Source organism: Molossus molossus, unplaced genomic scaffold, assembly GCF_014108415.1.
Source record: "Molossus molossus isolate mMolMol1 unplaced genomic scaffold, mMolMol1.p scaffold_m16_p_15, whole genome shotgun sequence".
In the NCBI taxonomy this organism is placed as follows: Eukaryota; Metazoa; Chordata; class Mammalia; order Chiroptera; family Molossidae; genus Molossus; species Molossus molossus.
Genome location: NW_023425350.1, coordinates 68,228,820 through 68,300,740, shown reverse-complemented (window position 1 = coordinate 68,300,740; position 71,921 = coordinate 68,228,820). Strand labels below are relative to the sequence as shown.

The 71,921-nt window shown below is 48.7% G+C and overlaps 1 pseudogene; it reads left to right on the top strand.

Moving 5' to 3' along the window:
* The first annotated feature begins 15,552 nt into the window (after positions 1-15,552).
* On the top strand, positions 15,553-45,798 carry LOC118630584 (annotated as a pseudogene).
* Positions 45,799-71,921: the final 26,123 nt, after the last annotated feature.

The window sequence follows — 71,921 nt, the reverse complement described above, 5'->3', positions numbered from 1 at the left end:
GAGAGTTGGAGGCTCTTCATTAGCATTTAAGGAACCCTGTTCAGGAGGATTTTTTTCTGAAAATGTTTGTATTTGGGAACTCAAATCTCCTACCTGGGTCCAATTTCCTTGTTTGTGGAGGTGAGGTGGCCTGACCTTCTGCCTGAGGTCTTTCTGCTCCTAATCTGCCCAGGTCTTTGTGGGGGTGAGCAGGGGAACACTGCCCGACAGCACGGCAGGACACCCCATAATGGGAGGACCCTGGCTGCCTGTCACATAAATATACGAGGGGAACGCTTCCCAGACCTTTTAGAGTTCAAACAGCTCTTATAAAATGGCATTTTGATGAGCTGAGCATAAATGATTGGAAACATGCAGATAACATTTCCCCAGGGTTAAAAAACCAAGGAGGAAAGTGCTTGGCAAAGGGTCTGCAGGGCTGGGCCAAGAGTTTGAAAATGATTTGAGATGTTGTGATGAACCTACACTACCACCAGCTTCTATTGTCTCAGCAACTGGAGAGAGCCTGGGAGAGGGCCTCGGGTGGGGGCAGCACCCCCCCGTCCTGGGGAGTGGACAGAGCCACTTTGGGACCACGGTCATCAACGTGGGCCCTCCCACCTGGGCTGATTGCTGTCAGATCTGTCTGCCCATCCACCCACCCAGCCGTGAGTCCTTGGCAAGCACCTGGTGTGTGCACAGCTCTGGGAGGACAGAGGTAACAGCCCTGCTGTCGCCATGCTCAGGGTCTGCTGGGAGAACCTTGTAACACAGGGTTACAGGGGACAGGAGTCCCAGCAAGGGAGGTGCCCCCTTGAGACCGTGAGGGGGACTAGCTGGCCGGAGTTTCCAGTGACACCCCAGTGGGATATTTGGATGATTCCACATGGGACCAGGGACCCTAAGATGAGATGTCACTGGGAAGGAACGTGAAAGAAAGGGTTCACCCTACATTTGAGCCCAGAGCTGCACCAAACATGCTCCACGGGAGTGGGGTCTGGAGAACAAGCCATGGGACGGTCACCACTGCTAAGGGGGCGCTCTTCCCTCTAAACACTGCCTCACGACCACTGCTACCCCACCAGCCCTCACTGCAGCCCTGTGTGGCAGACAGTCCTGTCCTCCTTCAGGAGAAAGAGGCTTAGCGAGAGCATGCGGCCCAAGGTCACCCTGGCTGGAAAGAGGGGCGCTGGAGCCGAGTCTGGGCTCAGCGCGAGGTGATGGGCGTCGGTCCAGCAGGTGAGAGCAGAATCCAGGCTCTGTCCTCAGACTGGGGATGCTGTCTGACCTTCACCGGGAAGAGAAATTGCTGAGACTAGGCAGGCTGTCCCCTGTAAGGACATGCTGCCCAGGTGGTGCAGAAGACAGACTCTTGGAAGAGACGGGGAGACCACAGGACCCGATTTCTAGTTACACAGACTCATTTTGCCCCAAAAGGAACTTTTAACACACGGACGTTTTTTCTCTCTAGGACACAGTTATGGTTTGGGTCAGTGGTGTACATGTAAATGTTGGGGGACCTAAGATAACTATTTCAGCCCTCTTTTCTCACTTAGCCCTCTAGGCCACCCCCTGTCCATGTGCCCTGCTGGGGGAAGATCCTCTAAGTGACTCCACACACCCGCCTGCTGCTAAAGGTAGAATCACGCAGGTGGGACCCCACTGACCCCCCCGGAAAGCCACGGTGCTTGCGCCCCGATTGTCCAGGCGCTTGGGAAAATTTTAGATGAACCAAAATGCAATCTTCTCTCAAAGTGTGTAGTGGTTGATCATGGGCGATTCCAGGTATTTTAAACCAAGTAAAAAAATACACAGTGTTTTGCCCTGGCCAGTTTGGCTCAGCGGTTAGAGCATTGGCCCACGGACTGGAGAGTCCCAGGTTCGGTTCCCGCTGAAGGCATGTACCTTGGTTGCAGTTTGTCCCGGGTCCAGGTTGAGGTTGTGTGGGTGGCAACCAGTCGATGTGTCTCTCTCATATTGATGTTTCCCTCTCTCTCTCCCTCCAACTCTAAAGATAAATGCAAAAAAAAAAAAAAAGTCCTCAGGTGAGGATAAAAAAAAAAATACACAATGTTTTCATGGCACATGGAGTTGGGTTCAGGCTCAGGTAATAAGGAATAGATTTCCACCCACACGAATATGAAGGAGGATGTTTGAAAGTCACGCAGGATGTGGGTGATGCTTTCTTGTGAGGGACCCTCCCCATCATGGTGTATCTGACTGATGCTGTCAGTGTCCCTCCCCATCATGGTGACAGCAGGACAGGCCCCTCCGATTCCCTCGTGTCCCCAAGAGGCCTTGTCCCCCACGGACGACATCCACCCACGAATGAGACGTTTGGAAAGCACGAAACAAAGGTGGCCGCACCAGTCGCAGCCTCGGGGGTGAAGGGGGCCTCTCCTTTTCCCTCTGAGAACAGGACTGTTCTAGAAATCTAGAAACGTCGGAGGCCCGTCCAAAATTAGCCCCTTTGAAACACAGCAGGTTACAATGGTTTTCCTGGCCAGGTGATGTTTTTCTTCTTAAACTGTTCAAAACAAGAAAATGATTGTCGTATTTCAAAACAACAGCCAACGAAAATACCCTTTAAAGAAATGGTGCTTCTGAAGGCCAGCTGCTCGCGGCCCGGCCCGTGCATAAACGTTGCTGACTTCTAAACATGGGGGTGTGACTATCACATGCTCAGGAGCCCCATCCCCCCGTGGATAAAAGCCAGACTCTGTCCTCTGCACCGAGGGTGCCCTCCGCTGTCTCCAAACCCGCACAGGGTGTGCCGGGGAGGCCTGGCGCAGCCTGTGGGCAGCACTTCTGGGAACCCTGAGGCCGCGGTCGATGGGTGGGACGTGCGTGTGAGGGGACGAGGGATCCTGTCCTCTGCCAGGCTGGGGCCTCCACCCATCCACAGTCCAGACCTGGTTCTGTCCATGACACGGCCCCAGTCAAGAGTGCAGACCCCTCTGAGAGCTGACCCCTGACAGGACATGTCTGCGGGATCAGTGCGTAGAAGTCCCCTGGCCACGCCTGGTCACGGGGCCGGGACAGTGTGTAAGAACTGGCTCCTCACAGGAAGAAAACTGGAAGTGACCAGCAAGTTCCCCTGGGCGTCCCCCAGCCGTGGCTATGCCCTGAGGTCCACCTGAGAGGGACAATCCCGTGTGCTCGGGCCGGCAGCGCCGTGGGCACTTCACGTACACCGCAGCACCGGGACGCAGTGCAGGGGGTCAGTGAGGCCTGGACAGGGAGCCCCGCTGTGTGTCCACTGGCTCCCTGGGGTGCGGCAGCGGGCGTCAGGATGAGGCTGGGCGGTGAAGGCCGTGCGCTTAGTCCCCACGACTCCGCCTCCCCTGACGAATCCCATCCTTCGTCACAGTCCTGGAGGGAGCTGCTAAGGTCCTCGGGTGGCACACGAGGGAACCGAGACCCAGCAAGGTTAAGTGGCACCCGCTGGTAAGGAACAGCGCCACGACCAGGACGCGGACCACCCAGCCCAAAGCCTTCAGCAGAGCTGCACCTCGGGGACCTGGCAGGGCCAGTGTGGTTCTAACGCTGACAAACCTGAAGACCAGGTCTGGGGTCCCCTGGCCCAGGGGAAACTCTCACCTGGCCGCAGTCTGAGTCCTGCCACAGGCGCCTGTCCTCCTGCTGCACGAGAGAAGAAACTGGGGCCAGCATGGCCGGCCACGGGCCCCAGGTGGAGCTGGCGGTGGGGAGGACGGGCCAGTGTGCATACTGACAGCCACGGAGCCTGGCCAACCTGCACCCTCACTGTCTGTCTAAAGTCAGGTGGACAAGGGGCCCTGGGGCTCCTGATCATGACCCCTTGTCTCAGGATGTTTGCAGACAGGGTGACCAGAGGGCGCTTTGAGACTTTAGACCACCCACATGCCATCAGCCTTTCCTGTTGGGCTGGCACATCACGAGTGGCACTCGGTGGCCAGGTGCAGCTCCACTTCCTGCCCTGTGGTTGGGTGGGCTCGGGACGGTCTGGACAAGAGCTGTGAGCCAAAGTGACCCTGTTAGCTTCGGAGCAGTGTGAGCCCTCCGGAGCCCTTTCCTCCATGCGGGGGGCAACACTCGAGGTGGCGGTTCGTCCGGCTGTGGGGATCCCCGAGTGACCCCAGTGAACACCTTAGGGTGGGGCCGCCGCCCTCCGCCCCGCAGGAAACCAGGGGGCACTCAGCAGGGGAAGCCAGACCAATAGGATTGGGTGTTTGGAGAAAATGTCACTCTGAGAAGCACTTTGCCAGAGTTGTGATGTGACTACAAAGTGGGAGTTAGACTTCAAACCCGGGCTTTTCCAGCGTGTAGGTGTCCTCCCAGTAACCACCACGGGGTCTGGCTGCAGACAGCATGCCGTCGGCGTCAGGAGAGCCCAGCCGGCCAGGCCCCAGGGGCTTGCTTCCCAGCGTGCCTGTCCTCGGCACAGGGGACTGGCACTCACTGGCGGACCTGTCTGAAGGACACCGTGAAGGCTGGCCTTGGCTACTCAGAGCTGCGGTCTGTCAGGCAGTGAGCAGGCCAGCCTCATCTTGTTCACATTCTCTCTCTCTGGCATTTTTGGGCACCCATGCCAGGTGCCCCTCCTCCAACCCCCTGCCGTCGGCCCTTACTGTCCCAGGTCACAGAGAAAGCCTGTAAGTCCAGAGGACAGCAACCTCAGCATCTGGCCGCCGCGGGCCAGCCCCGCGGCTCCTCCCCCGCTCTCTGCTGGAGCATAGCAGGGAGTGGGGTGAGCTCAGGGAACCATTCGCTGGGGGCGAGAGATTCCTCTCAAATGGCCACGTAACTGTGGATCTAACCCATTAGCAAGGCTGGGCCTGGACAGAGACCTGTGTAGAGTTGCATGGGAGGATGTGACATGTTTTGTTTTCTTTTCTTTTTATTGAATGCATTGGGGTGACACTGGTTGACAAAATTCTACAGGTTTCAGGTGCACAAGCGCACAGCACATCATCTGCACTCTGCATTGTGTGTTCACCAGGCCAAGTCTCCTTCCATCACCATTTACCCCCTGTACCCTGCCCCTCCTCACTCCCTCTGGCAGTCACCACACTGTGGTGACACGTTTGGTCTCCGCCTTGTCCTCAGGCGTGTGGTTTCCCACCAGTGCTCCTCAGCCCCAACATGAGTTACCTAGAGTCTTGTCGAAAGGCAGATTCTGGCTCCGCAGTTTGGGGTGGGGCCGGAGGTTCTGCATTGCGTCCGCTCTTAGGTGGTGCGGGTGCTGCTGGTCAGGGCCACACTTGAGGAGTGAAGGTTTTAGTCATCGGAGCTCCTCTGGGAGCAGGGACTGCTGGGGAGATGAGAGTGAGGCCCCCCTGGGCAGGCCCCCAGTTGTCCCTGGAGCGCCTCAGGGTGCCTTGAGGGGCCGAGGTGTCCTGATGATAGCAACGCTGGTAAGAGACTTTAATGCGAGGCTCTGCACAAACCATTTTCAGAATAGGCTGGATTTTATTTCGGTCTCTGAAATTTTGCCAATTTGGCCACAGAATAGATTGTCAGCTCCAAAATAAGTTTCATTTTCTGGCATATTGAAATAATTAAAATAAGGGACCTTTCCCTGCTCTGTTCGGATAAAGCAGACGATGAGGCAGGCTAAGCACTCTGGTAGGTAGAACTCTGAGATGGCTGCAAGCCCCCCACACACAGGGCACACACATACACACACCCCGGGCACACACACCTTCTCCTGGTTAGTCAACCAGACACCAATCTAGCTGCTGCTGGGAAGGGATTTTGCAGCTGTGATTACGATTGACCAGTCAGTCCTGGCTGGTTTGGCTCAGCAGTTAGAGCGTCGGCCCGTGAACCGGAGAGACCTGGGGTTTGTTTCCCATTAGGGGCATGTACCACCGTTGTCGTTTATCCCCAGTCCCAGTTGGGGTCGTGTGGGTGGCAGCCACTCGATGTGTCTCTTTCACATTGATGTTTCTCTCTCTCCCTCCTGCTCTGTCTGAAGATAAATGCAAAAATGTCCTCAGGTGAAGATGGAAAAAAAAAGATTGCCCAGTCAGCCTGGCCAGTGTGGCTCAGTGGACTGAGCGTCGTGATTGAGCGTCATCCCGTGAACTGAGAGGTCCTGGTTCTATTCCTGGTTGGGGCACATGCCCTGGTTGTGGGTTCATTTCCAGCAAGGGGTGTGCAGGAGGCAGGCAGTCTATGTTTCTCCCTCACATTGATGTTTCCATCTCTCTTCCTTTCTCTCCCTCTAAAAAATATCAATAAAAAGATATTTTAAATTAAAAAAAAAAAGATCACCCAGTCAGTTGACTTTAAGGAAAGGAGATAATCCTGGGTGAGCCTGGCCTAATCAGGTGAGCTCTTAGAAGGGACTGGGCTCTTCCTGGGGAGAGAGATCTAGAGTGTGAGAGAGACTTGATGTGAGAGATTCTCCTTTGCTGATTTTGAAGATAGAGGGGCTGTGTGGCAGAGAATGCAGCGGGTCTCTAGGAGCTGAAAGTAGTCTCTGGCTGACAGTCAGTGAAGAAATGGGGTCTTAAGTCCAACAACCACTCATTCAACAACCTGAATGCGCTTACAGGTAGAATGTTCCCTAGAAACTCTAGAAGGGAATACACTCATCTGATGCTTTGATTTCAGTCTCCCAAGATTCTGGGCAGAGAACTTGGCCATGCTGGCCACGCCGGCCACACCAGCCACGCCATCTGTGGACTTCTCACCTAACAAGCTGTTAGATGGGTATTGTTTTAAGCTGTTAAGTATGAGATAATTTTATATAATGAAATAGAAAACTGCCCGGCCAGTGTGGCTCAGTGCTTGAGTGTCCACCCATGCACCAAGAGGTCGCCGGTTTGATTCCCGGTCAGGGCCCATGCCCAGGTTATGGGCCCGATCCCCACTGGGGGACATGCAGGAGATGACCACTCGATGTTCTTTCTCATTGATGTCTCTATCTCTCACTCTGTTCCTTCCTCTCTCTCTAAAATCAATAAAGAAAAAAATCAAAAAACAAAACAAAACTAATACAGCAACAAGAGCCTACCTTTACGACCTTAAGAATACGCGTGGTGACGTAACCCTGTGCACTTGGGAGAGCAGTTCATCTTTTTATACAGACCCTATGGGCCAGAATAACCACAAATCAAGTCTTTGAAATCTGAAAAGCATAGTTTTTCTACCCTAAAGTGAATTTTGTATGTAAATTGCCTTTCTTCCCTTTTTCTTGTAGGAAAACCTTCAGGAAAGAACTAATGTTTTCTTAAAATGATGGTGCCTGAGAAAGACAACTGTAGTATTTTTGTGTGATAGTTACGTTTTTCTGCTCAGGCCAGTCAGCCAGAGTTTGAAAATATTTGGTTAACCACAGGTACTTGCCAAGGGGGCGGGGCGGGGTCCCATGCTGTCCTCGGTGCCTGTGCACTTCTTGGGTGTGATTCGAGTTTCTAAAGGAGATCTCGGTTGCTTTCTTAGTCAGCCCTGGCTGCTGTAACAGAATGCCATAGACGGACGGCATACACAACATGCATTCTCACAGCTCTGGAGGCTGAGGAGGTGACGGTCAAGGTGCCAGCAGATGTGGTTCCGGTGAGGACGCTCTCTCTGGCGGGCAGATGACGGCCTTCTTCCGTCCTCGCATGGCCTCCCTTGGTGTGTGTGGAGTGGAGAGAGAAACAGAGTGGGGGCGGGGGCGGGGGAGGGGGACAAAAGAGATAGAGAGGGAGTTCTGTGGGACTTTTATAAGGTCATTGGTTCCACTCATGAGGCTCTACCCTCTTGATTTAACCTCCCCAAAGACCCATCTCTGAATACCATGACCTTGGACATTAGATTTTCACCATATTAATTTGGGGGGACACAAACGTTCAGACTAGAGCAAACCTGATCTTCCACTGTTGTTTTGCCAGCCGATGGACGTTCATTGGAAGGCTGTACTAGAGGAAAGGTCAAGTCTTTTTTGCATGCACTCTTTGGAGAAGTTTTTTATTTTTAATTGACTTTAGAGAAGGAGGAAGAGGGAGAGAGAAAGAGATACATCAGTTAGTTGCTTCCCATATGCACCCCGACAGGTATCAAACCTGCAACTCAGGGACACTTTAACCTCTGAGCCAAACCGGCAAGGGCTAGCTGGTCCGAGCAAGCCCTGCTCTACTTGGGCCATCAGTGGACTTTGGATGTCCCCGCCCTCTGCTGTCCCAGCAGACCCCCTGTGCTCACCCTCCTGTGGCTTCCTTACATACAGGAGCAAGTCTCTAGGGGTTTTGCCCAGGTAGGTAAGGATCATGACTATTCTTGTGTTTTTGAAGTCAAATATCTCACTGCTTATGATAAATATCTGACTCGATGTCACTAAGCAAATCCAAGCATCTATATTAGTTTTTCAAATAATGGATCATTTTTATTTCACCTTCAAATAATATATGCCAGTCACAAAAATAATCAATCAGCAGATTAATTTATAAAGTCAAAATCACCCTACAACTTACTCTTGCTGTAACTGCCATTAGTAATTTGTTGACTGACTTTGCAGATTTTTTCTATTCACACACGAACATATGCAAATACATGAGCATGCTACTTAACAGAAGGTGGGCCCTAATATGCATGTTTGTCTACAGCAGTTTCCTTTTTAAAATTTCATGTTTCATGGACACCTTCTGACAGCAGTATGCGCAAATCTAAATAATTTCTTTTAACAGCCGTGTGCTCTCAAGTGCCCAGGGAAGGTGTGGTGGTTAATTCTGTGTGTCAATTTGACTGGTCCCAGGGCAGCAGATGAAACACTACTTCTGGGTGTGTCTGTGAGGTGCTTCTGAATGAGATGAGCATTGGAATCTGTGGACTCAGCAGTGGCGATGAAGGCAGGAGGTGCTGTCTGTGCTTGAGGCCACAGTTTAATTGTGCCAACGGTTGGGGACTCACAGGACACTGTGTCTAATTCAGACACAAGAGTCAGTCATCCACAAATGTGGAGCACCTGTTTATGCCAGGCCTATGCTTGGTCCTGTGCAACGGAATTAAATTGTTTTTTAAATTCCAGCATCACTTAAAATTTTAACATGTACACTTCTCTACAGAGGGCCTCTGGGCACGCAGTCTCAATTGGCTGTTGGGTTAAGTTATACTAATACACAGGTGTTTACTTTTTGGGACACAAAAAGGTGGAGTGCAGAAGCCGCCTTTGTTCTCTTAAGTTTTTTCATTTATCTTTATTGTTGAAAGTATTACAGATGCTCCCCCTTCCCCCCATTGACCCCCTCCTCAACACTCCCATCCCCCTCCCCCCGCACTGTTGTCTGTGTCCATTGGTTATGCATAAATGTATATAAGTTCTTTGGTTTATCTCTTTCCCCCACCCCCCATCTCACCACCCCCTTTTCCTCTGGGATTTGTCAGTCTGTTCCTACTTCCATGTCTCTAGTTTCTTTGTCAGCTTATTTTGTTCATTATATTCCACAAATGAGGAGATCATGCAATATTTGTCTTTCTCTGACATACATATTTCGCTTAGCATAATACTCTCCAGGTCCCTCCATGCTGTCTCAAAGGGTAAGAGATCTTTCTTTCTTACTGCATAGTATTCCACTGTGTAAATGTCCATCAGTAGATGAGTGTTCTGTTAAACGTGATCTCTGTGAAACATGCTTAGCTCCCAGCACGTGCCTGGTCAGCAGTGTGAGTCCCTGTCCTTGCACTTCTGTTAGGACTGTCCACGACTCACAGCTGCAGCCCACCTCTCCCAGGCCCGGTCTCCAGGGAGGAATGCCTGAACTGGGGCTGCCCTTTGGGCACAAAGGCTCTCACTGAGCCACTGTATCTCCTGGTGGCTGTGTTCTCCGAAAGTCACAGTGCCTTCCCACCACAGAGGGACCTCCAGCCAGCTCAGGGCCTTCCGAGCTGGAGCTGGAAGCAGAGGGAAGGCCCGCTGCAGCTGCATGCTGACTGTCCCCCCGGGGAAGACCCACAGCCCAAGACCTTGCCTCTGACATGGCTCCCGAGCAGGCAGCACTTCGGAAGGGTTTCTGGTTGTAACTGCTGTATTGATCGGTTGACTTGAAAGCTGGTTTGGAGACATCTTGGATCAATCCCACAATCTATGACAGTTTCTTAAAACTACCTTGCAAATTCTCATAACCAAACACATTTAAATCTACATTCATTCTCACACCAAGCCAGCATGTCATGTGGCGTGTGCACCGTGCCGTGGAAAAGACAGCCCTGTGGAGGTAGGGCTGGTGGGACGGAATCAGTGGCTGCTCAGGCGGCATCTGGCGTGAGCTCGAAGCCCTTAGCGTTCGGTTCTCCACGATCTGTTTCCCAACTTCACCTTCCCTGGGTTCACTGTGAGTGTGACACCACATTCACTACTAGATGTGAGGTGGGAAATTCCTTGTCCTGTTCATCCCCTTGGCCCTAGCGTGCGCCAAGGTGTCAGGTACCCAGTGAAAAGTTGCCTAAAAAATGATGGATACTATTTTGCATTTAATGGCTTGAGAAAATGCTTGTGACTTTATTTTATATTAAACAAAAGATACAAATTTGTTTTAGAGAGTTTAAACTTACTTCTGTAAGGGGAAAAAAAAAATCCCCTACTCACACCTGAGCCCACCCTGTAATAATTGGACACCGACGTCAGCTGTGCTGGTCTGCTGATGGGAAGACCAGGGATGACTTTTTTGTTTTTATTTTTAAAAACACGGTATGAAATCACTGTGTTGTTTATTGGCTTTGATTCCATCTGGAGAGAACACACGCGACGCCTCCACCAGGCAGGAGGCGCAGGCGCAAGGACAGAGGACGACACCCAAGGTCTACGCTAGGCCCGAAGCCCGGCTGCTCCGGCCGCCCGACGCCCTGGGAACGGGATGCGGGGTTTCTAGCGGACGACGCCCTGTCTGCTCCGAGCTGACTTTTTCAAGTGTGAAAGCCGGTATTTAACACAACGTGGAACTGAGAGGGGCCGGGAGGTTTAGGGCGCGGGGGTGCGCGCGTCCTTGACAGATGGCGTCCCGTCAGTGTTGCAGACTAACTGTCCTGGCTTCTCAAAACAGTGGTGTAGGCTACACCCCGGCCTAGCTCTCCCCAAATACCTTAGACCTCATTTACCTGGGAGTCAACACATTGTGATGAAAATTAAACAAGGATGGAGGACAAAGGAGGGCTGGGGGTGGGGGCAGTGCTGCTGTCAAATACGCCTGGCTGAGGGTACAGGCACCCCCCCACCCCCACCCCCAGGGAGGCCGCAGCCAACCTGCAGAAGGGATGAGCCAGGGCAGGGACACGCACCTCCAGACGCTCGGCATTCAAAGACAGAGCTCCGGGTCTCCTCGCTGCTGGGGGGTGGGCGTTAGAGGGGGGGAGCTCAGCCTCCCCCCCAGAGCAGCCTCGGGGAGGGGGGTGGGTGGGCTCGGCTGTGCTTCGACTCTTAGGGGAGCGTGAGTTACCAGGGTGTGTGAGGGACCCTCTGGGCCACACTCGGAGATGTGAGAATTCCCCCCTAATCGTATCGCTTTGCTTCCTCTAGCTTAGACGAGGGCCAGGGCATTCTTCAGACGCAAAGCCTTCCAGAGGAGCGGGCCAAGGGAGAGGGAAGGACAGACATGCGGACAAAGAATCTGTGTGTTCAGATGGAGGGTGGCGGGGGCCTGGCCCTTTCGGCCCCCGACTAAGGCGCTGCTGGGTGGGTGGAAAAGGGCAGGAGCAGTAAGGGGCTTCTAGGCTCTGGGGGACCGTCCAACCCACCCGCAGCCAGAGGAGCTCGGGGGCTGGTCCTGGGCCTCAGGCACAGACCGCAGAGGCCCTGCCAGTCGGCTCCTCCCGCGTGGCTGCGGTGCAGGGAGGGGTGGAGGGGTGAGCGCAGGCTCCCTCCTCGTGGGGGTGTGGGGCGGGGGCGGGCGGGGGTGGGGTGTGGGACCATGGCTTCTGTTGGCGCTGGGGCTGCCCTCTGCCGGGGACATCCCTTCGGGGCCTCCAGGGAGGGCGCGGACAAGGGCTGGGGAGGGGCAGGGAAGGCTGGGGACGGAGGGGTAGGGGCCACGGGCTCCGCAGGCTGCGTGCAGCGCTGGGCATTACTTCTTGGACATGTCCTGAAGTGGCCCGGTCAGGTACTTTATGACCGTGTCCAGGACGCTCTCCTCCTCCTCGGACCGTCTGGCAGCGGGGCAGGACGGCCTTCTTGGGCTGCGTCAGGCTGCCCTTTGTTGGCCTCCGCCGCGGCCTGGGCCTCCGCCTCGGCCTCGCGCTGGGCGTACCCAGGTGGAGCCCGCTCCACGGAGAAGGGTGCGGACGTGGGCGTCAGGCAGGCGAGGCTTGGAGGCTGGGTCACTCCGCGGTGCTGGAGAGGCAGCAGGGACAGGTCGGAAGCAGGTGCCAGGCACTGAGCCCTCCACCCTGGACTTTTTCTGTTGTGTGTGTGTGTGTGTGTGTTTAATGTACTTTAAATGTTTTTCAAAATGTCATCAGTAAGTCATCAACTGAAAGGAAAAAAATAAAGATATTTGACGTTTTCTTTCTGTATAGAAGAGAGCCGCAAAAATCACGTAAGTATTGGAGGGAAGCTGGGCCCTCAGCGGAGGGGAGTACTGGCCTAGATTGCACGGTCATGTGACTTAATTGTTGGAGGTGACCTACAGGAAGAATGAAGATATTGATTTCTATTTTGCCAAAACCAAAAGCAGACATGAGCTGTCTCTCGTGCTGGCTGGCCATGTTCTTGGCAAACACATTCGTGTAAGTTTGGATCCTTATTGTTTCCCACCGGATTCACAGTGAAAGGCACCCAATTGCACATGGACATCTGAGCCCCAATCCATTCTGAATGAAAACCTAAGACAGATGTCACGGTGGGCAATTAGGTACCTAAAACCAAGGTGAAACAGCCCGGTCAGCAAATCCATGCAGGACAGCAACAAGACCACCCCACACTGCCTGTGCTTAAGGGGGCTCAGGAAGGGCCAGAAGGTGGGATTCTTGGATCCTCTGCTAATTTCAAACCTCTGCTCAAGCACTGAGCAGTGGAGAGAGCCAGACCAGCTGCAGCCTGCCTCTGGCCCATGGTGATGTTGGTGGTGGGAGCCTCCCATCTTCCAGAGTGCGGGGGTACCCTGCCTCCCTTGCAGGGCCTCAACACGCAAAGACTTTCTTACTTCCTTTACTCCCTGCGTAAGGTTAATATCTTTCTCCCTCATTTCAAGGGCGTCTTAATAGTCTACTCCTGTGCTATTTTTTCCCTTTGTAATGAAATGTCTTTATCCCCTTTTCATAGAAACATTTTTTTCCTCTACCTAACGCATCCTTTAGGGTTTAGGGCTATCATAAGAGAATTTTCTGGATCTGCCGCTTCCTTTAAAACACAAGGATATTGCCCTGGCCGGTTTGGCTCAGCGGTTAGAGCGTCGACCTGCGGTCCGGAGAGACCCAGGTTCGGTTCCCGCTAAGGGCACGTACCTCAGTTGCAGTTTGTCCTCGGCCCTGATTGGGTCGTGTGGGTGGCAGCCACTCGATGTGTCCCTTCACATCGATGATTCTCTCTCTCCCTCCCACTCTAGCTGAAGAAAAAATGGAAAAATGTCCTCGGGTGAGGACCAAAATAATAATAATAATAATAAAACACAAGGATATCAAATTAAGTTACATTGATTGAGTACCCCTCTGACCCTTTGTGGCAGTATGTATACCATTGAGAATACAACAGAATTGGAAGGTGATGCTTTCCAAAAAGGGGTTCATTGTCTTAATTTCCCTACCATAGTGCCTGAAACTGAGATCACTTTAATAAACTCTGTTCCAATACAACTGTGTTTATAACTCCTGCAACTGCCACCACCGTCCCTACCACAATCATCACAACTCACACCACTGTCACCACCGATGCCAGCTCCACCATAGCCACTGCATACACAGTCACCACCACCACCAGTGCCTTTGTGATGATGCTCCCACTACCACCACGATCACTACAGTCACCACCACCATCACCATCACCACCACCAGTGCCTTTGTGATGATGCTCCCACTACTACCACGATCACTACAGTCACCACCACCATCACCATCACCACCAGTGCCTTTGTGATGATGCTCCCACTACTACCACGATCACTACAGTCACCACCACCATCACCATCACCACCAGTGCCTTTGTGATGATGCTCCCACTACTACCACGATCACTAGTCACCATCACCATCACCATCACCACCAGTGCCTTTGTGATGATGCTCCCACTACCACCACGATCACTACAGTCACCACCACCATCACCATCACCACCAGTGCCTTTGTGATGATGCTCCCACTACCACCATGATCACTACAGTCACCACCACCATCACCATCACCACCACCACCAGTGCCTTTGTGATGATGCTCCCACTACTACCACGATCACTACAGTCACCACCACCATCACCATCACCACCAGTGCCTTTGTGATGATGCTCCCACTACTACCACGATCACTACAGTCACCACCACCATCACCATCACCACCAGTGCCTTTGTGATGATGCTCCCACTACTACCACGATCACTAGTCACCATCACCATCACCATCACCACCAGTGCCTTTGTGATGATGCTACCACTACTACCACGATCACTACAGTCACCACCACCATCACCATCACCACCAGTGCCTTTGTGATGATGCCCCCACTACTACCACGATCACTACAGTCACCACCACCATCACCATCACCACCAGTGCCTTTGTGATGATGCTCCCACTACCACCACGATCACTACAGTCACCACCACCATCACCATCACCACCAGTGCCTTTGTGATGATGCTCCCACTACCACCACGATCACTACAGTCACCACCACCATCACCATCACCACCAGTGCCTTTGTGATGATGCTCCCACTACCACCACGATCACTACAGTCACCACCACCATCACCATCACCACCAGTGCCTTTGTGATGATGCTCCCACTACTACCACGATCACTACAGTCACCACCACCATCACCATCACCACCAGTGCCTTTGTGATGATGCTCCCACTACTACCACGATCACTACAGTCACCACCACCATCACCATCACCACCAGTGCCTTTGTGATGATGCTCCCACTACTACCACGATCACTAGTCACCATCACCATCACCATCACCACCAGTGCCTTTGTGATGATGCTCCCACTGCCACCACGATCACTACAGTCACCACCACCATCACCATCACCACCAGTGCCTTCGTGATGATGCTCCCACTACCACCACGATCACTACAGTCACCACCACCATCACCATCACCACCACCACCAGTGCCTTTGTGATGATGCCCCCACTACTACCACGATCACTACAGTCACCACCACCACCACCACCATCACCATCACCACCAGTGCCTTTGTGATGATGCTCCCACTACTACCATGATCACTACAGTCACCACCACCATCACCATCACCACCACCACCAGTGCCTTTGTGATGATGCTCCCACTACTACCATGATCACTACAGTCACCACCACCATCACCATCACCACCACCACCAGTGCCTTCGTGATGATGCTCCCACTACTACCATGATCACTAGTCACCACCACCATCACCATCACCACCACCACCAGTGCCTTTGTGATGATGCTCCCACTACTACCATGATCACTACAGTCACCACCACCATCACCATCACCACCACCACCAGTGCCTTCGTGATGATGCTCCCACTACTACCATGATCACTAGTCACCACCACCATCACCATCACCACCACCACCAGTGCCTTTGTGATGATGCTCCCACTACTACCATGATCACTACAGTCACCACCACCATCACCATCACCACCACCACCAGTGCCTTTGTGATGATGCTCCCACTACTACCATGATCACTACAGTCACCACCACCATCACCATCACCACCACCACCAGTGCCTTTGTGATGATGCTCCCACTACTACCACGATCACTAGTCACCATCACCATCACCACCACCACCAGTGCCTTTGTGATGATGCTCCCACTACTACCACGATCACTACAGTCACCACCACCAGCATCACCAAGACTACCACCCCACCTCCTAACCCCTTGTACCACCACAGTTACAATTGTACCACAACTCCAATGATCACCACCACCACCTCCACCTCTACCATGAGCACAGCCACCACCACTGTCACCCTACCCCAACCACCATCTCCACCACCTCCGTTTACACCACTTCCACAGTGAACATCCCCGCCCCCGTTGCCATCACTACCACTTCCACTGCCACCTTCTCCAGCAACACTGTCATCACTCTCACGCACGTATGGACGAGACTTCATAGCAGAGGTTTTCAAATGGCACCTGTGCAACCCTCGCCCTCTGAGGAGCCCCTGAGGTGGAGGAGAAGTGGCTCCAAAGGCCACTGAGCAGAAGGGGCTCTGGGCCCACCCTGTGCCCCTCATGTGTCAGTCTGAGACACGCCCCTTGTTTGCTTTTCATACTGGAGTTTCTCATAAAATTCCACCTGAAGAAAGGGTCCCAGATCTTCAAACTGTCAAACCGTTGCACATAGTGCTCCATCATACCTTATCACTCTAATGAGTTTTTCCCGGGAGGCATTTATGAAAACTTAAATCAAAGGAGAAAGAGCATGACTCTATCATTAGAGAGCCGGGCTGCCTTGGGGGCGGGGGAGAGGCCACGCCGCCGCACTCTGGGCTGGCTCCAGAGAAGGACACTGAAGGGGGTGAGAGAGGAAGAGGAGTTGTGAAGGCAGCTGATGTTTTGGTTTCCAAGGTCTGTTCAGAATGCAGCGAGATAATCTAAGTTCAGGAAGCCCTGCTGGACAGGCCGCGAGGTTTTCCTGCAGGGCCCGTGGGATGACAAGCCTTCCCTTCCAGTCAGTGCCCAGCCACCCTGCTCCTGTGCCAGCGCCAAGCGGGCCTTTCTCAGAGGGTCTCTCTCCGCGCTCACTTCTGACACATCTTATCTTCGGGGTCAGTGGCGCGGGTCTTGTTTCTTTGGATATCAGTGTTGGAGAACCTTGCTGGGCATTGTCTCCCTTGACATTTTACTGACTGGGGGAAAAATGCGTACTGTCTTTAGATATGAAACACATCCTGTTTTGTTAAAATCCACACAGACCCAGGTCTGATGGCAATATCCTTCATTTGTGTACAACCATTGTGTCTTTGCACAGCTGTGTAGACATTAAACCGGGAGGCCAGGTTGACGTCTGTCACATTCCAGATGCTCACTGAAGTCTTTTTCTTTCTTTCTTTCTTTCTTTCTTTCTTTCTTTCTTTCTTTCTTTCTTTCTTTCTTTCTTTCTTCTCTCTCTCTCTCTCTCTCTCTCTCTCTCTCTCTCCTCCCTCCCTCCCACTTTTCCTTCCTTCCTTCCTTCCTTCCTTCCTTCCTTCCTTCCTTCCTTCCTTCCTTCCTTCCTTCCTTCCTTCCTTCCTTCCTTCCTTCCTTCCTTCCTCTCTTTCTCGCTCTCTGAGGAGCAACTAGGTGGGCATTGGGGTAGGGACGGGGAGTTTGAAGCTGGAGAGGGGTGCGTGAGGAGAGAACCAGGCTGCAAGGCCTACTTCTGGGGGGCGAGCTCATGTGCCCCCAGAACGAGCCGGTGGTGGCAGTGGGCACGGAGAGCCGGCTGAAAGGCAGAGGGGACTGGGGGAGGTGGGGACCCAGAGCACGTGACGCTCAGTGGAACAAAGCCACTCACATTTGCCATGGGAAAGTGAGAGCCCACTATTGCCAGATTTTCTGATTTGTTCCCCCCAAAGAAGCTAGAATTAGAATTTTTTAAATGCAAAAATGCTTTATTTTAAATGCTGACCGCTTAATACTTTAAAAAATTATAATGCCTTGCAAAGCAAAAAAGGCAGCCTCCAGATACTGGGTGTGCTCTTCTCCGTTCCTCCAACAAAGGACTCCAGTCTCCAGTGAAGGAAGAGGCCGGGATCTAGGGAGACACTGCTGGAGAGGATCCTCCCCGCCACCCTCGGCAATCTGTCAGGGCAGCACTGATCGGGTCCTGGCAGGGGGATATGCAGGCGGGATGTCCAAGGCCTTCCTCCGGGGTGGAGGGTGGTTTGTGGTCCTGGACGGAGAACTTGTAACTCTTTCCAAAGCTAATCGCCCCGCCCCAGTCACCTGTAAAATCAGAGAACTGAAGAGGGAGTGGGGATTTCAGAATGTGTGTGTGTGTGTGTTTAACACTCTTACAACTCAAAGCCCAGCCAAGAGAGGGGAAGGCAGCAGTCTGACTCTACCCCCCTCAGGCCTTGGGGTGGCTGATCAACCCCTCCCCCCTCAGGCCCTGGAGTGGCCCCTCAGACCCCTCCCCCCTCAGGCCTTGGAGGGGCTCCTCGGCCCCTCCCCCCTCAGGCCCTGGAGTGGCTCCTCGACCCCTCCCCCCTCAGGCCCTGGAGTGGCTCCTCGACCCCTCCCCCCTCAGGCCCTGGAGTGGCCCCTCAGACCCCTCCCCCCTCAGGCCTTGGAGGGGCTCCTCGGCCCCTCCCCCCTCAGGCCCTGGAGTGGCTCCTCGACCCCTCCCCCCTCAGGCCCTGGAGTGGCTCCTCAACCCCTGGCTAGGAGTCTATTTTCCCTCATGCTCCTCTAAGAGCCAAGCTTTTGGGTAAATAAATTTGGGCAGATGCCTCTCAAGGACTTGGCCAGAGGAGGTTGTACTGAAAAAGCAGAGTGGAGAATCTAGACCCGGAGGCGAACTGCCTCCAAAGGCGAGGCGAAGATGTCTGCTGAGTCGAACTCCCACTTCCACGAAGCAGAGGAATACAGCTAAAGACTCGGTCAGAGACCTGGTCTGGAAGGAGGCCTGGGTCCAGGTACTGCCTGGACGTCGCTCACTAGTGACAGATTGCACGCTCAGGCTTTCCGACGCTGATGGAAAACAAGACGGAATATGTTCTGCCCGCAGACAGGGCCCTGAGGCCGCTGGCTGTCTCTCTGGTCCCCCCTGCTGGGCACGTGGCCAAAGCAGCCACCACAGTGTTGGGAATAAACTTCAGTGGAACCAGGGGAGGGAGGCAGCCTCTGGAGAGAACTGTGTTGTCACAGGTGCCCTGATTGTCACCAGCGAAAGTGCACATCTGTGGAATTAAAATAGGAGCAAAGCATCTCTGCACAGCTGTAATAGGCTGAGGATGACAGCCTGGGAAACACTGAGTGGGTTCCCCGCTGAATCCTCATAATGACCCTCTGAGCAAATACCCCGACAGAGTTCACAGATGAAGGCCCAGAAGACAGGGCAGCAGAGGGGGGAGGGGTTCGAAGCCCTCTCCTGCCTGTGGCCCAGGCTGCTCCTAGGACGCCACCCCCTCTTGTCCTGCTAGCGTGGTAGCATTTGTGGCAGGCTCCTGGTGTTCCTGTCTTCATTCTGGCCCGCAGAAGCCTTGTTCCTCAGTGGGGAGAACAGACATGCAATGTGGCCAGGTGACTCTCCCGAGTGGCCGCCGGCCCACAGCTCCATGAGGCCTCTCCGGCCCCCTGGCCCTCCCTGCGAGTTCCAGGAGGGTCTACAGTTCCCTTCCGGGGCTGAGACCCAAAGGTGTTCCTGGTTTGTGCTGTCAGTTGTGCCTTCTCTGCAGATCCTGGCTTGACTCAGAAGCTGAATGTCAGGCCTGTGAACTATAACGATCTCCTGATTGCCCCAAGCTATGGACTGAATGTCTGTGTGCCTGCAAATCCACACTTTGGGGCCTGGACCCCCAGGCGATGGTATTAGGAGGCGTGGCCTCTGGGGTGACTGGGCCAGGAGAGTGGACCCTGGTGAGTGGAGTGAGTCCCTGTAAGAAGACACTGAGAGATGACCTCCCTCTCTCTGCCATGTGAGGACACATAGGAAGACACCACCTGCAGTCCAGGGAGGAACTGTCACCAGACACGGGGCCTTCGGGTACCTTGACCTGGGACTCCCAGCCCACAGAACTCTGAGAAGTCAGTGTTTGCACCCGTCTGTGATATTCTGTTATCGCAGCCCAAACGAACCAAGACAGCCTGTTCTTCATCCTGAAGGGGAGAAATGTAAAGCTAGTAGAAATGCTGTCCACTGGCCCTCTGGGACCTTGTCACTTCTACGAGCTGCAAGAGGCGGCCATGTGGGCAGTGTGGCTTCTGCAGGTGCCCAAACCCAGAGGAAGGAGAAGCAGGTGCGGGGTGAGAGGGCCTGGCTCCCCCTCGGGGCTCCTGGGAGCCGCAGGCTGGCTGGGAGGTCAGGGAAGAAGCAGTTCCACACAGGCCCGGGAGCGGCTGCCTGGGCAGGAGGCATCTGAGAAAGGGAATCAGAGGGAGCAGGCTGGGGGTTCAAGGCCTCAGCCCCACCTTGGGGCCTGGTGGGACATAACAATGGCCTTCAGGCAGCTGGTGTCTTCAGTTCAGAGCTGGTCGCAGTTCAAACATGAGGTGTTGCTCTCAGGCCCAAATCACATGTTTGCACTGCTGGAACTAAGCAAGACTTAGAAATGATCATCTTGCCCTGGCCGGTGGGGTTCAGTTGGCTGGGTGTCATCCAAAAGGTTGCTGGTTCCATTTCCGGTCAGGCCCGTGCAGGAGGCAGCCCACTGATGTTTCTCTCTCATTGATGTTTCTCTCTCTCTCTCTCTCCCTCTCCCTTCTTCTCTCTGAAAATCAATGAACTATTCTTTAAGAAAAAAAACAAAACAAAACGCTCATCTTGAGAGAGGTTTGTCCTTCCCCCTTCCATCTGTTCAGCCACCCTCCCCAGGTTGCAGGAGACAAGGTTTCGGTCCAGGGCTCTGTGAGGAAATTTCCCTCGTCGGCAGGAAGTGCAGGTGAGTCACATGTGCAGACGCAGTCTGAGTCTCCTGCTCTGCGACTGTCCTTGCAGAGTGCACGTCACAGTGGGAGAGCTCCAGAGGGGCCTCAGCATCTTTGTGTGGAGATGGGCTTTGGGGATCACCGCCTGCAGTTCCTTTATTTCATAGAAGAGGACAAGGACTGGCCGGACCGGGGCGCTGACCAAGGTCACAGTGAGTCATTGGGCAGAGGGGCCAAGGATTGGAGTCAGATCCTGACCGAAGTCACATTGAGCTCTGTCCTAGTTCTGGCCTCTCTGGAACTCGGCTCTCCTGTCTGCAACCTGGGAATTAAAAGGCCTCGACCTTACCCAGCTGGTGTGGCTCAGTGGACTGAAGGTCATCCTAAGGACTGAGAGGTCCCGGTTCGATTCCAGGTCAGAACACATGCCTGGGTTGTGGGCTCCATTTCCAACAGGAGGCATGCAGGAGGCAGCTGACTGATGTTTCTCTCTCACATCGAGGTTTCTCTCTCTCCCTCCCTCTCTCTAAAAAATCAGTAAATACATATAGGGGTAAAAAGGGGACTGACCTAGCACTGTGGTGAGGACCAAATAGGCAGAAGCGTGTTCAGTGCTTGGCAGACTGCTTGGAATATCAGGACTTCTTATTCTGCTATTACTTGTGATTTCAATGCCTTATTCATGTAGGCCACAAGTAACTCCTGTTTATAGGTTTATGGACCAATTAAACAACTATTTATTGGGTTCGTATGCACCCAGCAATTTGTCCAGAGGACAACTCAAAGGCTTTAGCCCGACCCTGGAACCGCAGTTCCCACCTGGAGGGGTGGTTGACGAGATGGCGGTGAGTGTGGCTGTGAGAGTCGAGGGGAGCACAGAGGAGCCCAGGGAAGAGGAGGTGCCAGGGCACGTGGCTGGGAAGGCGGGTCCTGGCAGCAGGAGGGCCAAGGAAGAAAGCCGAGCAGGAAGGGAGGAGGAACTTTGAGGTGGAGGGAGAGGCCCGGGATCTGAGGAGTGAGCAGCTTCACGGTCATCAGCCTGCGAACTTGACTCCGTCAACCTCACAAGGGCAAATATTGGTAGGAGAAAGCTGGGGCAGGGAAGAAGCTGGCAGAGACGTGGTAGGTGTCTTCCCATGCCATCGAGTCCAGATATGTCACGTTATCCCAAGGAAAGAAGGCAGGATGAGGCTTGACTTGAAGGCTTACACCCTGGATGGTCATCCAAGGGAATGAGGCCCCAGGAGCCTTTGGGGGGGGCTTTGTGCACTTGGGGCGAGAAGCCTGGTTCTACCCCTCACTCACCACGTGTGGCCCTGAGTAATCCCTTTGGCTCCACGGAGCCTCAGTTTTCTCATCTGTAAAGTGGGTCACTAAGGGCATGGGTTTTGTAGGGTGTTGACAGGACCAAAGTGGGAATACATGGAAATGGCGGAGGCTCATCCAGAATTCATGTCTAAAACTTGTTTGCTATTATGTTGGAGACTTCTGTCCTCCCATACTCAAAAAGGAAAATTATAGTCGCTTTTCTGCTGTGGAAAGAGAAGGGAGAGGGCCATTGTGAAACAATCTGGAACGTACACTTGCAATGTGGTTCGTTGCCGGAGGAACCTTCACTTTGCTGTTGTTGAGAAGATGGAGGGAACACTAGGGACATCGGGACTTTTATGTGCTGAGTTAGAAGAACAAGACAGAGAATCACAGGCCAGGTTTCAAAAGAAAAAAAAAAAAAACATCCTAATTAAAGCTACGTTTTCCCAACAGATGTGTGAAAATAACGCACAGTCTCCCATCACTGGCCTCTTGTTTAATGAAAGAAAGAGAGACTTGCTGTAGAGGGCCTGCCAGCCACGTCGACAATGAGTGGTCAGTGAGAGCTGGGGATCTCGGCCAGTGACCAAGGTTTCAACGTGAGAGCAGGCTTCTGTGTCTTGAATCGTCGTCACCAGCTTGAAGGTAATTCAAGAAACGATGACCCTGGCAGTGACATCAGGCTGTCACAGGGCTCAACAGATCCAGCGGCTCTGCCCGGCACACGGCAGATGATGGGTCTTCTGCAACATTTCACAGTGTTTTGTTGTTATTGATTTAGAGAGAGGAACAGAGATAAGAACATCAATGAGACAGAACATTGATTGGCTGCCTCCTACATGCCTCCCACTGGGGATTGGGCCCACAACCTGGGCATGTACCCTGGCTAGGGCTCGAACCAGTGACCTCTTGGTGCACAGCTCACCACTCAACCACTGAGCCACACCAGCCAGGCCACAATGTACCAGCTGAGCTCCTGCTTTAAGCCAGCTCTGAGAACTCCGTATTTTCAGAGTCAGTTGTTAGCTACTTTTTGAGTTTCTCATTGTGAATTTCAGCCTTCAGCCACTAGGTTATGCCCCAGGTACCAGCAGGAAGTGTCTGGGTGGAGCAAGGTGTGTGGTGGGTGTTACCGCATCAGAAGGCAGGGGTATGATCAAAGAGAAGCTGCTGAGGAAGAGAGGCGAAGAAACAGGATGTGATCCTTAAATCCAGGGGCACGTCCATGTCAACACAAGTTCTCAGACACCAGCCGGGTGTCCTACGGTCAGTCCAGTTCTGACATGACCCAGAATTAGCAGACCCACAGGCTCGAAGCTCAGTTCCACAAGACAGCCCGCCCTTTCAGACGCCAGTCAAGTCCCGGCCCCAGGCTGCTCACGCTTTGTCCAGGCTGCACGTGGGGCACCATCGCCCCTCCAGTGTCCATCATTCGTTAGAATGACTCACGTTGCTCAGGAAAGGGCTACATTTACAATCACTCTTTTATTATAATAAAAGATACAAATGAGCAGCCAGATGAAGAGATAACCAAGGCAGCAAATTCGGTAGCGGGGGAGGGGCAGGCGCAGAAGTTTCCATCCCAGTACCTCAATCCTGTCACCGCCAGGAAGCCGCCAGCCTCGTCGGTCCCGGTTTCGTCCAGGGTTTCAGTGCAGGCACGTGATCAAATCAGGGGCCACGTGATGGAACTCGACTCCAGCCCTCCCTGGAAGGGGGGCGGTGAGAAGGTTCCACCTCTCTGATCACTGCTGGGCAAGGCTCTGCCCTCTCCGAGCCTGGCGGTTGTTATCGGTGAAATGAGGCTGGATCCAGGACCTGCCTTTGAGGGCTGTCATCCAAATTCAACAGAAAAGGCTGGTAAAGGTTTGGCGTAGCCCTGGTTCGGAGGAGCTCAGAAAATGGCAGGATTTGGGGTTGTGTCATGAGGATGAAGGACAGCAGACCCCATGCTGGTGGCACATCTCCCGAACAGTTTTTTGTTTTTTAAATCCTCACCCGAGAATACTTTTCCATTTATCTTCAGATAGAGTGGGAGAGAGAGAGAAACATTGATTCGAGAGAGACACATCGATTGGTTGCCTCTCACACAACCCTGACAAGAGCCAGGGACCAAACCGCAACTGGGGTACGTGCCCTTGACTGGAATTGAACACGCGACCCTTCAGTTTGAGGGCCAACAATCTAATCGCTGAGCCAAACCGCCCAGGGCTCCTGAACAGTTAGTTCTTAAAGCTCAAAGAGGCACAGTCAGGACAAATAACTCGGTCCAAGGGACCCATATGTTTCCTTGCCTTTTTCAAAAGTGACAGGATTGTGTCACCTCAGTGGCAAGGTCGACCACGTGGTGGCAAATTCAAGTGGCTTGTGTTCCTGCCTTGTGTTTCTCCAACACAGCAGCCCCACCTAACCCACCTGCAACACACATGAAGTGGTTGCACTGTCAGGCCCTGTGCAGGGATGTGTTCCGAGAAGTGTGTCGTTAGGCAGTGTCACTGTCCGAACACCTCGACTGCGCTGGCACATTCAGATGGCGCAGCCTACCACACACCTGGGCTGCTTGGGGCAGCCTGTTGCTCTAGGCTACCAGCCCACACAGCATGTTACTGTGCTGGTTGCTGTACACAGTTGTAACACGGTGGTATTTGTGTTTCTGAACATATCTAAACATAGAAAGGTACAGTATAAATACATGTAAAAGATTAAAAAAACAATATACCCTTAACTGTAATAAGAGCAAGACTCTTGGGGGAGTGATTTATCTATAAAATTATAAATAAGCATTAATAGGCAGGGGGAAGCTCAGGCGTTGTTGTTTTTTGTTTTTGTTTTTTAAATAAATCTGGTCTTGCCCCAGCCAGTTTGGCTTAGAGGTTAGCGCATTGGCCCAAGAACCAGAGAGCCAGGGGTTAGAGTCTGGTCAAGGGCATGTAGCTCGGTTGCAGTTCAGTCCCCAGCTCTGGTAGGGGTCGTGCGGGAGGCAACCAGTCTATGTGTCTCTCTCATATCAGTCTTTCTCTCTCTCTCTTCCTTTCCCTCCCACTCTATCGGAAGATAAATGGGAAAAAAATATCCTCAGGTGAGGCTTTAAAAAAAAGGAAGAAATCTGGTCTTTAATAAAGTGTGCAAACCTCTGCACCAAATGAAGACCCTTGAGGGCTGAGGGCTGGAAGACTCTCCTGAGAGTCTTTTAGGGTCCCTGTTGACCCCCGTTGTTCTTCTCTCCTGGTGGGAAGCCGGGACATCTTTATGTCTGCAGCACATACGGATCAGATTTCGAAAAAGAAATTCAAAACTGTTCCCTCAGGATGCCTGATTTCTCTTTCTTTTCCTAAAAAGGGAAACTTTTGCTTACCAAAGGTTGAGGCAAACTAGCATCAAAGAAGAGCAAGCCACTTCAGAGAGAAACTCAAGGACAAAGGACAGCCAATGTGTGCTGAGGAGGAGGCGGAGCCGCCGGCGGAGGACCTGGCTGGGCAGGCTGCTCCCCCACCCAGCAGAGAGCGTCTGAGGTTATCACCGCGGCCATAACCTTGGGCAGCCTGTCCTTTCCATCCAGCTTAATAATGAGCTGCGCCTTTATTGACAAAGAGTCACTGAAACATGATTTTTGAACAGAAATAAATACCAGAGCACTGGTTTCCCTCTTTGGAGACCGTGGGCACAGTGGGTGGAGAAGGACTGGGGCAAGTTGGGGCAAGGCTGCTAGTAGCCAGAGCCCCAGGCAGGTACCTCCCTCCCAGCACAGAACTATCAGAAGCCACAGTTTCTGGCTCTACTGAACTAACTGAGGACTTCCAGCTTTAGTATTAGATCGGTGATTTGAAGTCTTTAAGAATATCTCTCCAAAAATAATCCCAGTCTTGCAGAAGCTGACCATGGTCATCTGCAGAGGCATCCTGGACACGGGGCCGTGTAGCCCTGAAGCCTGTGCGTCAAATCCCAGCCCCACTGCTGGTTAGCGAGGGGAACTTGGCAAGGTGCCTGCATTTTTGTACCTCAGTATTCTCATCTGTAAATTGGGGATGATGATGGTAAACAAGGTTTGTAAACAAGTTAATGATACATGTGGAGTGTGAAGAACACTGTCTGACTGGAGCGCACACGCCGCTGTGCCCGTGAGCTCTGTGCCCGTGAGCGCCGTGCCCGTGAGCTCCGTGCCCGTGAGCGCCGTGCCCGTGAGCTCTGTGCCCGTGAGCGCCTTGCCCGTGAGCGCCGTGCCCGTGAGCGCCTTGCTCATGAGCTCCATGCCCGTGAGCGCCTTGCTCATGAGCTCTGTGCCCGTGAGCCCCGTGCCCGTGAGCTCCGTGCCCGTGAGCGCCTTGCTCGTGAGCTCCGTGCCCGTGAGCGCCTTGCTCGTGAGCTCTGTGCCCGTGAGCTCTGTGCCCGTGAGCCCCGTGCCCGTGAGCTCCGTGCCCGTGAGCTCTGTGCCCGTGAGCGCCGTGCCCGTGAGCCCCGTGCCCGTGAGCTCTGTGCCTGTGAGCGCCGTGCCCTAGAATGCCATGCCCATGAGTACCGTGCCCATGAGTACCGTGCCCGTGAGTCCCGTGCGGGTTCCGAGATTAGCAGGACTGGGTCCTGGAGCTCAGTGCTGCACAATGCCTTCCAAAGCAGCCCAACGTTCCCTGTCATCTTCGGAGACATTTTTCAGTCAATTCCCTGTGTGCACATTCCTTCCTTCTGTGCCATCAGAAAGACAGGAGTTTGGTATGGTTCAAAACTAGGGAGGAGGAAGCAAATAAGACCAAGTTTCCAGGAGGATAGTGTCAGCTCTGCCAAGTGGTCTGTCCCTGATACGCAGAGAAGCAGCTGCTCCATCTCCACCAAAGCAGCCCTGCGGTGAAGGGAATCTTGGTCATGCTTTTGGACTCTGCTCACAGGTTCTGCTCAGCCTCCTCCTCCCCTGCACTGTTGTCTACTCGCACTCCTCTGGCAGTTTCTGGATGGCCTTTGCAGAGCTATTTTCGGTAACCCTTTTAATTGAAGTGTAACATACATGGGCAGTAATATGTGAGTCCTGCTGGATTATCAGAATCAACTCCCTTGTGAAAGCCCCACCTGGATAAAGACACTGAGCACCTCGTCTGCCCTAAAGTACCACTAGCCTGACTTCTCTCACAACGGATTGATTTTGCCTGTTAAAAGGTTTGGATAAACGGAACCACACAGTAAGTCGCCATTGGTTGAGCTTGGCTCCTTTGGCTTACTACTCCGCGGGTGAGATTCCTCCGTGTCGCTGACAGCGGTAGTTAGTCCTTTTCCATTGCTGTGCAGAGCAGCATCATATACGTTTGTTCACACGTTCTACTTCTTCATCCGTTCTCCCTTGATGACCGTCTGGGTTCTTTCAGTCTGGAACTATCATGAATAATGGTGTCATGGGCATGTCTTTCGCCAAACACATGTGGGCATTTCTGTGGGCACACGTCTGGGAGTGGAATTGATGGTCCTAAGGTTTGCTTACCATCGCTTCAGCGAATACTGCTTAGCAATTGTTCAAAGCAGTTGGAACAACTTATGTCCCCACCAGCAGTACCTGGGTCCAGTACTCCTTCGCTGAGCATGGTCACCAACCCTTGGGCCCGTTAGTTTATTCTCTGGAGTGCGTGGAGTAGTTTCCATTTGCATTTCCCTGACGATGAAGAATGTTGTGCACCTTTTTAGGTGTGTGTTGGCCATTTAGGTATCTCCTTTTGTGAAGTGCCTGTTTTCACGATTTGCTCAATTTTTGAGGTGGGTTGTCAGTCTTTTATCTGATTTGGAGAGTTTTTTTTTTTTAATATATCCTAGATATGAGTCCTTTGGTGTATATACAGTGTATTTGCTACACTTACCTTCTCCTACTAAATGGTTTGCTTTTTTTACTCTCTGAGTGGTGTCTCCTTTCTGAACACATAATCTTCATTTTAATAAAGTTCAATTTAGCAATTTAAAAAATAATACATGATTACATATACTAGAAACAAATAAGTATTTGGTATAATTGGCTATGATAATTGAAGTAGATTTTCTTTTTATTTAATCGTTATTGATGAAAGTATTACAGATGTTCCCCCCCCCCATTGCCCCCATTAACCCCCCTCCTCCCTCCTCCCACCCCCCTCCTGCTTTCCCCAAACTATTGTCTGTGTCCACTGGTTGTGCATATATGCATAGAAGTTCTTTGGTTTATCTCTTTCCAACCCCCTCCTACCTCCTTTCCCTCTGAGGAACATAGCAATTTTAAAAATAATCGTTAGTGATTTTTGTGTCCTGTTTGAGAAACCATTGCCTAACTAAAGGTCATAAAATTAATCTCCTATGTAATCTTATAGAAACGTTACTGCTTCATTTTTCGCATGTAGGCTTATAATACTACAGGTATTATACTTTTGTGTAAAGTGTCAGGTAGTCATCAAGATTCATCTTTCCCACAAACATATCCAATGGCCCAAAAACATTTATGGGGGAGGGGGATCTTTTGCCTATAACATTCTATGGAATCATTGCTCTAAGTCAAGTGAACATGTATGTGATAGTCTGTTCTTTTTACTCTTTATTCTGTACCATTTGCCTATTTGTCTGTTCGTGAAAAACCACATTGTCTTCATTACTATAGTTTAATAAGGAGACTTGATATATGCAGTATAAATTCTCCAACTTTGTTCTCCTCCAAGATTATCTTGGCTGTTCATTGGGCTTTGTATTTCTATGTATTTTAGAATCAACTTGTCACACTACACAACACACACACACATACGCAAACTGTGCTGGGATTCTGATTAGAGTTACATTGCCTTTATAGATGAATTACGGAAGAATTGATTTCTTTACAATGTGGAATCTTCTGATCCATGAACATGGTACAGTCTTCCATTTACTCATATATTATTTAATTTTTCTCAGTTATATTTTATGGCTTTCTACATAAATGTCTTGTGCTTTTGTTAATTTAAAAATTTTTTAACAGCTTTATTGAGATATTTCACATACCAAATAATTCACCTATTTAAAGTAACTCATTGTCTTTGGTACATTACATTACTGATTTGTTAAAAATTTTCTTACATGGCCCTGGCCAGGTGGCTCAGTTGGTTGGAATGCCGTCCTGTACACCAAAAAGGTCGTGGGTTCAATTCCCAGTCAAGGCACATACCTGGGTTACAGGTTCAATCCTCGGCCAGGGCGTGCAGGAGGCAACCAATCAATATTTCTCACATTGATGTTTCTCTCTTTCTAAAAAGCTCAATGGAAACATATCCTTGGGTGAGGATTTTTTTAAAAAACTGCTTATATGCATATAAGCCATTTTAATAATTTTTTAAAGCTTTTATTTATTTATTTATTTTTAAATTATTTATTAATATTTTTGTTACAGATATTTCTCCTTTTTTACCCCATTGGAACCCCCCTCCCCACCCCACCCCCTCCCTGTCCTCGGCTTAGCTGTCCATGTCCATTGGTCATGCATTCATGCATATAAGTTCTGTGGTTTATCTCATCCCACCCCCCACCCCCTCTTCTGAGGGATGTAAGTCTGTGCCCTACTTCCATGTTTCTGGGTCTACTGTATTCCTCAGACTGTTATGTTTATTATATTCCGTATATAAGTGAGATCATGTGGTATTTGTCTTTTTCTGCTTGGCTTTTTTCACTTAGGATAATACTTTCCAGGTCCCTCCATGTTGTCTCAAAGGATAAGAGATCTTTCTTTCTTACCGCTGCATAGTACTCCATTGTGTATATGTAGCACAGCTTTTTTATCCATTCGTCTACTGATGGACACTTGGGCTGTTTCCAGATCTTAGCTATTGTAAATAGTGCTGCTATGAACATGGGGGTACATATATTCTTTCTGATTGGTGTTTCAGGCTTCTTAGGGTATATTCCTAGAAGTGGGATCACTGGGTCAAATGGAAGTTCAATTTTTAATTTATTGAGGTAACACCATATTGTTTTCCATAGTTGCTGCACCAGTCTGCATTCCCACCAGCAGTGTATTAGAGTACCCTTTTCTCCACACCCTCGCCAACACTTGTTGTTTGATGATTTGTTGATGGCGGCCATTCTGACAGGTGTGAGGTGATACCTCATTGTTGTTTTAATTTGCATCTCTCTGATGATTAGTGATGTTGAGCATTTCTTCATATGTCTCTTGGCCATTTGTATGTCCTGTTTGGAGAGGTGTCTATTCAAATGGGCTCCTCTGCCCATTTTTTAATTGGGTTCTTTGTCTTCCTTTTGTTGAGTTGTATGAGCACTCTCTATATATTGGAAATTAACCCCTTATCTGATACATCATTGGCAATGATGTTCTCCCATACGGTGTGTTGCCTTTCCATTTTGATGATTGTTTCTTTTGCTGTGCAGAAGCTTTTGAGTTTGATGTAGTCCCATGTGTTCATTTTCTCCTTTGTTTCTGTTGCCTTAGGTGATGTATCAGTGAAAATTCTGCTCCGTATGATGTCCGAAATTTTGTTGCCTACATTTTCTTCTAGAATTTTTATGGATTCAAGGGTCACATTTAAGTCTTTTATCTATTTTGAGTTTATTTTTGTGTATGGTGTAAGTTGATGGTCTAGTTTTGTTATTTTTGCATGTAGCTGTCCAATTTTCCCAACACCATTTATTAAAGAGGCTGTCTTTACTCCAGTGTAAGCTCTTGCCACCTTTGTCAAATATTAATTGAACATATTGCCTTGGGTCCATTTCTGGGTTTTCAGTTCTGTTCCACTGGTCTATATGCCTGTTCTTGTGCCAGTGCCAGGCTGTTTTGATTACAGTGGCTTTGTAGTATAACCTGATATCTGCTATTGTGATCCCACCTACTTTGTCCTTCTTTTTCAAGATTGCTGTGGCTATTCGGGGTCTTTTTTGGTCATTTTAATAATTTTTAAGTGTTCATTATATTCACAATGTTTTGCAATCACTACCACTTCTATTTCCAAAACTTTTAAAATCACTCTTAATAGAAATTCTTTAACCACTAAGCAGTAGTCCTCCATTCTCCCTTCCCCAGCCCCATTGGTGACTTCTACTACCATCTGTCTCAATGAGTTTGTCTAGTCCAGATTGCCTGTTCACTTCATGTAAGTGGATCACACTGTCTTTGTCCTTTTCTATCTGGTTTGTTTCACTTAACATAATTAGTCTTCAAGGTTCATACATATTGGCTGAATAATATTCCATTGTATATACATACCCTGTTTTGCTTTTCTATAATGGCTGTTGATGGACACTGGGTTGTTTTAATCTTTTAGCTATTGTGAATGATGCTGCTGTGATCATTGGCATACAAGTATTTGAGTCCTTGCTTTCAATTCCTTTGGACAAATGAATTGTTGGATCATACGGTATTTCTTTTTTTTAAATTCTCACTCGAGGATATTTTTCAATTTATCTTCAGATAGAATAAGAGGGAGGGAAAGAGGGAGGGGCATAGAGAGAGAGAGAGAAAGGGGAGAGAGAGAGAGACACACATTGATATGAGAAAGACACATCAACTGGTTGCCTCCCGCACGACCCCAACCAGGGCCTGGGACAAACTGCAACTGAGGTGAGTGCCCTTGACAGAAATGGAACCTGCGACTCATTGGTCCATGGGCCAATGCTCTAACTGCTGAGCCAAACTGGCCAGGGCGCATATGGTAATTCTATATTTAGCTTTTTGATGAACTGCCACACTGTTTTCCATAACAGCTGCAACATTTTAAATTGCTATCAGCAATGTACATCCTCTCAAATACTTATTTTCATTTTTGTGTGATGAAAGCCAGCGTAAATATTGTGTAGTTATATCTTATTATGATTTTAATTAGCATTTCCCTGATGACTAATGATGTTGAGCATCTTTTCATATGCTTATTGGCCATTTGTATATCTTTGGAGAAATTTCTATTCAAATTCTTTTTCATTTTTTAATTGGGTTGTCTTTTTATTATTGTGTTGTAAATGTTCTTTATATAGTCTGGATAATAGACTGATTAGATACATCATTTCCAAATATTTTCTCCCATTCTGTGGGTTGTCTTTTCACTTTCTTGATTGTGTTCTTTGACACACATAGGTTTTTAATTTTGATGAAGTCCAATTAAATTATTCTTTCCTCAGCTGCTCATGCCTTTGGTACCATATTCAAGAAACCATGGCCTAATCCAAGGTCATGAAGTTTTATACCTATATTTTCATCTAGGAGTTTTATAGTTCTTATATTTAGGTTGTTGACCACTCTGAATTAATTTTTGTATATGATGTGAGGTATAGGTTCAACTTCATCATTTTCATGTGGATCTCCCAGCACCATTTGTTAACATCAATTGACCACTGAGGTACTAGTTTATTTCTGGACTCTCAGTTCTATTCCATTGATCATTAAGTCTACATTTCTATGGCCATATTGTTTTGATTACTGTAGCTCTTTGTAGGGTTTTATAAATTTTGAAATCTGGAAATGTGACTCCTCCAAATTTCTTCTTCTTTTTAAAGATTGCTTTTGGTTGCTTTGGGTCTCTTGTAATTCCATATGCATTTTAGAATAGATTTATTTCTGTAAAAAAGCAGTTGGAATTTTGAGCTGGATTGCATTAAATCTGTGGATGAATGTGGGGAGCAGTGCCATCTTAACAATGTTAGGACTTCTTATCCATGAACACAGAATGTCTTTCTATTATTTAGATCTTTAATTTTGTTCAACAAAGTATTGTAGTTTTATTGTTCAACTTTTGTACATTTTTGCTTAAAATTTTCTTTCTTTTTAATATTATTTTAAACAGAATTGTTTTATTACTTTTATTTTTGAACTGTGCATTGCTAGCATATAGAAATGCAACCAATTGTCAAATATTGTGTATTATCTAACTTTGCTGAACTAATTTATTAGTTTTAACAGTTTTTATTGTTGATTCTTTAGGGGTATATATACAATGGTGAGCAAAAGTAGGTTTAAGTTGTGAACATACAAAACACAGAGTTTATTCTTGTATTATTATTTAATTATTGTATTCTTTTCCATATGAACAACTCTAAACTTACTTTTGCCCACTCCCATATAAGCTCACCTACAAATAGAGCTACTTTTACCTTTGGAGTTGGATGCCTTTCATTTCTTTTTCTTTCTTTCTTTCTTTTTTTTTTTTTTTTAATGAGAGCTGATTTCCTGCTAAATGCTCCCTGGGTTGCTGTAAGTCTTTGGTTACTTCTAGAGTTTTATTTCCAAAGTTTCTTTGGAGAAGTTTTACCAATTTTAAAATTGCTTTTATGAAGGGGCCAACTTTTGGAGGTCCCTGCTTTCCACTTCTGCTGGTGTTGCCTCATTCTTTTAATAGGAACATTTATTTTATTTCTATTTTATATAATCGTGTCCTCTTATTATTTGTTTTCTACTTATGTCATCTGTTTGTGTTTCTTTTTTCTCCCTTGTTGATTTCTCTTGTGTTAATACAATATCTTTGTTATTCAATTTCCCTTTTTCCATGAGCTTGTTAGTTTTATAATCTTGGCCTATTACCCTTGAATATAAATAAATATTGCTACCATTTATTAATGTGATGACCTTAGAACACTTTAACTTACTGTTATACTAATCATGAATTTTCATTCCACATATATTTTATTCTCCTTAAACCATCATTATTGTTTTGTATAATAAGTTAATATATTTATTTACATTTACTCATTGTATGCCTTTCCTTTGTTCTTTTTTATTTCTGTGGTCTTTCTTTCTTTCTTTCTTCCTTTTTTCTTTCAGTGGAGGAATCATTTATCTTTTGTTAAATAATTTTCTTTAGTATTTCATTCAGTGTGGGTTTTATTTTGATAACTACTCTTTATTTTTTTGTTGGCAGGACTTGAGATTCAAAGTTATTTATTTCACCTTCAGTTTTGAAAAATATTTTACTGGGTATAGAATTCTACGTTGTAACATTTCTTTCAGCACTTGACACATCACTCCCTTGTTTTGGCTTCCGTTGTTTTTATTAGAAAGTTAACTGTCATTGTTATTCCTTTGAAGATAATATGTCTTCTCCATTCTGTCCGCTTTCAGGAGGTTTTTTTGCTTTTTTACTTAATTTTTATTATTTTATTTTATTTTTGTTAAAATGCTTCTCCTTTTTTACCCCGTTGACACCCTCTTCCCCATCTCTCCCACCCCGTCCCTGGCTTTGTTGTCCATATCCATTAGTTATGCGTACATGCATATAAGTTCTGTAGTTTATCTCCTCCCTCCCCCCACCACCCCCTGTTCCAAGGGTTGTCAGTCTGTACCCTACTTCCACGTTTCTGGGTCTACCCTATTCCTCAGACTGTTATGTTCATTATATTCCGCAAATAAGTGAGATCATGTGGTATTTGTCTTTTTCTGCTTGGCTTGTTTTGCTTAGGATAATACTCTCCAGGTCCCTCCGTGTCGTCTCAAAGGATAAGAGATCTTTCTTTCTTACAGCTGCATAGTACTCCATTGTGTACATGTACCACTGCTTTTTTATCCATTCGTCTACTGATGGACATTTGGGCTGTTTCCAGATCTTAGCTATTGTAAATAATGCTGCTATAAACATGGGGGTACATATATTCTTTCTGATTGGTGTTTCAGGCTTCTTAGGGTATATTCCTAGAAGTGGGATCACTGGGTCAAATGGCAATTCAATTTTTAATTTTTTGAGGTGACACCATAGTGTTTTTCATAGTGGCTGCACCAGCCTGCATTCCCACCAGCAGTGCACTAGAGTCCCCTTTTCTCCACACCCTCGCCAACACTTGTTGTTTGATGATTTGTTGATGGCGGCCATTCTGACAGGTGTGAGGTGATACCTCATTGTTGTTTTAATTTGCATCTCTCTGATGATTAGTGATGTTGAGCATTTCTTCATATTTCTCTTGGCCATTTGTATGTCCTGTTTGGAGAGGTGTCTATTCAAATGGGCTCCTCTGCCCATTTTTTAATTGGGTTCTTTGTCTTCCTTTTGTTGAGTTGTATGAGCACTCTATATATTTTGGAAATTAACCCCTTATCTGATGTATCATTGGCAATTATGCTCTCCCATACAGTGGGTTGCCTTTCCATTTTGATGGTTGTATCTTTTGCTGTGCAGTCAGGAGTTTTTGTCTTTGGTTTTCTGTAACTTGTCATAGAAGATACTACAATGCTCCACACATATCCTCTTGGATTCTTTCACCAGTAGGTGGTTAAACAGGGATTAAACAGGGAAACACAGAAAGAAAAAATTGCAACTCTTCTGATGATTAATTTTAAGTAATGGCAATGAAGTTCATTTACATGAACCTTAGATCCTTTCATTCTAGATAGATGAAGAACCAAGTCCAGTTCTTGGCATACAAATGTTTATAAATGAGTGAGTGAATGAATGAATGAATGAATGAATGAATGAATCAGACCAAATGGATGATCAGGCCAAAATGGAAATAAGTAGCTTCAGCTTTTGATCTGACACTATTCTAGTTCTCTTGAACAGGTCCCTGAAACACTGTTGGGACCACTTTCTTCGGGACATTTTCTTTACTTGTAGAGGAAGACACTGATGTGAAATATCTTTAGATCTTCCTCTAATTTTATTGGTTTGTGAGATGTTGTCTTAAAAGAAAATATCTTTGTGCACAGAACTCCAAAGTCAACCATCTTGGTAGCTTCTCAGCTTGCTCAGGGCTTATAGACAAAGCAGACAAGCTTCATCTGTAAGGTTTCCCCCATGATTTTCTCACATCCGGGAGTATGGAGATGATGTTGGTTGTCCGGCTCCCAGTGAGTGGGCACCCGGTGAGTCATGACTGAAGGAATGATTTCCCTCTATTGTTTCTGGAGCAGCAGGAGCTCCATGGCACAGTCTTCTCATCAAATGGAAACTTCCTTCTCTCCTCGAGAGACATATGTAGTGGTGAGAGAAATTTACTGCTTAAAAGCTTTTCCCGGACTGTAAGCTACTAACCAATGGAGGAAGGGCTCTGGTTGGTTTGGCTCAGCAGTTAGAGCATCAGCGCACACACTGAAGGGTCACGGGCTCATCAAGGGCACTTACCTGGATTGCAGGTTCGATCCCTGGCTCTGATCAGGGTTGTATGGGAGGCAACCAATCAGTGTGTCTCTCTCATGTCAATGTTTCTTTCTTTGTCTCTCCCCCTCCCTCCCTTCCATTCTACATAAAAATCAGTGGGAAAATATCCTTGGGTGAGGATTAACAAGAAAATGGAGGAAGGAAGGAAGATGTTTGGCTGAGCTTCCCTTCCCTGGGCATGATCCTCCCCTGCATTCCTGGTCTGAACACCAAGTCTCTCATTTTCAGAAAGCAAATAGGCCCCCATGCAAGAGGAAGGCCTGTTTGACAGGATGTTGTATGCAGGTGTGATTTGGTGTCCGCTTGGGTTCTCACTGGCCCACTCAGCAGAACCCATCAGCCTTCAGGCCTCAGCAGCAGTTCCCCTTTGGCTCCTTGCATTGTCCTTGTCCCGGTCCACCGAAAGCCTGTGCGACTCTGATAGCCGCGTCTGTTCAGCCCACCCTGGGGCGAACCCATGGGGCCCACTGCTCACCTTCCAGGTAGGAAGTCCTTTCAGTGCTGACCTTTCCCTACATTGAACACACTTTCCTTAAACCTGTTTCATCTGTGGAAAGACAACATGGTTTTCAACCTTGTCTCCGCTCCCTCCAGAAGGACGAGCCTTGGTATACCGGTGACAAGGGGTCCTCATTTGGAACAATTACAGTAGTGCATGTGTGTGAAAGCATCTTGCTCCAGGCTTCAGTCTGAGCTTTCTTGTCCATTAACTGAAGCACCTTGAGACAGAGAGATTTCTGGACCTCTGTTTATCCATCTGCATGTTAGGGACTGTCGTCATTGCTGTGAATAACAAATGAGATGATGCTCGCAATGGGCACCGCACAGTGCCCAACTCAATACATGTTAACGGTTGCTGAATACACAGCCTCTGGGATATGGTAAATACTCAATATCCATTTCCTCTTTTCTTCTTGGCCTAGAGATATGTGAGTAGCAAGTCAAACCGTGCTTTCTCTCTTTCCTTCAGGAATCACGAGAAGGATGTCAATGGAAAGTTGTCTCCTCTGATGCTCCCCCTTGTTCCTGGTTGAGGTTGCTGGCATGGTCCTCATGGAAAAGCCATTAGAATTCTTTCCTAATTTGTTATTTGCTGAACTGAAGGGTTCTTCATTTCTGGGATTGTCTACATCCCACAAAATTGCAGATTTAGTTCTTGTAAATAAACAACGAAGTTTCCTTTGTGTACCCCAGCAAAGCCCTGTGGGAAGACAGCGAGTGATCTGGCAGGGTTGACACACAGGTCTTCATAGAAAGCGAAGGTCCTCCCCTGGGCCACGGTTGCTGTGTCATGCTGCCCTTTACAAAAAGTGAAAAACAGAAGTGACTGAGGGGTTAACACGGGGTGAAACCCCTTTGTAATTCAGTAGATCACAGGCTGCAAACCGTGGTTTATTAGGATGACTGTCATTCCATTCTAGAATTCTGAGAAGTAGTGACAAAGAAATGTCAGATATTTTTGCCTCCTGTGTGTCAATTCTCAATTTTTGTGATGTCTGTCATCTGGGGTTTCATCAGTCAGTGAAAGGAACCACACACTACTGATTAGGGATTCTTTTTCTCCCCTTTATTAACCAAAGACTTTTAATTCTAGATTTATATATGGCTCCTTTGACTTAAAAAAAAGGTTTCTTAAGATGATTCATTTTGTTGAAGTCAATGGATTTGATCTCCCATGGTGGGGAGCGGCAGGGGGTGTCGACTCGGGTTCTAATTCTTTCTTAAGTGGCACAACAATCTTCCATGTGATGTTTTTTTCTTATTGGAGCAGCTACTGAACTTAGAAACCCTTGTTCCTGGTTTACACCATGTTACCAGAACCTAGAAAACCAAGTTCTAAGTGATGTCCTAACCAAGCAAAACAATCAGACATTCCTATAAAAAGGTACTCAGGGTCAGTAAGCACAATAACGGAGCAGCAAAAGGTAGCCGGGATGTTATCACTCTGTGTGCGTGTATGTGTGCAGGTGCGGGTGCGGGTGCGCGCGCGCTTTAGGGGACCAACAGTTATTTAATGGCTCTGTGCTGGGCCCTGGGCCCTGGGCCCTGGGACCTGGGGAGGCACAATTGCACAATGGCTTATGGACAACCCTCTGACTCTGATCAGTTTGGAATCCAATCCCAACTCCATACTTAGTGGCTGTGTGACCTTGGGAAAGGGACATAGCTTCTCTCTGATACTGTCTCCCATCCTATAAAGTGGAGATGGTAACAGCCGTTATCTAAGAGGCCTGCAGTGAAGATTAAACATGATCGTGCCTGTAAGACATGCAGCACAGGCCTGCCGCAATGCACACATCATCACCACCTGTAGTAGTGTCTCTCGCTGCCATGACTTCGAAGAACACCAATGTATTACCTTACAGTTGCAAATCAAAGTTCGACATGAGTCTCCCCGTGTGGAAATTTGGTGTCAGCAGGCCTGCGTTCCTCTCTGGAGGCTCCGGGGGACGACCTGCTTCCTTGCTTGTTTGGGTTGTTTGCAGACCTCGGTTCCTTGTGGGATGGTTGTAGGGCTGAACTCCCTGTTTTCTTGCCGGCTGGAAACTGAGGGCCACTCCCAGCTTCCACAAGCTGCTGCATATCTTACCTTGGGGTTCATATTCCCCATCTTCAAAGCCAGCAATGGTGGGTTGAGTCCTTCTCACACTACATGTCTAATCAATGATTTTGCCACTCTGTTTTAAAAAATACCTAACGGCTGCATTTTATTAGTATAAACTTACTTTCTTTTGGTAAAAGTATAGTTGACATACAAATATCATATTAGTTTTAGGTGTGCAACACAGCGACTCAACATTTCTATACCTTACACTATGATCATCCCGATAAATCTAGTGCCCCCTGCCACCGTGCAGTTGTTAAGATATTACTGACTATTCTCTATGCTGTGCCCCACAGCCCCGTGACCTAGTTATTCCGCAGCTGCAAGGTGGTACCTCTCAAACCCCTCTCTCCTTCTGCCCTTCCCCTGCTACCTCTCCGCTGGCAAACTTCAGAGTGTTCTCTGTACTATGAGTTTGTTTCTGTTTTGATTGTTCATTTATTTTTGCCTTTAACAATTCTTTTGGGTTTTTTTATTGAATTCATTGGGGTAACATTGGTTAACAAAATTATATAGGTTTCAGGTGGACAGTTCTATAATACATCATCTGTATATTGTATTGTGTGTTCACCACCCCAAGTTAAGTGTTCTTTCATCACTATTTATGCCCTTATGCCCTCCACTACCTCCCTTTAACCCCTTTCCCTCTGGAATCACCATGCTGTTGTCTGTGTTGATGAGTTTGCAGGGGGGGGGGAGGGGTGCTTAATCCCTTCACCTTTTTCACCCAGCCCTGCAACCCCCCTCCTCTCTGACACCTGGCAGTCTGTTCTCTATCTGATGAGTCTGTTTCTATTTTGTTTGTTAGTTTATTTTGTTCATTAGAATCCACATGTAAGTGAAATCATATGGTACTTGTCTTTCTCTTACTGGCTTATTTCACTTAGCATAATGCTCTCCAGGTCCCGCCATGCTGTCGCAAAGGGTAAGATTTCCTTCTCTTTTATAGCCGAGTAATATTCCATTGTGTAAGTGTACCACAGCTTTTTTATCCACTCATCTACTGATGGACACTTGAGCTGATTCTAAATCTTGGCTATTGTTAATAACACTACAGTGAACACAGGGGTACACAAATCCTTTTGAATCAGTGTTTAGGGTATTTTCAGATATATTCCAAGAAGTGGAATCGCTGGGCTACAAGGCAGTTCCATTTTTATTTTTTGAGATAACTCCATACTGCTTTCCACAGAGGATATACCCATTTTCATTCCCACCAATAGTGCATGAGGGTTCCCTTTTCTCCGCATCCTCACCAGCACTTGTTGCTTGTTGATTTATTAATGGTAGTCATTCTGACAGGTGTGAGGTGGTATCTCATTGTGATTTTGATTTGCATTTCCCCGACGATTAGTGATGTTAAGCATCTTTCTGTGTGTCTGTTGGCCATCTTTATACCTTTGGAGAAATGTCTCTTCAGATCTTCTGCTTATCATTTAATTGGATTTTAAATGTTAAGTTGTTATAAGTTCTTTATGTGTTTTGGTTATTAACCCCTGTTGGATATATAATTTGCAGATATCTCCTCCCATTCAATAGGTGTCTCTGTCTTGTTGATGATTTCCTTTGCTGTGCAAAAGCCTTTTAGTTTGAGGAAATCCAGTTTGCTTAATTTTGCTTTTGTAGCCCTTTCCCAAGAAGTCATATCCAAAAATAAAATTAATGCTAAGACCAATGTAAAAAAGTTTATTGCTCGTTTTCTTCTAGGAGTTTTATGCTTTCAGGTGTTTTTAATCCATTTATTAGTTCTAAATGTTTTTGTATATAGTTTAAGAAAGTGGTCCAGCTTCACTTTTTTTTTGCATATATCTGTCTTTTTCCCACTGTATATTTTTGCCCCCTTTGCCATAAATTAGTTGACTGTATAAGCATGAATTAATTTCTGGACTTTATATTCTATTGCATTATATTCTATTTCTATGTGCCTGTTTTGTACCAGTACCATACTATTTTGATGACTATAGCTTTGTGGTATATTTTTAAATCAGAGAGCATGATACTGTCAGCTTTGTTGTTCTTTCTCAAGATTGTTTTGGCTATGTAGAGTCTTTTGTGGTTCCATATAAATTTTAGGATTGTTTTTCCTAGTTCTGTGGAAAATGATATTGATATTTTAATATTTAATCTGTAGACTGTTTTGGACAGTGTGGACATTTTAATATTATTAATTATTCCAACCAATGAACACAATATATTCTTCCATTATTTGTGTCCTCTTCGATTTCTTTTTTAATGCCTTATGTTTATATAGTATAGGTCTTTTGCCTCCTTAGTCAAATCTATTCCTGTTTACTTTATTCTTTTTGGTGCAATGGTAAGTGGGATTATTTTCTTAATCAGATTTCTATATTAATTTTTTATCCTGAAACTTTACTAAAGTTATTTATTAGTTCTAAGAGGGTTTGTGGGTTTTTTGGTGGAATCTTTGGGGTTTTCTATATATAGTATCATGTCATCTACAAATAGTGACAGTTTTACGTCTTCCTTTCCAATTTAGATGATATTTATTTATTTATTGTCTGATTTTTGCATCCTCCCGATGCTCTAACTGCTAAGCCAAACTGACCAGGGCTGTTTTGTGTGTGTGTTTTTTAATGTGGTGTGTTACATTAATTGATTTACAGATATTGAACCATCCCTGCATCCCTGGAATAAATCACACTTGATCCTTTTAATGTGTTATTGAATTTGGAAGGCAGCTATGCTCACCACTATACCACCAATGCCAACATATTATTGAATTCGGTCTGCTAACATTTTGTTGAGAATTTTTGCATTGATGTTTATCAGGGATATTGGCCTGTAATTTTCTTTTTTGTAGTGTCTGTCTGGTTTTGGTATCAAGGTAATATGAGCTTCATAGAATAAGTTTGAATGCATTCCTTTCTTTTTGATTTTTTTGAATAGTTTGAGAAGGATTGTATTAATTTTTCTTAAAAGTTTGGTAGAATTCACCTGTGAAGGCATCTGGTTCTGGACTTTTGTTTGTTGGAAGTTTTATAATAATAATATTTATTATAATAATAATTATTTTCATTATAAAACAAATAATATTATAATAATTATTATTACTGATTCAATTTGGTCTGTTCAGATCTTCTGTTTCTTCCTGATTCAGTCTTGGAAGATTGTATGTTTTCAGGAATTCACTAATATATTCTAGGCTGTCCAATTTTTGACATGTGGTATTCTTTTATGATAATTTGTATTTCTGTGGTAAGTTCTCTTTCATTTCTGAGTTTATTTGCCCCCCCTCTTTTTTTTTTTTTTTTTTTATGAGTCTAGCTAAAGGTTTATCAATTATGTTTATCTTTTCAAAGAACCAGCTCTTTCATCGATCTTTTCTATTATTTTTCTGATCTCTAGTTCATTTATTTCTCTCTGATATTTATTATTTCCTTCCTTCTACTAACTTTGGGCTTCCTTTTCCCATTCCTTTAGGTGTCAGTTTAGGTTGTTTATCTGAAAAATTTTTTTCTTCTTCTCAAAGTAGGCCTGCATTGTTATAAATTTCCCCCTTAGAACTACTTTTGCTGTGTCCCATAGATTTTGGAATGCTGTGTTTCCATTTTTACTTGTCTCAAGGTATTTTGTAAAAAAATTTATTTCTTAGTTAACCCATTAGTTATTTAGTAGCATGTTGGTGAGCCTGTACATGTTTGTGTTTTTATCCAGTTTTCTTCTTGCAATGGATTTTTAGTTTCCTATGTTGTGGTCAGAAAGGATTCTTGATACGATTTTATTTTATTTTATTTTTTTTTATCCTCACCCGAGGACATTTTTTTGTTCAGATAGAGCAGGAGGGAGAGAGAGAGGAAGAGAGAGAGAGAGAAACATCGATGTGAAGGGACACATCGAGTGGCTGCCACCCGCACGACCAACCAGGGCCGGGGACAAACTGCAACCGAGGTACGTGCCCTTAGCGGGAACCGAACCCGGGTCTCTCTGTACCGCAGGCCGACGCTCCAACCGCTGAGCCAAACCGGCCAGGGCCGATTTTAATTTTCTTAAGTTTATTGAGACTTGTTTTGTGGCCTAAGATGTAATCTACCTTGGAGAATGTACACTTGAAAATAATACATTCTGTTGTTCTTGGATGAAATGTTTTGTAAATTTCCAGTAAGTCCATCTGGACTGATGTGTCATTTAAGGCCAATGTGAAAAAGAGCATTTGCCACTGGCTATTTACTATCTTGTGACAGCTGCTGGTCAGGCATTTCTCTCCAGATTTCCTTATCTATGGTCAAGGGACAGGGTCACAGATGCCCCAGCCCCTTGGGGAAGTGGTTTGAGCAGGGAATCCTTGATGATAACCACCCTGCTGCTCTAAGTGAAAAAGCTGAAATTCAAACCCAGATTAGGCCCCACAGTTCAACCCCTTCCATGATTCCACCCCCAGGGTAAAGGCAGTCTGACAGGGCACTGTTCTCCTGTTTGCTCACCTCCTTAGCTTTCCCAGTAGCATTTCCATCTTAAAGATGGCCAGCAGGAAGAGACACCCGAAGTGAGGTGGGGTTCCTGGCACTGGGACAGCTGGGTGGGAGAGAGACTGTAAAAAGGCGAACCTAATTTGTGATTACAGTAGGTGAACCACAGTCAGCCTTGCGTACAGGAAGGTCCTGGAGGAGGGGGTAAGGTCCTGACTGTGAGGCAAAAGAGGCCACCGATGGACAACAGCCTGTGGCTGGCCCCAACACAATGCTTGGCAAATCCGGGCACTCGCTATGTGACCCTTGGCTGCGTACAGGAACTAATTTGCCAGAGATGGGATTACACAGGCTATTTGGGGCTGAGAGAAGATAGTTTTTGTGTTTGTTTTGACTATAAAATGGGCAAACATAGCCAGCAATGGGAGCAATGTAAGAGAGGGCCATCTAAAGGAACCAGGAAATCTTGGTGCTGAAAGGATGTTTGCCCAGGCTGGTTCTCATCGCATGGCCCTCACCTCTCAGACCTGAGCCCTTCTGTGGAAGGATGTGTGGATGGCCACGCTGGCATCTCTGTTCATCAAAGTCGACAAGTTGACTCAGCAGAGATACATACACAGACACTCACAGGGGCTTAGTCAGAGAATATAGTCATCCAGAGGAGTTAAAAGAACTGAGGTTGAGTACAGAAGACGGGCAATGTTTGAATCTACAAACATGCTTATTTCAGAGTGATACCAATGTTTCACTCTTACTACATCAGGCTTGAGGCCAGACACTCTCCCTGCAGTAGCTCACTTATCACTCCCCCAAGCCCTGCAAGGATTTCCCCTTTAACAATGCGAAAACCGAGGTGCAGGGAGGTAAAGGGTGAAGGTGTTTCTCGGAGTCCTACAGCTGCGGTGGAGCCAGGCAGAGCCTTCAGTGAACAGGAAAGGATGACCTTAAGGTGCAACCCAAGGATTTTAGAATAGACATGGGACTGCTTTGGGGGAAAGTCAAGATCACTTTAAGCCTTTGCAACGGGTTGCCGGGAGCTTGTGGACTCTTCTGAGTGTCTCTAAAAAAGGGGCGAGGGTGCTGTTTGCAATTGCCGAAAGGTAGAAAAAAACCAAAGTTCCCTCGGAGGATAAAGGGATAAACAAAATGTGATATTTGCACAGAATGGAATATTATTCAGCCTTAACAACAACCACAACAAAAGGTCGCGGGGCAGGGCGCGGAGCGGCCAGGAGGGCAGGTGGAGAGCGGGGGCTGGCGCACAGACAAGCCTGCGCTGCTGCTTGGGAGCACGCTGGTGGTATCCTCAGGCCGGCCGCTGTGCGCTGCGATGCTGCGGCCGATCTGCAGGAGCACGCTGCCTTCCCGGTGTCGCAGCCAACCTGCTGCTGGTCCTGAACGGTGCGCCACCGGGCTGGGAGGGCGCGCAGGCCAGCCAGGCACTGCTGTGGCTTCTCGTGGGCCCCACCTACCTGGTGTGGCCCTTTGGCGGCTGGCTGGCCAGTGTGTGGCCTGGCAGGGCTCGTGCCATCTAGCTCAGCTCGGCACTCTACCTGCTCCGCTTGCCGGCCCTCCCGCTGCTGGCCACGCCTGCCTTGCACGCGGAGTTCTGCGGGCCGCGCCTCCTGCTCACATTCAAGGGCTCCGGCTGCGGCCCCGCCACGGCCGCCCGCCCGCGGCTGCCGAGCTCACTGTGTGCTCCATGGTCGGCCTGGGTGTGCAGTCAAGGCAACCTCATGCGTCTTCAGCGCCAACCAGGTTAAAGACTGAGGTCCGGAAGCCACCAAAAGGTACTGTAATTGGTTTTACTGGAGCATTAATCTGGGTGCAATAGTCTCACTAGAAGGCACTGCCTATATTCCGCAGAACTGGGGTTTTGTGACTGGCTGCGACATCCCCGTTGTCTGCATCGGCTTCTCTTTCCTGATCTTTCTCTGCGACCAGAGCTTTTCCATCACCAAGCTCCCCCGTGGCGGAGCCTTCACGGACACGTTCAACATTGTGGCATATGCGAGCCGCCCGCGGAGGCGGACCGGAGCGCAGGGCCTTTGCTGAAGGCGGCGGAGTCTCTCCGCGATCAGACTTCTAACCGGGGCTCTGATTCACGTCGGATGTCTCCTGGAGGGCCGTTTTTGAAAGATAAAATGGAGGCTGTGAAACCTCTTGTGGAGATTATGCCTGTTTTCTGTATTTTCAAATGCAGAAAACATGTTTTACAAAGTCTTTATTGGAGGCTTCCAGTTCTCCTCAGTGTTACGACTGCTCCCACGTTCTGGCAGCCCGGCTGGCCACGCTCCGCACCTCCTGCTAATTCCCACTTTGGGAAGACAGAGTCTGCTGCTGCTGTCCTTAAAAAGGGGGTCGCTGTTGGAATGTCCTTTGTCATGTGTTTTGTCTTCCCTGCTGGGAATTTGGGAAACAGAAGGCTGGACGTCATGAATGAGAAAACCATTCACCAGACCACTGGAAATTTGTCTTTTCCCACAGATGCGCCTATGTGGTGGCCGGTCCCACAGTTTGTGTTGATTGGCATCGGCGAGCTATTTGCAGGTACATAAGCAGGCCTAGAATCTGTGTACTCGGCCGCCACCAGGTCCACGCAGGGTGCCATGATGGCTTGTTCTTTTTCTTCTCTGGCATTGGGCCCTTCTTGGGCTCAGGCCTGCGGGCGCTGGTGTCCATCAAGGCCATCGGGGGGACGAGCAACCATGTGGACTTCTAGTTAAACTCTTACTTTTCCTTCTGGCAGCTATTTAAGGAGCTACCTTCCTGCTTTTCCTTATTGTTTCTGTGAAATACACTCATCAGTGATCAAGAGCGAATGAGAATACGCCAGCAAGAGGGCTTGATATCTCCGAGGTTCAAGTTGGGTCCATTAGACTGACGGTTCAGGGAAGACACTGGCTGGGCGCCATACTGAGGAAGGCAAGATTTTAAGTTGCCATAAATGTCTGACCTTCCTGAAACTTGCATGATATCTGGATTGGTGTCTTCTTTTCTTCTACCCTAATGAACTATGTACGTGCCTTACTGTGGTCTCTCTCCTGTTACACGGAGCCCTACTGGCGCCGAAACGCTTCGTGTCAGTACAGACCCCTCTGTCCACCTGCAGCTGGTTTTCTCTGACAAAACCCGCAGATGGAAGTTCAGTCTTGGGAGACTAAACATATGCTCATTGGCATCTTCACATTTAATTTAATTAATTAATTTATTTTTGTTAATCCTCACCAAAGGATATTTTTCCATTGATTTTTTAGGATAGAATGGAAGGGAGAGAGAGACAGAGAGAAACATGGATGTGAGAAACACACATCGATTGGTTGCCTCCCTCACCACCCTGACCAGGGCCGGGGATCGAATCTGCAACCTAGGTACTTGCCCTTGACAGAGAATCGAACCTGAGACCCTTGGGTCCGCAGGCTGATGCTCTAACCATTGAGCAAACCCAGTCAGGGTGGCATCTTAATATTTTAAACACATACTATTATTATCTCCACACAACCTGACTTTTTTTTTCCTTTTTGATTAACAAACATTTATTTATATTGAAGAATGGGAGAATTTTTCAGAGATAAAAGTGTGGTCAAATGCTGCAAAGATTTTACATCAATGTCATGTTTATGGTTTCTTTCATCAGCCACACATCTCGCCATTGCTGTGTTCTTTGGTACAGGCTGCTCGTGAATGTATTTCTCTGCTGCTTCAAGGAGCACTTTTTAAACTATTGGTAATGTCTTTTCTTTTTCTTAAGGAAGAACATGCATCAGAAAATATTTAAGACTGTGTGTCCTCTCTCCTGGTGCAAAACAACTTGGAAAAGTATTTTAACCCTTGCCTAGTCAGTCCTTATGCACAACTTCATTTCGGGCGCCACCGAGAGAGATTGAAGACCCATCGTGGGAGGATGCAAGGAAAGAGCTCTTTTGAACAGAATCGACACAACTAAAAATAGTAGACAGCGTGAAATGGGAACCTGAACTGTTTGACTAATCACCAACTTTTGTATCATTAGTTTACATGTACAAGAGGTTTGATTTTGTCAAGTAAACTATTCTTTGTTCGTTGCTGTAGGAAAAAAAAAAAAAAAAGGAAGGAAATTCTGACATAGGTTACAATATGGATGAACCTTGTAGACATCATGCCGAGTGAAATAAGCCAGTCACAAAGGGACACATTTGGGATGATTCCATTTATATGACGTTCCTGGAGGAGTCACCTTCATAGAAACAGACACTGGAATGGTGATGGCTAAGAGCTGGGGACTGCGATGTAGGTAGTTATTATTTCATGAGTGTGGAGTTGCAGTCAGAGTGATGAAGAGTTTTGTGGGTGGAATTGATAATACCACAATGTCAACATACTTTAATGCCACCGAACAATGCACATAAAAATGTTCAAGATGGTGAATTTTAGGTTGTGTGCATTTTACCAAAGTGAAATACAAATAGGATGATTAATGCAGTACTCTCTGGAGGTGAGGGCTGGTCCTAGGACAGGCTCCTGTGTCCTCAGATGTCATGTGTGATGTGCTAGAACACTAATCTAATTGCCGTGTCCTCCCCTGGCGTGGCCCATGCTCCCTGGTTTCTTGTTTTTTATTTCTGGCTATGAACTCTGCATCTTGCTGAGCTCGTCAGGTCTCACATGGCCGAGCACTCACACCGGGGTTCAGCGGGCTCGGGCCCCTGGGAGTGGAGTTCTTGTGAGCAAGTCTGGTCTGTGGTTTCTGAGACATTGACGAAGTTTCATGTTGCAACCCTGGGAAGAAGGATTGGGTGCTTTTTGCATGAAAAAAAAAAAACAAAACAAAAAAAACACAACAACAACAGCGCTGTGGTCTGATTTACACGTGGGTGAGTTTTCAAGAATAATTTTACACGTAAGACTCACTTTGGAATGTGGGATCCAAAAAGGAAAACAGAGTGTGATCCCAGTTACGATGCAGATGGAAGCACCAAAGTGTGTGCTGCTCTCAAATTTCCAAAAATTTTGAGTCACAACTTGTGCTGGATCAAAGAGGCCCTTTAAGTACTACTCAGAGTTTGGGGGAGACATCCTTGGCTAATGCCTCCCTTTGGCACCCGCCCAAAGCTCTCCTCCTCCATCACTCTTTTCAGATCTCTTTAAAAGGGTTCAAGTACAAGGTTTGATGCTTGTCTTTGCCCTCGCTCTTCCCCACAGCAGGTGGAGGACAGAGAGCAGGAGCCTGGCATCCTTTCCTGTGCTTACTGCTCAGTTCGCAGTTCTCTTTGTGTAACTTGCCTGTCCACAACCTTTTTTGTTTTAAGGTTGTTACTTTTTTCTTGTTAACATTGTTTATAATTCTGGATGCAAAATTTTTAACTGTTATGCATGTTACAAATGTTTTGCTCCATTCTGTTGTTTGGAAACTGAATTTTTGTTGTACACAATTGAAAAGTGTGCATAGCCCTTTTCTTTATAGGCTTTGCATTTTATTTCTATTTACCCTAAATTTACAAAAATGTTTTATTTCTTGTGATGCTAGTGGGTGCTTTATGTTTGTTCTTTTATTCATTTGGACTTCATCTTTGTGTGTATGGTGTGAGGTCTCAACTTAATTTTGTCCCAGTAAACTTTATTGATTATCCCAACAGAATTTATTTAATTTTCCACTGATTTGCGATCCAATAAATTTCATATTCACTTACTCACACACACACACTCCTAAATTCTCGGAGCTTTAAAGTATTATTTATCTAGCTATTGATTTAGTTTTCAAGAAAAGCATCTTTGGGTTAATTAAGCAACTAATTTATTTATGCTGTAGTATTTTTTTTTTTTTTTATCCTCACCCGAGGACATTCTTTGATATTTTGTTCAGATAGAGTGAGAGGGAGAGAGAGAGAGAAAGAAACATCGATGTGAAAGGGACACATCGAGTGGCCGCCACCCACACAACCCAACCAGGGTCGGGGACAAACTGCAACCGAGGCACATGCCCTTAGCGGGAACCGAATCCGGGTCTCTCGGGACCGCAGGCCGATGCTCCAACCACTGAGCCAAACTGGCCAGGGCTGTAGTATTTTTTAATGCTGCAGTTTTCTTTGCTAGTTTGTTTTTTGTTTCTTTTTTAAACATTTACTTTTTACTTCTCACCCAATGATGTTTTTCATTGATTCTAGAGAAAGAGGAAGGGAGGGGAAGAGAGAGAGAGAGAGAGAGAAACATCTATCGGTTGCCTCCAGTACACGCCCCAAGCAGGGATTGAACCTGCACCAGGAATCAAACCAGCAACCCTTCAGTTCACGGGATGAAGCTCTAACTACACCAGCTAGGGCTTTCATTATTATTTACTTCTTGAGTTGAATACTTATTGCATCCATTTTTATTTAAATTTTTTTCTAATATTTGCATTAAAGACTAAATTTTTTTCAGCCAAACTTTCTGAAGGCAATGTACAGGTTTTGATATGCTCATCCTTGTTTGTTTTAAAATAGCTCTCTACTCCACTTGAGTTTTTCTGTTTTTTGTTTGTTTTTTATTAATCCTCATCTGAGGATATTTTTTCCATTGATTTTTAAATAGAGTGGAAGGGAGGGACGGAGAGAGAGATATTGATGTGAGAGAGACACATCGATTGGCTGCCTCCTGCATGACCCTGACCAGGGCTGGGGATCAAACCTGCAACCCTTCAGTCCAAGAGCCGGCGCTCTAATAACTGCTGAGCCAAACCGGCCAGAACTAACATTTCTGTTGTTTTTAAGTTCTCCGATGAATTGGGGTTTTGGCTCTTCTTTTGCTATTAATTTATATTTTATGGAATTGTGTTCAGTAAAGATGCCCTGGGAGATTTCTACTTGAAAGCCTGTTGAGGTTTTCTTTGAAGCCTAATAGTGGCCAATTTTTCTGTGGGTTTTGTGTGTTTGAAATGAGTGTGTATTTTCTGCTTGTGGGTACAATGTTCTCTGTTAAATCATTCACATCTCAATTCTCCCTTGCTGATGGGTCTATTTAACCTGTTGGGTCTTGGATGCGGTCTGTTAAAGCATCCATTGTGAGGTGGAGGTGTCCATTTTTCCACTTTCCATCAGTTTCTGTATCAAATACATTGGTGCGTCAAGGTAGGTGATTGCAATACAGACTTTACTTTTTTGTCATTTGGAGATGTTTTTCTCTGTTCCCTCTGAAGCTTTTATCTTTGAACTCTATTGTCTGGCAATGACATTGCTCAGTGGCGATGTTTTAGTGTCTGCCTGCTGTGCTTTTTTCTTTCCAGCTTTCCTTTTTGTCCTCTTTGCATTGCTTTGTTTCAAGAGTGTCTTGGAATCCCAGCATTTCTGCCTTGGTAGAAGGCTTTAACCTTGAATTTTTGTGGTTGCCGACGTTTGAATTTATTCCTGCCGCGTTGTTTCGTGTTTTCTCTCTACAACGCTACCCAGTCCTCTGCTTTTTAAGAAAAGAAATATTGTTTGCCTTTTGATTGTTTTTTATTTTCTTGCTTTCATTTTTATTTTATTGGATTGAAAGTTTTACATCTCAATTTTATCTGTTTTTAATGATTACCCTTAAAACTTTAACTTGCACTTATTTAGACATTTGTTTTCCCTACCAATGTTAATTTAACCACATTTACATTGCTCATCCCCTGCTTCCCAGCTGAGCACGATGGAACCTGGACTCCTTTCTCTGCCCCGCCGCTGTCATGTTCGGGTCATCTGGAACAGCATAAGGATCACTGCTAAATTTTGTTTACAATCCGAACCTATTTAGATGTAACTATATATTTGATTCTTTTCTATCACTTATAAATTCCCTGTCTCTTGGATTGCACTGCATTTGCTGAAGGATAGTCTTTAGTAATCCGCCCAGAGAAAGGGCCTTGTTAGGCTCATACGGGCAAAATAATTCCTAACGGCCATTTTTCAAGAATGTCCGCCCCAGGAGATCAAAGACCCAGACTTCCCGCCACAGGAGAACTGGCCAGACAAAAATGCCAGGGGTCACCAGGAACCAAAGAAGCACCCAGTTACACACCCGCATTTCTGTACACCCAACCCCCTGCCCAAACCCACCAACCAAGACCCCAAACCCACTGACGACAAAGGCTTCCCGCCAGTGGATGCACATAAGGATGAAGCTCTACCTCCCCAGGTCGCCACCATCCACCCAGTACCCCATGGCTCCGTGATGTGTATCTCTTCTCTTTGTATCCCTCCTCCTCCACCCCTTTTCTGTATATAATCCCGAGTTTTCTTTGCTTACCATCTGAGATGGCTGTTTAGCATGTCCACACACCGTGACCCACCAACTTTCACCTTTCAGGCCTGAAGAGTAAGCATTCTGTTACTGTTAATTAGGTGTTGCTGCATTAATGCTATATAACAATTAACTCATGGTCCTGTGACTTATAATGGCAAACATATGTTTTGCTGGCTCGTGGGTCTGTTGGCCAGCTGGAGTTTGGCTGCTTCAGGATGGGCTTGGCAGGGCTTGGCTTCAACTGTAAAGCAGATTTGGATCTGCTCTATGTACCTCATTCTGGGAGGAGCCGTTGCCTGGGGCATACTCTTCTTGTGGCAAATCGAGAGAGCTCCAGAGGCTGGGCCAGACCTTGCAATGATAGCTTAGGTTTTTGCTTACATAACATTGGCTAAAGCAAGTCACATGGCTAAGCCTAAAGCCAGGGGTGTGGTGTATATTTCTCCTTCTCTGCTAGGAGGCATTTAAGGTCCCATAGCCTAGGGAGGGAGTGAAGAACAGGACACAACAATTCAATTTCCCACGACATAACTGAATCCCCCCAGTTAAATGATAGTTGGTTGGGTATAAAATATTCTGTTCTGCCTCCTCCTCCTTACTCTCCCTCCCTCTACTCTCCTCCTCCTCCTTCTTCATAAAGCCTACCCTTCTTATACTGGAAGATTTTACTATTGTTCTTTTTAGTACTTTTTACTTAAAACATTTTTTTAAATTTCTGTTTTGATTGGCATGAAATTAATTATGTGTACTTTCATGTTTTCTTCTGTTTCCTCTAGATTCTTTGTCTGAACTATTTATTCTTCTATTGATGAGTTTGATGCTTCTTTCACAATGATCATTCTCTTTAAATATTTCTCCTTTTGTGGATGTGTTTTTCAGTTTTGCATTGGAGGTTGTGTAAGTGCCACGTGTCCTTGACCACAGTCTAGAGGTGAGGGTGCGAGGGGACAGGACCTGCAGTCTGGGCATGGGCTCTGTATCCAGCTCATGTCACTTCTCACAGGGCCTTGGAAGCTTCCGGTCCTCTGGGCATGCTTTTCTGGCTATCTATCCCAACAAGGGGTTGTTTTATTTTATAAAGCATACTTCATTGTCATCTCTAGAGATTTGGAATGAGAGCAAAGGAAGGCATGTGTGCTCTGGCTGGTTTCCTCTCAAATCTCTTCCTAGCGTAAGCTTGACAACGGAAGTGAGAGTCTAAGAATCCAGGAGAGAGGGAGCAGGAAAGGGAGTCAGCTATTAAAATTCCCTCTGTGCGTCTGTTTCTGTATTGCAGGCCTGGCTCAGGCTCTGGGGACCATCCCTGGGCAGGGGTGCAGATAAAGTCTGCTTTTTCCCTTCTCTTCCTGCTGCCTTTCCTAGCTTCCCACTCCAGTGCTAGGTCTGTTTGGGAAGAAGGTGGCCACAGCTCTGAGCCCCTTCCCTGGTCTCTGCTGGCTGTAAGCACCCTCTGTGATTGGCACCCACATGGTGGACCTCGTGGGAGGCACATTGGTGTGTTCTTCGGAGGACCCAGCAAGCTCCTCCCTCTTCACTTTCCCTGACGTGGGAGAGCTGCGGGACCGAAGTCACAGCCCAGGCTGACGCAGGCCACAGGGCTGTGGAAGGTGCAGTTCACTTACACAACGGCTCTGGAGGCCAATTTCCTTACAAAGCACTCTTCTCGGGGCTTTGGGGAGAGAGACGGGGCTGAGCCTGCAAAAGGAAGCAGGGCCTCCAGGTGATGTAATTGTCCACATCCTGCAGCTACAAGGTGGGAACCAGAGGCCTCAGCATGAATCAGCATGTCTGCGGGGGTGCTGAGTCATCCAGGTAGCGCTTGTGCCTCAGGGAGACGGAAGCAAGAGAAAGACGTGGCCGGTGTTGTCCTCCCGTGTGTGCTGTTAACAGGAAATCAGCTTGAGACCAAACAAGTGAGTTTAGAAGTGATGTCTGTCTGCTGTGTTTGTCCTGTGACATCACACGTGTCTGTTTACCAGCTGGGCCTCACCCCAGGGCCCGCGGTGTGTTCTCCCAGGTTCCCTCTCCAAGTTCCAAGGGCCCTGGCACTGAGCCTCATACTTAAAATCTCAGTTGGCTAGGAGCACTCCACATTTTGGAAGTGGCATTATCCCATACTGTTAATGCTAATTATAATTGGATTTCATTTCCAACAAGGCTCAGCTGATAACCCCCTTTTGCCTTCACACTGTTCCCCCGCAGAAGGGCTGTGACCAGGTGGCATTGTCAGATCTTAGTTTGGGTTGAAATGTGTCATGTTGGATTATGGCACAGAAACAAATTCTTTTGGAGTGTTGTAAAATGTCCTTCCCACTATTTTCTTATTATAGAAAAGTAGAAAAAAGCGTCTTTACTTTGGTATATTTTTTAAGTTTTTTTTATTACATTTATTTATTTTTTATCCTCACCCGAGGATATTTTTGCATTTATCTTCAGACAGAGCGGGAGGGAGAGAGGGAGGAAGAGAGAGAGAGAAACATCCATGTGAGAGAGACACATCAACTGGTTGCCACCCACACGACCCCAACCAGGGCTGGGGACAAACTGCAACCGAGGTACGTGCCCTTAGCAGGAACTGAACTTGGTCTCTCTGGTCTGCAGGCCGACACTCTAACTGCTGAGCCAAACCGGCCAGGGCATAAACATTTTTTAATAGATTTTTTAGAGAGAGAGGAAGGGAAAGGGGGAGAGAGAGATAGAAACATCAGTGTGAGAGAGAAGCATCAATATCTATTGGCTGCCTCCTGCACACCCCTCCACCCCCCACTGGGGATCAAGGCCACAACCAGGCGTGTGGCCTGACCAGGAATTGAATCAGGACCTCTCAGTCCACAGGACGACGCTCAGTCCACTGAACCACAGCGGCCAGGCTACTTTGGTGTATTTTACCTAACAGGGACTTACTGGTTTCATGTCTTGAGCTTAAAACTGTTGGGTGTTGTGTGGGGAGGAGGAAGGGGGTTACAAAGCCGGTGAAAACATGCCTCATTCATCTAGGGGCCACTTTTCTAGGAGCCTCGATGATCTGGAACAGGGTCAACAACAAGGTTGTAGTAGAAAAGCCACCAAACTGCCAAAATGTTATCAGAAGTCCAAGTACCCAAGCTCTAGCTTGTAACACACATCTGTTAGATGCTCCTTCATAGTCGGTTTACTCTGAATGTAGAACAAAAAAATGTCCCGGCCATGTGTTTTCCTTGACCCTCAGCAAATTAGAGGGATTGAAATGAGGAGCCCTCCAAAAGGAGGTACCCTGAAGTCGGAGTGACGGCTGGCTGGCTGGCTGACAGTACTCGGGAGAGAGGAGAACTCCAAGAAAACAGGTGGGAGAGAAACCTGGCTACTGAGCCAGACCAAGGGCAGGACACAGACTGTGCGAAGGATGGGCACCGAGAGTTCAGACTTTGATCCATTTTGTGACTGTGCAATCCCTTCAGAAAACCTCCTGTCCTATATGATTAAAATAAAAGCAACTTTGAAAGTTTGGATTAAAGGAATATTCACTTTTGTGAAACTCTCATCTTCCCCAAAGGCTACTGCTGAGACCCCAGTAGTCTTGGCCTCACGGCAGAGGCGGCCGGTCCCCATGGCCCGGGCGGCGAGCACGGCCCAGGGGCCGCTCCTCTGTCTGGTTCTCTGTGGAGGGGGAGTGCAGTGCTTTGCAGCGTAAGCCTCAGTAATGTAGGTTAATTGGTTTTTTAGTCTACTTTCTCTTCATCAGTCAGAAAAAGTAATTTTGATTGTTTTACCTTGTAGTTCACTGATTCTTTCCTCTGTCCCCTCCATTCTGCTGTTGAGTCCATCCACGAAGTTTTTTATCTCAGCTATTTTACTTCTCAGTTCTAAAATTTCTATTTGGTTATTTTTTAAAAATCTCATTTTGTTGTTGTTTTTTGCGGAGGGTTTCCATTTTTTTGCTGAGAGTTTCTGCCTTCTCATTGGTTTCACAGGCATTTACAATTGCTGGTTGAAGCATATTTATGCTATCTGCTTTAAAGTCTTCGTCAGATTATCTAACATCTCTGACATCTGGGTTGGCATGTACAGAGATGGGTAGGAGTAGCTTATTACTGCTCCCCATGTGGCCTCAAAGGACACCACTGGGGGGAGGGGCAGGCACGACCTCAGCAGGGGGAGAGGCCTGATTACCGCAGGGGTAGGGTGGAAATCCAGACTTCCCCGTGGTCTCCACTGACACCATGTTGTGGCAGGAAGTGCTGCTCACTGTGGTCAGGCATGGAAGCTCCAGCTTTCCACTCAACCTGCCACCTGACAGGCGGACAGGCACCTCTTGACTGCTGTTGATAGCAGTCTGGGCTCTTCACTTTGCTCTGCTTGTGTGGGTGGAAGGGGGTGTCTTTCTGTGGTGTCTGGCTGGAGTAGGGTGGTCTAAAAGTTTTCTGTCTTTCTAGTCTGTTCTTTTTCTTTCCTTTGGTTGGACAGGAAAGGCTCTTGTTTGGGTTAATTGATTTTTTTTTTTTTTTTTATCCTCACCCGAGGATATTTTTCCATTTTTTGTACAGATAGAGTGGGAGGGAGAGAGAGGAAGGGAGAGAGAGAGAGAAACATCGACGTGAAGGGACACATCGAGTGGCTGCCACCCGCACGACCAACCAGGGCCGGGGACAAACTGCAACCGAAGTACGTGCCCTTAGCGGGAACCGAACCCGGGTCTCTCTGGACCGCAGGGCGACTCTGTAACCGCTGAGCCAAACTGGCCAGGGCGGGTTAATTGATTTTTTTAGTCATCTACCTTTTTAATCTACAGTTGCCTGTGTCCACTGGTGTTTCCAGTTTTCTGGCTTCTTCAGCTGCAATTCTAGGATATATAAGGCAAAAAAAAAATGAACTCAAAGAGCCCTGGCTGGGTGGCTCCGTTGGTTGGAGCATCGTCCTAAATATAAAAAAAAAAAAAAGTTTCAGGTTTGAATCCCGGTCAGGGCACATACCTCGGTTGTAGGTTCCCTCCTGGGTCAGGGTGTGTATGGGAGGCAACCAATCAGTGTTTTTCTTTCATGTCAGTGTTTCTCTCTCTCTCTCCTTCTCTCTCTGTCTAAAATCAATAAACATATCTCCGGTGAGGATTAAAAAAATAATTAATCAATCACCTCAGAGAACTCATTGTGGTTTTGTTAATTGGGTTCTGAGTTCCCTCGCCTATCTGCCTTTTCACCACATTTCAGAGGCTCGCTCTATCTATCTATCTATCTATCTCTCTATCATCTATCTATTATCTTATCTATCTTATCTATCTACCATCCATCTATCTTATCTACCTATATATATATCTCTATCTTATCTATCTATCTATCATCTATCTCTCTTATCTATCTATCATCTATCTCTCTCTATCTTATCTATCTATCTCTCTTATCTATCTATCATCTCTCTCTATCTTATCTATCTCTCTATCTTTTCTATCTATCATCTATCTATCTATCTATCTATCTGTCTATCTATCTCTCTATCTTATCTATCTATCTCTCTCTCTCTATCTATCTCTCTCTATCTTATCTATCTATCTATCTGTCTGTCTATCTCTCTATCTTATCTCTCTATCTATCTATCTATCTACCTACCTACCTACCTACCTACCTACCTATCTATCATCTGTCTGTCTGTCTATCTGTCTATCTGTCTGTCTGTCTATCTATCCTATCTATCTATCTATCTATCTATCTATCTATCTATCTATCTATCCATCCATCCATCATACTTCATGTCCAGGGCTTTCAGTTGAACTTAGCTGGAGGAACTGAAAAAGTATATGTATTTTGTCTTCCCATGAGCTGAAATTCTGACGTTACAGTTTTAAATATAAGAGACTTGTTCATTTAACTAACTTGTGACAGATTCCAGCCTAGTGGATTATTAATTTGCAACTGTGATCAAACTCCAGTACCATGAAAACATCACTGGAGGGGCCGGGTTCTAGTACAGGGGCCAATTATACGGTGTTTTACAGCTTGCGACGTGTACCTGGGACCCTCCGCGCAGCATCCCTCTTAGGAACCCCTGCTGAGAAACGCCTTCATCTAGTGGGCTTAAGTCCGATTAGCATCTGAACTCGTTGCTTAACAAAACCGTTTCTCCGAAAACTGTGATTTATATCAGGAAATGTGCTCTTGACATTTCTTAAAGGAATACAACCAACTAATTTATGGCCAACACATACTTGGCTGACTTGGTTTTTCAGACAAAAATAAAAATCACTCACTGACAACGGCATGTGCCAGGTGTGAGAAGGACGGTGGTGCTGAAAGATGGAAGAGAAAAAGTGGCCCCTGACCCAAGAATCCACTGTCTGGCAGGGGTGGGGAACGTCCGGGCTGTGGGCCACACAAGGCCCACGAAGTCACTACCAGCTGACATCACCCGCCTCACCAAATCAGCCTGACCAAATACAGCAGGATCGTTTTTAAGTTGATAGTTTTGTGTGACCTGCGAATGATGTTATAAATATCCAAGTGGCCCTGGGCAGAAGAAAGGTTGCCCAGCCCTGTGGGAGAGGGGTATGCAAAGCATTGATTGACTTCAGTGAGGGGCACAGGTGGAGAAAAAGTCCCAGAGGGACCCTGGTGGAGGGGCTCCCTGCAGGAAAGGTGCTGGGCACGGACGTGGGGAAGCCTAAGGGAGCGGTGAGCAGTTACTTCGGAGCCGGGAGCCTGGGGCAAGGGTAGGGCCCAGGGAATAGCGGGTGCAGCGGTCCAGGAGGAGCCTCTGCTGCTGGAGGAGAGGTGCAGGTGGAGCCCGGTCAGGAGACGTGGCTGGAAATCTGGGCAGGGGCCCATGACGAAGGTCTGGATGCCATGGATCGAGTAACAATTCTTTTCAAGAAAAAAAAAGGTTTTGAGGAAATAATGCTCTTCAGTCTTTGCAACAGTTAAAACTATGGAAGCAAGGCTAGAAATGAAAAAGTGGGCCCTGGCCGGTTTGGCTCAGCGGTTAGAGCGTTGGCCTGCGGTACAGAGAGACCCGGGTTCGGTTCCCGCTAAGGGCACGTACCTCGGTTGCAGTTTGTCCCCGGCCCTGGTTGGTCGTGCGGGTGGCAGCCACTCGATGTGTCCCTTTCACGTCGATGTTTCTCTCTCTCTCTCTCTTCCTCTCTCTCCCTCCCACTCTATCTGAACAAAAAATGAAAAAATGTCCTCGGGTGAGGATAAAAAAAAAAAGAAAAAGAAAAAGTGGGAAGCCCTGTTACATGTGGAGAAGTGGAGGTGATGCCCTCCAAAGGCATCGCTGAGCTAAGGAAAGGGGAGGGGGCAGGTGGGGGCGTGCACAGGACTCGGGGGCGTTCCGTGGGAGAGGCGCTCCGGACGCTGTTGGGTGGCTCTGAGGCCACAGTCGGCCCGTTTCCCTTCGGTACGGTGACGGTTCAGAGCTGTGCACAGACGCCTCGCGCCAGCCCCTGGGGCGGCGAGTCCCCGTTACTGGAAGTGTGCAGATATCGCGAGCGTTGGCGGCCACCTCCCGGGCTGGCAACGTGGCTTGAAAACGTAGGCACTCCATGGGTGACTGGATGAGATGGCCTTCCGGGCCCCTGTAACCTCTGAGAGCCCGTGATTGTCTCTGAACCCCGAGTAGGTCTGAGGGAGGGCAAAGGGGGTTGCTGGAGGCGGGTGAAAGCGTGCTGGGGTCAAGGCATGAGGCATGCTGGCCTGTCACGACCCATCGAAGGAAAGGGAACGTCAAGATTTTCCTCACGCAGGTTTTCTCCACGTACCTTCCTTTGTAAGCCCCCGCCAGACGGCTCAGCCCCTTTAGATCCCGTGGCCCTTTAGAGCTGCGTGGGGACCGCGGGGTGCAGCTGGGCGGTTCCCCCACGTGGCCTGGCTCGGTCAGGTCCCCAGGCCTGCTCCAGCACCCGGCCCGTCCCCCACCTTCAGTCAGGAGGCAGCGGAGCCAGCCCCGGGAGCACAGAGGCGCAGAGCCACGGTGCGGGGAATGGGGCGTCTTCTCTGATGGCATCCACAGTGGTAATCCCTTTCCTCTGCTCTCTCCCTGTGTCCTGGGACTGATGACTAATAAAGATAAAAATACATGATGGCCAATGTTTTGCATATTTACAGTGTCTGAGGCAATGTCATGCATATTTAACCTTGGCCACCCGAAAAGTAGGTTTCATTGTTTCTTTCTATCTAACAGTGGGGAAGCGGAGGCCCAGAGGGACTTGGGGACACGCCTGAGCTGGCACTGCTGAGCCGTCTCGGAGAGTGGCCCGTGTGGGCCTCGTTGGCTGGCTCCCGAAGGTTCGCTCTGCAGTCTTTGCTTCTGCACTCCCCGCCCCCCAAGGTGTGTGGGAATGTTATGAGGCTGTGCCTGGAAAATGCCCGTCACAGGTATGAGGCAGAATAGATATTCACACCTGCGCACCTGTGCACGCCCATATCACCGCAGAGATCGGGACAAGACAGGCCGCTCTGCCAGCACCTCCGCCAGACCTGTGGCACCGCGTGGACTCCGTCCCCAGAGCTCAGCCCTGCCTGTTCTTGAACTGCTTGTAAATGGGACCGGTGCGTCCTCCTTTATGCCTGGTCACCTGCTGATGTGCTGGTAAACTGGATCGGAAGGGAGGGAGGGAGGGAGGGAGGGAGGGAGGGAAGAAAAAGAAAGAAAGGGGGAGGATAAAAAGAAAAAGAAAGGCCCTGTTTGTAGTGTCTACCAATTCCAGTGGTATAAATACTCCCACCATGGCAGATTACAACCCATCGATGGTTTAACAATCGGCTTGCAAAATTCCAGACTATTTCACAGTCAGCTCCTGTGAGCCGGGATGAGCCAGGCTTCCCTCTGTCTCACGCCACAGGTTTTATTCATGATAGCGTGATGCGTGTATCACTAATTCTCTGAATGTATATGTGTTGGTTCTTTTTGTTGTGGCCTTTTGGCAAAAGTCACTGGGTTTCTTTGTGTTTTCTTTTAAAGCCTCTTTGGGGGCTTTATTCATAGCTCATGCTGCGGGGTGGTGGAGACCTGAGCTCCAGCCTGCCTCTGGGGGACCTCCCCTGCCCATACCAGCTGGGCTCTATCCTACCTGCCTCGCGGGCTGTGAGTGCACTTGGCACTCGGTAGGTACTCTGTGAACGTTCCTGCTTCCCTCCGGATTCACCCCAGAGGGTGCCTGTGCCTTGGTGACATCATGCAGAGGTGCAGGGACCTCTGCCCCTGCAGGGTCTCTGGGGTGTTTGCTCGGCATTCAGGGATCTTTCAGCTTTATTCCTATTTGGCCTCTTGGATGAAGAGAAAGAGAATGAAAGAAGGAAGGAGGAAAGAAGGAAGGAGAGAGGCAAGGCGGAGAAGCAGGCTCATCTGTGCTGTCCCCCGGGCCTGGCCCGCAGGAGTTCTGTCCACAGACAGACACCGGGCTGGGCGGGCTGCAATGGGCCAGGAAACTGGATCCTGTGCACAGGACGTCGTTTTGTTCCAGAGCACGTTCCTGCTTCTAAATGGACCATCACAGCCAGGTGTCCTCTGGAGAGACGCCCCCTCTCGGGGGAGCGAAAGGAAACCCCGGGAAAGGCTGTCGAAACAATGACCCTACAGGGACGGAGGAGGTCACAGAGGGACAGTCACGGTGTACGTGTTTTCACGGTGAAGGGGAAGTGGAGAACGGACTGCGGAGGGGAAGCGGGGGGTCAGCAGGGCGAGGGGCCGCTGTCACCGAGCTCACTGCCCACAGGGCCGGTGTCTGCCCCGCTGAGGTCCTCCTGAAGGGACAGCAGGAAGCCTCCCCCATGAGGTTGGCACCTGAGTGCTTTCTGTCTGCGACAGGCAGGAAAGCTGTCTCCTGCCTCCCTCGTCCACTGTCCGCTGTGAAAACACAGGGATCGGGGCCAAGGGGAGCGGAGGCCCCTCTGCGAGCTGGGCCCCGGCCCTCGGAGCGTGCGATGAGCGGCGTCTGCTTCCGAACCCAAGCCTGTTTCCTGCGGAGCGTCTGGACTTGGGGCTGCCAGCGAGAGCTGCTGGTTTCTGTGACCTCTGACCCAGCTCCCTGTGTTCCCGGGCAAAGCCCGTTCCGGCCTCCGCTGGAGGCCCCTGCTTAGCCGTCCTCTGTGGCTGCTGCCCCATGCTCGGGGTTCTGACCCGCATTCGAAGTGTGGAGGTGGGATTTGAACCTGTGACTGAACCTGTGGTCTGGCCACAAAGCCACGCTCTCCACAATTGGGATACCACAGGCTGGGAAGGCTGGGGCGCTGGCGTGCCCACTGGTCCCTGTGGGCGAGGGTGAGGGGCACTGGGGAGCCCGGAGGAGCAGGAGCATGTGTGCCTTCCACTCGGGCGGCATGGGGGTGCGGTGTGGGGATTCACTCGTCTTACAGTCAGATGTCCAGTGGCTTCCCGTTCGTAGCCATCACAGGGTGTAAACGTGGGACCCTGTCTCTTCCACGTCCTTGCTTCCTCACGAGATACATCTAAGAGCTGAATTGCTGGGTCACAGGGTACAGAAGATACTGGGCCTTAAATACAGTACCTGCTCCGAGGGAGGGTCTGGGTGGCTACAGTTCCCTCGCTCAGAGCCGTTCCTTCTCCTTTTCCTTGTTACTCAGGGGCTCTTTCTGAGTCAAGGTCAAGGCTGATGTTGTTTTGATCTTTGGTTAATGCTAACAGAATACCCAGAGTGTGAGTGTGAGTGTGTGAATGTGAGTGTGCAAGCATGAGCATGAGTGTGTGAGTGTGGGTGTGTGAGTGTGAATGTGTGTGCACGGGTGTGGGTGCGAGTATGTATGTGAGTGTGAGTGTGTGCACGAGTGTGGGTGCGAGTGTGAGTGTGTGAGTGTGCATGTGTGAGTATGAGTGTGTGAGTGTGGGTGTGTGAGTGTGTGAGCATGAGTGAGTGTGAGAGTGTGTGTGCGTGCATGTGTGTGAGAGTGTGAGTGTGCGGGTGCGGGTGAATGTGGGTGTGTGAGTGTGTGTGAGCATGAGTGAGGGTATGCGTGTGAGTGTGTTGGGAGGAGGGAGGGCTCGCAAAATCATCTATTAAGAAAGTCTTCAGTTCCCTCTGTCTTTCTGGTCTGCAGTGTAAATCCCTCAGTCCACAGGCAGTGCCCCTGAAAAGGAGCAAACAAGAAGGTGGGGGGAGAATGTGGTCTGAGACAGAGAGATTATGAGAGGTTTTCTTTTCCTAGTCAAAGTGCTTTTACAACAAAAATGGGAGGGGCGAACTCTCATCCTTAGCCAGAGTGTGGCCCAGCTGTCTCAGACGTAGGCGTATCAGCGCAGACGGCGCCTTTGATTCACTTTTAAGTGGGAAAACACGACGTCCCTTTGTTCCACTGGGAGACCAGGGTCCAGAGCTGGCCGGTGGGTCGTTCGGCCCCAGCGGGGTGTGTGCGCCTGCCTCGCAGCCGTCACCGGCACAGCCAGCCGCCCAGCGGTGCAAGGCTTCACCCCGGGGCTCTGGCGCTGCTCAGATGGACGCCCTGCGGGGCACTGGGGCTCAGCTCTGGCGCCCATGCAAACAGGTGGGACGGAGCAGCCGCCACTTGAATGGTGCAGACAGGTGATGACCACAAGGTCCTGTGAGTTGGAGCCCAGGGAGAGGAGGCGACCTGATCACCGTAGATTCTGTCCTGCACTGACCCCTCACACGAGAGGCTGTCTACAGCTAGATGTCGAGTTACTGGGCATGGGGGGTGGTCAGGGCACGGAGGGCGGGGCAGCCCCTCCCGGGCCGGTGGCCTGCACGCTCTGCTGTGTGTCCTAGACACAAGGAACTTGCATGTATTCTATTTTTCTTTTAAAATCAATTTTATAGTAATACATGTTTACTGGGGGAAAGTTAGATAAGAAAAAGAGAAAAGTGTAAAGAAAACGTAACTGTTAACATCTGTTATGGGCCAAAGGGTGCCCCCCCAGCTTCATAAGTTGAAGTCCTAACCCTCATCACCTCAGAATGGGATCTTACTTGGAATAAGGTCTTTGAGAGGAGAAGAAGCTAAAATGAGCCTGTTAGGGTGAGCTTAGTCTGATTGGTATCTTTATAAGAAGAGGGTATCCTTCTGCTCCCTGATCCCCCAAACTGCACCCCGTGGCCATGGCACACACTTTGGGGCACAGGCCCTTCCCAGGATCCTCCGGCCCCCTCAGGTGGGGCCAGAAACTTGCTCTGGGGCCACATGCTCGTCTGGGACCCTGGCCTCATCCCGGGGCCTCAGCTGTGCTCAGAGATAAGTGGCCTTTGACTGAAGCAGGCCGCTGAGAGTGACCCTGTCACCTGACCGGGAGGGGACACCTCAGAGAGGGACAGCCCAGCTGACATCTCAAAAATTCTCACCATATCTACCCAAAGGGGGGCTGAAGAGAGCTTCTTCTCTCTCATTACAATCAGATGAGAGGTCAGACTTTGTTGTTGTTGTTTTAAATTGGGGTTCTTCAGATGGCAGAAAATTCCAGAATATATTAGTAAAAATAAAATCACTTTTCAATGCTTTTGCAGTTACCTTGAAACGCTTAGAAGCTAAGAAACCCAGTTACATTCTTTTACTTAAATGCGTTTTAACGTTTAAAATTGTCTGCCAGCCTAAGGTTGTCATGAGTTTTCAGGTGCATAAACACCTATTTCTGAAACCACTGTACTGTACACTTTCACTTCCCACAGACACCGGCTCAGTGACAAGAAACCATCTGAAGAGTGTGCAAAACTGGGGTTCTCGGAAACACGCCTGGGACCCGCCGGTCCGCATGTGTCGGCTCCGCCGGTCCTTCTGCTGGCCTGGCCCATGCTGTGCCCCGGAAAGTCCTGCCCCTTCTCAGGGACCAGCTCCAGCATCGTCTCCCCAGCGCCACCTGGCAGCACCCCGCCCTGGGGCCGGAGAAGGGGCTCTCTCACCTGCGTCCGCCCCTCGAGCCTCTCTCACTGTCGTGGAGACCGGGTCACCTGCGTGCCTCCCTCCCCTGTGCCGACTTATTGCCTACATTTTTAGACCTGCAGAACCTGGAAATCTCCTCTACACCTGCCTGCTCACCTGTTGAAAAGGTGCCATCCCAGTGTGCGCTGGTAGACCCCGCAGGTCCTGGGCATCCGGACTTGCACTGGTCTCGAATCTGTGTTGATGTGTTCACAACTCGAACAGAGGTGGATGCAGCCTCAGCTTCCCCACAGGGAACTGCTTCATTCCCAGGCCAGGCTGTACTGATTTCTCTATCTCCAAGGCTAATCTAGTGCCAGGCACAGAATGGTAGGGGTGGAATGGTGTGGCCCCCAAATTCCTTTGTTGAAGTCCTCACCCCAAGTACCTCAGAATGTGGCCTTATTTAGAAATAGTTGTTGCAGATGCGATTAGTTAAGAAGAGGTCGTACTGGAAGAGGGATGGGCCCCTACCCCAACGTGACCGGTGTCTTTATAAAAGGGGATGTCTGGGCCAGACGGGGGGGACGGACGTGAAGACGGGGGCAGGCTGTGGAGGTGCCTGTACAAGCAAACCCCGGAAGCCAGCCTGGGCCAGACCCTCCCTCAGGCCCCCGAAGGAACCACCCCCGCCTCACCTGACCTGGCATCTCCAGCCTCCAGAGCTGGGAGACCACACGTTTTTGTCGTTTAAGCCTTTCAGTATGTGGAACTTTGTCAGGACAGAGGTCCTCGTAAACTCATCCCAGAGATGATCTATCTGCCAGTGTCCTGTGGAGAACAGTGAGTGCCCCGGAGGAGGGACAGCCGTCTCACCCTTTCAGACCCACGGCATTCTCATATCTGAGGACGCCGTCCTGGGCTGGCCGAGGATCCTTGCAAGTGCCGTCTCTGTCCCTCCTTGGGGTCACATGGTGGAGCATCTGTTTCTAGTAGCAGCCTTTTCTCTTTCGGCTTCTTTCCTTCTCCTTGTTTCCTCCTGTGCTCCTCATTTTTTCCGCTGGTGAGCAGACGGCCTGTGACCATGACGAGAAGCGTGCGCTTTGGTCTGAGCTCCCAGTGCCCCCTGCCAGGAGCCTTCGCTGTCACCAGGTAGGAACCATGGAGCGTGCTCGTGGGCTTGCTGTCCCCTCCGACGAAAGGGAGCTGTCCTTCTGACTTGGTTTTCAGCTTGCTCTGCAAGGCTGTATCCTCACCACGAAGCTCTGGCGACAGGTGGAGGGGACCCACGGAGCAGATGGACGTTCTGGACTGGATGTGTGTCCCTGTGAAAGTCACACGTTGATGGTGTTTGGAGGTGGGGCCACTGGGAGGTGATCAAGTTTAGATGCGGTCGTGGGAGTGGGGCCTCGTGTGAGAGGAGGAGGCGAGCAGACTGGCTGTCTCTACCAGAGCGTCCACAGAGAGGAGGGGGCCCTCTGCGAGCCGAGAAGGGGCCCCCCCAAACCTGCCGCCACTTTGACCTTGGACTTCCACCCTCCCGAACTGTGAGAAATACGTGTCTATTGTTTCAGTCACTCAGTCTGTGGGATTTTGTTATTGAAGCCCAAGCAGACAAAGATAGAGTCTTCGCTTTTCTGCTTCAAAAGGGCTGGCCCTCCCAGGATGGCGCAGACAGGGCTGCGGATGGTGGGTTTCGAATCTGGCCACTAAGGATGCGCTCAGCACGAGCGCAGACAAAAACCAGCTGTGCCTAACAGAGACCGTGTTCTCCAGCCTTGAATGGGTTTAGAAACTCAAGTACATGGGAGTTCTCGTCGGCCTGCAGGATTGAGCCAGCTTCACTCCGGATGGAGAAAGCCAGCCTGCGGCCTCAAGCCCTTTCTCGGCTCCTGCTGTGTGCCCGTGAGGCTGGGACCTCAGAGATGTGTCACTGTTGAGACCCTGCAGACTGGCCACACAGAGGTCTGGGTTAGAGGCACAGTGAGGGAGCGGTCACCTCTAGATGTGTGGCGCCTCTCTGCTGGTGTGGCCTGCGTCCCCTCCTGGGCAGCTCATCTCCAGACCATGAGGACGGTGAACACTAGAGTGACTTCAAAAAAATGGACACATGTAAACCGTCCACAGAACACTAGGAAGTGAATGAGTTTGCATCATTTTTTCCTTCTAGCTTACAGCCTGAGTATTTGCGCAGATAAATTTAGTTCTGTTCAAAACCTGTCTACTCGGTGCCTACTCTTTGTAAGCACTGGGCTGGGTCCCAGGGAGGACACTTAGAGTGGGACACAGAACCTGCCCTCAGGTGTGCGGTGCAGTGGGAGCAATGCCACACACAAAACGACAGGCAGCCGAGGCTGTGACCAAGGTGAGCCGTGCGGGGTGGAGCGGGGAGAGGCTGGCTGCCCGCACATCCCAGCAGGCAGTGGGAGAGGGTGGCGGGCGGTGGGAGAGGGTGGCGGGCGGTGGGAGAGGCCGTCTCATCCCCGAGGGCTGACCATGGGGAGCCCTTCTGTGCACAATCTGGAGGCAGCTGCACATTGGGGTTCTCTGAGCTACTTGGAGCGGAAATCTCACTACAGGTTTAGGATCGGAGGCACACAACGGAGAGGATTTCTCCCTTGTAGACAGATAGGTTTCGACTTTGTCCTCCAGGTTCAAGGAGCCCACACAGTAGTTGAGCCTGGAGGTGCCATCACAAACCCAGTTTAAGGACAGGGCGATTGGGTGGGTGGCAGAGTGCACTGAGCCAAGGGCGTGGGCGAGAAGGGGGCACACGGAGCATGACCTAGGACTCAGACCTGAAGGAGCAGAGGTGAGGGGGACACCACTGAGCCTCAGATTTCACACGGATCACACTAGAACCTGTTGAGTTTGACGCCTGTGGGTGCTTGTTTTCTTCTGTAGTTGCTGGTATTTTTAAAGCCACCTTCTGCTTTTATAATGAACAGAGGCTATTCCCTGACTGTTCTGTGTATACCTGCTTCGAGGTAAGTAGCACTACAGGGCATTTTAAAAGAACCCAAAACTTCCTTTCCCATTGATCAATAATAACCTTTTCTTTGAAAAATCGAGAGGTACAATTGAATATTATTTTCCTAAAAGTCCCTGACAGAGCAGGGTTGCCCTCCCCCTCACCAGAGGGAGCTGGGCCTTTTATTCCCACATGGAAGAGGCAGAAATTCGGGGAGTGCTGGGCCCTGCCCTAAGTTTCCGGGACCCACAGTTCACAATCTCCTCGAGTGGAAATCAAGCTCACGGTGACGTGCAAAAGCACTTTGACCATTTGTTCTGGTCCTGAAATCAGACTCACTGGGGAAACTCCCAGAGCACCCCGAACCGTGAGAAGCCCCAGGTTAAGTGACATGTTTAAAAGTTGCCATAAACGCTGGCGACTGGACGTGATGATGAATCTGAGCCGGTTCACGGGGTCAGCTGGGTCAGTAATAAAAGACAGGAGCTTAAATATATGTTCTCTTGCTGTTCCTGGCTGTACAGATCAATAAATTTTATACAACTGAAAGATAAAACGTGAGACATTTTGAATTTTATGGGGACGGCTTGCACGGTGACAGGAACATGTTGTGGCCCTCGGAGCACGGGGGCGTTCACAGTTGATGGGTTCTTGGCATAATATATATGTATTTGGGGGATAATACTTCAAAATCAGCCAGCACGTGGTTCCCGAGAAGATGCATAACTCAGGCACCCGGAGTCGTTTTATAGGGAAAAGATGAGCACGTGTTGTGCAGTTAGGATCCAGGCACGTTGCTTCTCCCCCGGGAACCTGGGATGAAACCTGGCCCGATGGGAGCCATGCATGTGCCTGGGAAAGTGAGTCGGGGCCAGAGCGCTGGGCCAGAGGCCGAGATTCAGGGCCCTCCCAGGACTCCGTCTGCGCTGCTGTTTCTGTCTCAGCCTAACTGCTTAAAGCTGCCGGCAGGGCAGACACAACACGCGGGGAGGGGAGAGGCCCTCTTTGGGAAGGGGATCCCCTGCCTGGAAGGAGGTGCTGGGATGTGCGCTGTCACTGTTCCAGCAGGCGCCCTCCAGCCCCAACCTCCACCCAGGCCTGAAGCCCAGCTCTGACCGAGGTTCGAGACCAGCGAGGCCGACGGAGATACGCGTGATAAACCACGGCACAAAAAGACTATTATTAACTCAAACATGTCTAATAGATCATATAGTCGCATCGTTGAAGAATCAAAACTGTACAAAAGGGTGTCCGCAGACTCGTCCGTCTCCCGCTCATCCCATCTGCCCCAGTACGGCCTCCTGAACGGGGTGACCGGTTTTTATTGGTACCAGTCTATCCCTTTATGCAAATACAAATAAGCAGAAATACCTCGTGTTTTCCCCTTTTACAAAAAGAGCAGCCTCCTGCTGTGTGCCTTGCTTTTCACTTCTCATGCCTCGGAGATCTTTTTGTATCGTTGTCCTGGGCGCTTCCCTTTCTTGTCAAGGCTGCACGGCCGACCGGCCGACCCCTGTCAGAGAGGACTGTTCACCTGCCCCGAGAGTGCTCTTGGCTGACGGTGCCTTTTGCTATTGCAGTTCCTGCTAAATACCCCACATCCCCCTCCTTCTCACACACCCAGGCAGAGCCGTAGGGCAGCTTCTCAGGAGGGGAATTACTGGGCGTAATTCTCCTCCTTTTGGCACATGTGGCCCAGTTGTCCTCCACAGGGTCCCCTGTATTCCTGGGCCCTCTCATCCGCAGTGAATGAGGTGCCTGCCTCCTCTGGCCTTCCTCATGCTATTAACATTTGAGATTTCTGCACAGGTGTGCTGATCATTGCTCAACAGCGACCTCTCCTCCCCAGAGACCTCAAACACAAAAAAACGGAAAGCTCTGGTTTGTAGCATCTGCTGATCTCCGTGGTGTAAATACTTCCACTCAGGCTGACTTCAGGCTACCAGCACGACGTCCCTGATGCGGAGCTGGGAAGAGTCCGGTGATGGCACTGTTGGCATGTGCTCCCAGCACACAGACAGGAGACACGGAAGCACAGAGGCAATCATGGAATGTTGTAGCATGATTAGGAAGCTCTGGGTTATAGTTCTTTTGTTTTTATTATAATTCATTCACTACAAGTTTATATAATTAAAAGTTTAGTAATGGTTGATTTTAACAATGGTGTACGAAATTTCTGAACATTTAATAAGTAGGTCTTGTGAGCTGACTGATAAGAGCCAACTCTAGGACATGACTGCGATTTTGCCAACCCTAATGGTAGGACATTCAGTCTCTATAGTTTTAACTTTTATTATGGTGCTTTCGTTTGCATTTACTTTTCTGTGAAATATCTTATTGATTTCTGGAAGTTCATTACACATTAGGGTGATTGTCTCTGGTCTGTCTCATGAACTGCAGTTTTAGCCTACTTTGCCACTCATCATCCATGTTTGTCCATGGCTTTTTTTTGGTGGGGGGAACATGAATAAGTTGTTATTGTTCTATTTAAATTTAGTGGATTTTTTTCATCTTTTACAGTTTCTGAATTTTGAATAATGATTAGAAGCAACAGGATTATGTAATTATTCTTTTTCTGATCCTAATCAAGTCTCACATATGTAAATCTCTTTTCTTTTCTTTTCTTTTCTTTTCTTTTCTTTTCTTTTCTTTCTTTTCTTGTTTTTTTGTTAATCCTCACTAGAGGATATTTTTCCATTGATTTTTTTTTTTAGAGAAAGTGGAAGAGAGAGAAGGAGGGAAGGAGGGAGGGAGGAGGGCAGGGGAGAGAAGGAGAGAGAGAAACATGGATATAAGAGAGACACATTGATCAATTGTCTCCAGTACTCGGGGCCGGAGATCGACCCTGCAACCCAGGTACATGCCCTTGACCAGGAATCACATCGGAAAGACGATGCTCCAACCCGTGAGCCACACCAGCCAGGCCTGTAAATCAGTTTCTTAGCCGTTTGTACAATTCCCATATCGTCTCAGAATTTGTTATATTGGATTTTGCCTTTTATTGTTTTTTTTTTTTTTTTTTAGTCGGGTCACTGTTTCAAAACCCTTTCACCCTGTGGTACCACGAGGGGCACGAGACGTTCCAGATGGGCTGGCGCAGCGGCTGAAAGGAGAGCACGTCGAGGCCCTAACTGTTTAGCAGGTGTCACGTCGCGGGTGCCTGGTGGTTCACTCGCTGCTGTTCTCTGACTGGCGTTATTCCCACAGGAGGCCCACGTCCCCCTGACTTCCCACGAGCCCTGCTCTCTCCGGTCCACCCAGAGGACCCAAAGCACCGAGGAGGGTACTGACACATGGTTTGTGCTGGAGAAATAGTCGTCGAGTCCCCAGCTGCCAAGGTGTGGCCCTCACAGGTGGACTTTCACCTGCATCCCGCTGTCCCTGAAAGCACCGCCTGGCACAGTCAGCGTCCACACCTTCGGGTCACTTGAGAAGCCGCGCGTGGCTTGTACGGTGTGGTCTTAGAACTCACCATGTGGAAAGACAGGCCAGAGGGCACCTGAGAGCCACCGGGCTATTCACATGAAATTTTGTTATTAATTGACTTTAGAGGGAGAGGGAGAGAGAGAAACACTGATGAGAGAGAACATTGATTGGCCGCCTCTGCATACCCCCCACTGGGGATCGGGCCCACAACCTGGGCAAGTGTCCTGACCGGGAATCAAACCTGCGACCCCCTAGTGCATGGGTCAACGCTCAACCACTGAGCCACACCAGCTGGGCTGGACTTTTAGTTTCAGCATTTCGGTTTTTTTTTTTTTGGTTTTTTTTTATCCTCACCCGAGGACATTTTTCGATATTTTGTTCAGATAGAGTGAGAGGGAGAGGGAGAGAGAGAAGCATCGATGTGAAAGCGACACATCGAGTGGTTGCCACCCACACGACCCAACCAGGGCTGGGGACAAACTGCAACCAAGGTACGTGCCCTTAGCGGGAACCGAACCCGGGTCTCTCCGGACCGCAGGCCGACGCTCTAACCGCTGAGCCAAACCGGCCAGGGCTCAGCATCTCGGTTTTGGTCCCAACTTTGGAAATGAGGAAACTGAACCTCAGATACGATGAGTGACTTGTCCAGAACCATCCCGTTGCTGCCCGAGCTCCCAGCAGTACCTCTGGCAAACGCTCCGTCCTCAGTAAAAGGGAGAGCATTTGGGACGGCGTGGTTTTCCCAACTCCTTGGATACCAGGGCCCCTGTCACTGCCCCATGACAGGCATGACCCTCGCAGTGGTCACTGACCAGTTTTCCTCCCAAGGCACTTTCCGCGGGGTGGTCACAAAGGATGGTGGCCCATCGTGCCAACCCATCCCCCGGGGGGTGAGCCTCATTCTCTCAACGTTCTCCTTTAGAAAGGCCTGTGACAGTAATGCCCCCATACTGACAGCATGCGCGCACCTCCAGTTCTCGCGCTGAGTTTAATCCTCACTTGACCCTGTTTGGTGTTCGTGTTATTACTGTCACTTCACAGAGAAGGAAACCGAGGCCACAGAACTGGTCCACGGCCAGACAAAGGCAACCCAGCCCGGTGGAGACATGGGTCTAAACGACCCCAGTGCGCTCCTCCCCGGCTTGGAATTTCCAAACACGTTTTTGTTCTCCAGTCTTCAGACCCAGAAATCCTCATCCGACGGAAGTCCGAGTTCCTTCGTGTTGTCGGACGGCCCTTGGAAATGAATCACTGTTGGGGGAAGAGCTGCGCCCGCCCCGTCCCCTGTCTGGACAGCCTTGCATTGTCTGTGAGTGCGGGGAGGAAGGACAGGGAGGCGCTGTTCACTCGCCGCCGTGATTCGTGTTATTTAGGAAAGCACTGTGGCCTCAGAGGAAATCGTAAGCACCAGCGGAACACGAGGACCTTGAAGGGGGCCTG